Here is a 72,089-nt window from a genome sequence, read left to right on the forward strand (position 1 = left end):
TTTATTGCAAGGCTAGTTGCAGGAACAAGATGAGTACTGAAACAAATCCAGTTTTGATCCCTAAACCCAGATTCACACATGCAAACAGACGTGTAACAGCTGCTTAAAATTCTACCTATGGACAAGTTGTTTGTGCACAGTAAATTGTTACTGAAGGAGCATCTCCACCCACATCGTTCTGCCCAGACACTGAGGTCCAGCGCCGAAGGCCTTGTGGTGGTTCCCTCACTGCAAGACGTGAAGTTACAGGGAACCAGGCAGAGGGCCTTCTTGGCAGTGGCGCCCGCCCTGTGGAATGCCATCCCATCAGATGTCAAAGAAGTAAACAAATATCTGACTTTTAGAAGACATCTGAAGGCAGCCCCGTTTAGGGAAGCTTTTAATATTTGACAAATTATTGTATTTTAGTATTTTACTGGAAGCCGCCCAGAGTGGCTGGGGAAACCCAGCCAGATGGGTGGGGTATAAATAAATTATTATTATTATTATTATTATTATTACTACTACTACTACTACTACATATTTCCACAACACTCAAAACTGCAAACATTCTATCCACTAAGCCACTCTGGCAATAAGTGGCTGGTGTTGGTTTAAACACTTGGGGTCTGTTGTATGCAACTGACATTTCTTCAGATAATATTGTTCTGAATAGGCTTTACCTAACATTAACTGAAGGGTTGAATGAGACTGACCCTGTTGCCGACCATGTCATGGTTTCAAGTGATAACATTACTTATATAGGGTTGTCTATTCACATGGCCCTGGCATTGATTTATTTAAAGAATTTATATTCATTGTTTCAAAAAATATGCCAGGACCACTTACAATATGGCAAAGACAAAAATATAATGTTGAAATACAAATAAAAATAATATTCAAAAGCTAAAATAAGCAATGGCAGTGTGACATAAAATATCAGCATCTATGATTTAAAACAGTATTTTAAATGCCTGGGTAAAACAAAATTGAAAAGACTTTGCTTGTTTGACAAGACAATTGTGTCATGCAAGAATGACACCTTGAGGAATCTATCTATATCCAACTTCTATTTTAGCTGCTATTTCTACAACCATGTCTAAAAAGTCGATTTGGATCCCAAGGGTTATAAGCAGAGGCTTTCAGGGGGTCACAGTGCCCCCCACCCCGTGGCAATGCTGTGCTAGTCAGAATGGGACAGGGTGCGGTGACACTGGCAAGATCAGAGGAGGTGGCAGCAGACATTCAGGTGCCATCTGTGTTCCTTTTCCATCCCAGCACATCGAATGCCACTAGGAGGATGCCACTTCTGCCAGCTCCCCTCAAGAGCCACCATAGAGAATTTTGACCCATTTCCTCTCCTCTCTCTACATCTATTTTGCTATTTTACCTCACATATTGTGCAAGACATATGTATTGAGCAGGCAAGCTGAATAATGTTGTTTGATTTAAAACACACAGAGACAGAGGGAGCCCACAGATACCATGGTTCAATATGGACTGAAATAATTTACTGTTTCTAACTCTAACTTGTGGTAGCAGTGTTTCTTCAGTCTTGAACTCTGGCTATAAGTGTTGATTGGGACTTCATCTTCATCTGTTTTCTGGATGATTAATGTTTGCCTGTGTCGTGTGGCGAGCAAATGCGGAATGCCCAAACTGCTTAAGTCAGGTCAGTTCTTTGTCTTAAATTCTCCACCATCTTTCAAGTTGTGAAGTTTTCTCATAAGTCATGTCTTTTGTTTGTTCAGCTTGTACTCCTGGAACAAAGGCTACAATTCCTATTTCAGTTCAGTTGCTCAATAAAGGTCCAGTGCACAAAAAGCTAAAAGTCATAAAGCACTTCTTTTTTCTTTGTGGAGCAGAATAATAATAATAATAATAATAAACCATTGCAAAGTTGCACAGACTACTCAATCTCTTTCTTCACGATCACACCTCCTTTAATTATATGGAAAACTTCCTGAATTGTTTTGTAAAAGATGGGGATAAAAAGCATTTATCCGTTAACACTCCTTCCATGTTGGTGAGTGTAAGAACATATGGGAAGCACATAAGTAGCACCTGAGAGCAATAACACTCTCACCTCCTGCAGCTCCCAGTAACTGACTTTTGCAACCAGATTTTAAATAATATTTGAACTATGTTTGGTTAACAAGAAATAAAAGGAAGAGAAGCAAAGGTTGTTGAATCTTAAGAGGACCATACATTGTTTCCAACCGTATCCTTTCACTGACAGAAGACTCTGATCCAGCCATGGGTGTCTGCAGAAATAATCCTTGTTTGCCATCCTTGTGTGTTTATCTCAAGAATGAGAAGTCCCCTTTCAGTGCTCTAGTAAAGACTGAGAATTTTGTCTTTTTTATTATTATTTTATAAGATTTCTTCACAAGTAGGTCTCAGGACAGGTTACAGCAATGTAATCGTACTACAAAGAGCAAAAGAAGCAAAACTTTCAGATGGATAGTTTCCCTTGGAATAGTTCTGATCACATTTTCAAATAATGAGATTCGTTTTATTACGGCAGTCTTGTTACTTGTCTTACACTGTATTTCTATGTATGCCTACTCAGAAGTAAGCCCAGCTTAGCGAGTATAAAATTGCAGCCCTCATGAGATAGAATACATTTGAATGTAAGCTATAAATCTCTCAAATAAACATGTTACTGATACAAAACTAGTCAATCAGCATTTAAATCACTCATTAGAGCTAATTTCGTGATATTGCCTTGAATGGTATTGAAGATGCTAGCTGGGATAAATGATGCACAATTACCTGCTGAAGCCTACTGTACAATCCAAAGCCAATCAGGATTGTTTTATGAAGCTCTCTGCATAATCAGCACTATAACTGCCCAAAGCACACTGCCATATCGATAGTCTTCAAATATTTAACAGTCTGTCAGAGAGATGAAAGAGAACAGTTGATGACCAATATCCGTGAATATTACCTCTGGTCATGAAGCAATGGGTTTCCATTGGAGGACAGTTGACTTACGTTACATGTGGGGTGTGGGTGGGGGAGTCCTAACTGTAAGAACGGTTCTTCAAAGGAACAAGCTGCTTAGGGTGACTGAGAATCTTTTCCCTTGGCATTCTCAATGACTCTTTCAATAATGAGTTGAGTGTATGATATTTTGATCCAAACCAGTGTTTGCTGTTGATAGCCTACAGCTGCCATTCCAATTTGTAATTCTACAATGTTGCGATACTGAGCTCAGACAATGGGACAGGGGGGTCTGCAAAAATTCTCCCAGTTTGCAAAAATGTGAATACCTTACATGCAGAAACAAACATAGCATCTGGAGATGTATACACGTATACATTACACACACACGATTGGATTTGAGGGTTTTTGAAAATGCAGCTGATGTTAAGCATTACTGTTTAAAATTAATTGATGAGAGTTCTGAGCATCGCTGTGTGTTTTTAAAAGGTAACCTAACCATCAATATTTTTCATAAATATTTTAGTATAGAAATTGTTAACCTTTGGCTATGCAGATGTGGTTGGATTCTAAGTCCCATCAGCTATAGCCAGCATAGCCAATAGTCAAGAAATATGGAAATTGTAGTCCAACAACAGCTGGTCAACATCCATCTTCTTTTAGACTCATCAGATAGTTCTGCTTCTTTTAATGAGCACCAGTTATCAAAGCTGTTGTTCTGGCCTCATTTGGATGCTAGAAAGCAATCTCTGTTGCAGAGTCGTGCAAGGATTTTGTAAGAGCAGAATGAATAAGAGACCTCTTGAGCCCTGCCTTTAAGGCTTGGGGTAGCCTTTGCATGGCTACCAAGCTAATTTCCTGTTACAGCTAGAGGCAAGTGGTACAGAGCTGTACATAGGTTAGTTTTGATCTACTTGTCTTGCACAGTGTGTTTTTCCTGTTTGTGCTCAGAAGATTGAGATGCCCATTTAATGAATGAAGAAACAAATGAATGAATGAATACCCTCTACACATACCTTGTAAAATAAATTTAAAAAACATGGATTTCATAGTTTATTGAGACTGTGCCATCAGAAGAATGCAATTTCTATAAAGGTAAAACTGGAAAATTACAATCTGTTTTTAATAAATTGACATTTGGGATTATATATGTATGAGAAGCAGCCCTTTGTGATAAAGGTTCTGGCATCAGTCCTTTGTGAAATATGTTCTCATTTGGCTATAAGAAACAAATATGATTATCACAGTTTCTGCTGAAATGTACTGGCCAAAACCCAGAGAACCACAGAACTAGCTCTGCATGCTGTATACCACAGGCATTGGGGCTTGTGCTTCTCAAACAATCCACCATGTTATACCATATGCCACATTTGTAACTCAGCCAGTTACAAACATACTTTGCAACATGGCCAGAGCAAGTGCTCCATTCTGATACTCCAAGAATGATGTCTAAAATTTTGACAGACATGTGTGAGATGTGCCTAAAGTTGTTTGCTTTAAACGGCCTCGGTCCTGTATACCTGAAGGAGCATCTCCACCCCCATCGTTCAGCCCGGACACTGAGATCCAGCGCCGAGGGCCTTCTGGCGGTTCCCTCATTGCGAGAAGTGAGGCTACAGGGAACCAGACAGAGGGCCTTCTCGGTAGTGGCGCCCGCCCTGTGGAACGCCCTCCCATCAGATGTCAAAGAGATAAAGAATTACCTGACATTCAGAAGACATCTTAAGGCAGCCCTGTTCAGGGAAGTTTTTAATATGTAATGCTGTACTGTTTTTAACACTGATTGGGAGCCGCCCAGAGTGGCTGGGGAAACTCAGCCAGATGGGCGGGGTATAAATAATAAATTATTATTATTATTATTATTATTGCTGGATTGTCACCATGAATGTAGCTTTTATTTATTCAGTATTGGGTTAATCCTTCTTGCTATTGGAAAACACATAATTTTCCTATTAGACCCACCTAAGATTATTATAATCTCTGGACTAGAGATACATACTTTACTCCCAAAGACCTATTCATTATCTTTTTGATCCATTGCTATTTACCCAGTCCCTACTCCATTTCTATGAATACTCTGAGTGTTATAAACAGCTGATCACCCTGTCATCGGTTGTTTCCCTAAGAACCAGTACCACCAGTACTTGCAATCAAGCTACTTTGTTTATTATTATTGTTACATGCCACCCCAATCACTGAGAAGTGTGAGACTCCAGGGTTGTGTGCTTACCAGAGGCTCAGTTTCCTTGGCAGAAAGGACAGTGTAGACCGTGTATGGTTTAAGAGGAATTGTTTTATTTATACATCTATACAACCTGGCTATAAGATGGAGAGGCTCACAGCATAACACCCACAAAAGAACTTGCATCTCCATTAGTCACAACTTTGGATCCAGCACAGAGCAAGATACGTCTTTGCTGCACCTCTCACAACAACTCCCTCCACATTCTAGCTCACGCACACAGCAACTCTCTAGCACCACCTTCTTTTTGCCTTCTTGCTTGTTTCTCACTTAGATGCAGCTATTGCATCCAGTTCATCCCTTTGGTCTTCCTCTTAAAAAAACAAAAACCTTACCTGACCACTTCCCCAACCTTCCCCAAACTCATAATGCCAGAAACACGAGATTAGAGCTAGACAACATCTTCCATGGATAAAAAATGGTAAAGGACCCGTGACAGTTAAGTCCAGTCACAGATGACTCTGGGGTTGTGGTGCACATCTCACTTTACTGGCCGAGGGAGCCAATGTTTGTAGGCAGACAGTTTTTCCAGGTCATGTGGCCAGCATGACTAAGCTGCTTCTCGTGAAACCAGAGCAGCTCACAGAAACACCATTAACCTTCCCGCCAGACCAGTACCTATTTATCTACTTGCACTTTGTAATGCTATCAAACTGCTAGGTTGGTAGGAGCTGGGACCAAGCAACAGGAGCTCACCCTGTCGTGGGGATTCAAACCGCTGACCTTCTGATCGGCAAGCCCTAGGCTCAATGGTTTAGACCACATCACGACCTGTGTCCATGGATAGAAGATGCCTTCTTTCCATGGAAAACTTTTGATCCAGCAGAGGGATCCTGGTGACAGGAGAGAAAAAAACTCTTCCCCCAAATTCTTCACCCTCTCAGCACTGCTTCCCACACTGTTCTTGAGAATCCTCTAAGTTCTGGAACAGTGTGGGAGGTGGCAGTAAATGCTGCAAGGGAAGGGGAAACTGGCAAAAGTATTCCCTTCTCCATCAGAGGCAGAAAAGTTTGGATCCTGCACATTGTTCTTAGCTTTTTCAAACCACTCTTAAGAAGAAATTTGTTCAATATCACGATTTCATAAAATATCTGGTCAATTAAATTGCAGCTAGATGTGCTGGGCTGTGTTATTTTGCATATAATGTAATTTTCTTTGGTGATTTTGTATTTGACTTTCATTTCAACAACTGTATTATCTCTATTGCATTATAAATAGCACAGGACACATTTCACGCTGGGTGTGCTTGCATAGCAGATTGTGGCAGTTTTCAACCGCTTGAATCTTAGCACATCTGAAGCCATAGCAGTGAAAAGTGGACTGTAGTAATGTGCTCAAACCGGGCAATTGTTAAGATGATTTACAATGAGATGGATGAGAGCAATATTATGTACTAAGAGGGAATGACCAAGGATATGCTCTACATGCATTTGAAGGCACCTCAGGAAGTACAACATTACAGGAAAAGAAGGTGGATGTGGGTGTGAAAGAGAGAGAGAGAAAAAGGATAAAAATAGAGGAAAGTAAGACAAGTGAAATGGATACTGTTGTGCATGATGAAGTCAGATAGAGACTGAGTACACTACAGCTTTGAAGCACATTCAGAGCTCATATTCTTCCCCTCAAAATGTCCTGGGCACTATAACTTACCACTCACAGAGTTACAGCTCAAAGCAACCCTTAACTAACTACAGAACAGAACTAAAGAACTAACAACCCAGAAATCTTTGAGGGGAAGAATGTGCTTTAAATATGTTTTATTTTTATTTTTTTAAATAATATTTATTAAAGTTTTAAATGTTACAAAAAGAAAAAGACATAATTCCAAGTTGAACAAAAACATAACAACACATCACAGTAAAAAAAGAAGAGAACAGAGAAAATAATAATAATAATAATAATAATAATAATAATAATAATAAACAGAAAAACAGAAAAATAGAAACAATTAAAAAACAACAACGAACCTTCCCATAACTTATCTTTCATTAACTCGTTTCCTTGACCTCCTCGCAACTCCCTTTTTTTTGTATTCTAGTTCAGTTAGCTATTTCAGCAAATCCTTTCCATCTTTCCCAATTTTTATCCTATAATTTATCTTAATATAATGTAACTTTACCTTTCCTCCTTTCATCCATTAACAATCTATTTTTACTTAATCCTTTATAATATTTCCGCTAAAGCCACATAAATTCATTCCGGCCTCCTTCTAACATTCCTTAACTTTACATTGTTTCTGTAAATAAACTTTAAACGCTTTATGTGCTTTGACCTTATCATACCACAAATATGCATACCACCCAAATACGTTGTTAAAACCTTCTAGATCCACTTTAAATATGTTTTAATGGCATAGCGTGTACTCAGTACTATACACACAGTCTTTTTTTTCTCCCCCCCCCCTTTTTGGGGGGGGGGGGATGTTGAGTGATAGGCCAAGCTTTTTGGCCTCCACAGTCACTTACGGACTCATTGTTAAAACCGTGTTTATGGAAGACAATCTTACTCGGCTATGAGTGATCACCAAAGAAGAAGACACACAGTCTATATGGATATGAGAGAAAGAAAGATTGCAAGGTTGGCCCCAAGGGTCAGCATCATTTGGCCCATGCCAATTCCTACACCAGCTCAGGGGCCCACTGTGGATACCTGGAGACTCCCAGCTCCTCCATTCACTTGCTATTCTCCCTATACATGTTTTTTAATACACGTTTCCGAATGAAAGAAAAAAGGACATTCACAAAATCTCTCAGACACTTCAGAAATATGGAAACCACAACAAAACCTTTGAATCTGATCCATGAGAATTTGCTCTCCGCTTTGCTAAATTTTGATTGCCATTTTTTTTTTCATTTGCTGAAGGGGAATGTTTGGGGGAGGGGGAACCATGCAGAATGGTATTTTTTTGTGTGTGTGTGTTTTGGCATGGCTCTTCTGCAGTTTAAGACAATGGATAAGCTGCTCATTTGCTCATGGTTGCCCATGCTGAGGTAAACTTGTTCTCTTTCCATGAACCAGTGCTGTTGACAATATTAGCAGAGCGTAGAAAGAAATAGGTGAAATATTCCAAATGCACTGCAAACAAATGAAACCAAAACAGCCTAATATATATGCTGGTTAGCTGACATGTGATTCTGTGGGACTTTAATTAAGCCTGGTTTTCCTGTTGTCACTCTTAGACCTCACACAGATAATGTGAGCCTGAAATAGTACTTGTAATACACACTAAAATGTGTAGGTAGAAGATGTAGCGTAGTGTAACTTATTAATTATTGTTCACTGTGTTTGATTGTTAAAAATGTAAACAAACCATTAGCAACTGGCACACAAATTGCTTCCCATTTTAAATCTGCTGCAAATTAATTAAATTACTTTTTCCAAGCTCCACTGTCTAAGCATGATTATTATTTGTGTCGGCAGCAGCAATGTTCCTTTCAGCTTGACTGAACGATACAAAATGAAGACTTTGCAAATCCAGCCTGGAATTCCCACTTGGGATAATTCTCTTCCATTAAAGTTCCTAATAAAAACACCTCAGGGTCTTTTTTTATTGGAAACTCATTCCCAATTATTCAGCAGCACTTACGGTTGCAAAAGAGCAATTGAAGCACTTTCATTTTAGAACAATATGGGTTTTATTCCCGCACTGAATGTAACTATGAGAGTAAAACAGAACCAAAAACTTCCTTATTGTTGTGTTGCTGGAATTAACCATACGATGAATCATAAAATTGCTTCTTCAGATATAAAACAATAACTTATGAGTGTGTCAGGGTAACAGAACTACCTTGATAATTTCACAAATACTGTATTCATATGCTTTACAAATGATCATTATGTTTGACCCATCTGGGAAAATCTGTAGATCAGCGCCAATTTCTGTAGCCCAATACTTTAATTAAACTTTGTCCTCAGAGAGGTGAGGTAAAGCTGCAGTATGTGTGTCCTTTATGGATCTGTTAATTAAATGTCTACTTTCTTGTAAAAAAAATGATAAGACTGTAAACTGGTCTAAACCTCAAATTAAACATATAGTGTATCTGATAATGTGAAAATTGTTATGTAGTAGCCGAAGGACATACATGGGTTTCTTTCCCTATTTCCTTGTATCAAATGATAAGATTGCAAACTGTTCAGAGCCCTAAATTAAACCTGCACTGTATTTGATAATGTGAAAATTGTATATTAAGTAGCCAGAGGATACACGGAGTAAGTGCAGACACCAGGTGGGATTCAGACATGTACAGAATCATCCATGAGACTTAGGGCTCTCAATTATTCCTTGCATCTCTTCCTGCTCTTCAGTAGCATGCAAATCTCCATTGCCTTCATTTTCTTTGTAGTTAACCATGTTTAGTGCTATGCGTCCTCCAATCCTAACGCTAACCATAATTAGCCACAAACCACAGTTTGCAATCATGGTTAGAATGGTACTTGAAGGCTCTCATTTGAACTATGATCAGCATTATTATCAGCAAATGCATTATGCTAACCACAATAAGTTCTGAAAGCAGAGGAACTGTGGCCAAGAAAAAAGAGAATAGGGCAGTGGTGGTGGGGGGGAAAGCATGTGAACACATGAGGAGGGAAGTGAGGGGGCAATCATATTGTGGTGATAGGTAGGGAAAGATGCATAATGGACACAAGAGCAAAATGGACCCTACAGCTCCATAATAATGGGGGACCTTTTCCTACAGGATGGTGAGTTGTTTGCACCCCTTTTTCTATTGGCTGGGGGATGAAAATAACTAAACACATTGGGACTCAAAACATATTAATTATCACCAAGAGGGAAAGGACTGGCTTACACTCAAAAGCAAGCTCTTCATCATTATCTTCATCATCATCTTTGAGCCACATTGTAGGTCAAGAGGGACTCAAAACTTGTTCCTTCAGGTCAGGAACACTGAGATGGTCACATACATAAGCTACACAATACCCTAAAACAAACTTTTCCCCAAAAATATATATACAAAGTTTATATTACATTTATATCATTTGATATAAGCTTTATATTGATTCATATCAAAAGGTGGAACTTCCAGTGAAAAGGAGGCGAGGCACTTGTAAATTTGTATGTGTGATGTGGTATTATAACATTTATTCTTCTTGGAGGGAATTGTGCTTCCCTCTCCTTAAACTGACAGGTTTAAAACCTGTACATATTTCTATTTTAATAGCAATGATTTCCCATTGGTTTGTCCTTTTCGTGGTAGAGTGGGTCACCTTGCACCCTGGAAACACAGGACTTTGCATTTTCCTAGAGAGGAGCATTAAGCTGTTGTAAAGGCATTTATTATAGATATGGCAATTGGGGAAAAATGCCTGAAAGGCATCTGGAGGGGAGGAAAGTATTGTAGGGCACATCTGCCACCTCAAAAGAAAGGCGTGATGATAATAGAGGGGATTCACAGTTTCTATCTTTCACAAACTTTCCTTGCTCTCATAAATCAGCAAGGGGGGAAACCAGCCCCAACCCTCATTATATCATATGCACAGGCTCTCGTTTTCCCCACCCCTTTTATTTTCTAAAGTAGGTTTGGAAAGAACAAAGAGGTAGTAGCAGTTCAATGATATTATGCTTGGAAAGAGCTGTACTTGCGGGTTCCATTTTGCTATCTCAAAGAGGATTTTATTCAGCTGTCACATACACAGAGAGCTCTTTTGCCTCTAGATAAAGTAGAGCAGGGAGAAGTTTTTTGTTGTTTGTTCTTTAAAAATAGTGGAAAACATCCTAGTCTTTGTGGGAAATTTTTGAAGTTTCCTTTTTTTAACATCGGAAATAAAGTCAAAGTCACCGTTAAGTCAGCCATGATGCGTGCTTCTTATGCTTATTCTTCAGAGAATGGAATATCACAATTGTAGTCAAGCTAAAAATGATGCTTCAAACTTCTTTTTTTAAAATAAAGCCCTGGGAAGCAGATCTGGGGACCTATTTTGATGTTGCCTAAAAGGCAAACACTTATGCAAGGTCAGCTATTTTATATGCTTTATTTGTGTGTTTCCATTATTTCTCTCACAATGCTACTAATATATTCTGGTCCCAAAGCTTGAAACGGGAATTAAAGCTTCCATTTGATTAATATATGTTACAGATATAGGCATAATTCTTAGGATGACCTGCTCACCTTAGACTGCTCAACTTTGTCTAAAAAATTAAGACAGAGGTCTTAATCCAGTTGTAGTAATGTAAGACAAGTAGTGTAATTAGTGACTCTAGTAGGAACTGTGAATTCCCATTCAAATCACTGTCAAAAGACGATGGTCTACAGATGAGTATTATGATACAGACTTTGTTGCAGATGCACTTTCCTAGGGTCTTAAAGGATTTGGGGCACATACTTTCAGAGGGGCTCTTGCCATTAGGGATTGCTCTGAGATAAGGAATGCCAGTAGTACACTGTATGTGGACTGGGTCTCTACTCCACACCCAATATATAGGCAAAATCTGCTAGCTGTGTGTATATTAAAACTAAGGCAAGTCTCATCCAACTTCTCCCTGGTCAATAGCCAGCAACCACAGATAAATAGCATCTATATCACAACCCAAAACCAGGAAAATGCCATATGTGTAGAGGAGATACTTCAAGAACTCAAGCCACAAATGTTGAGCATTATATCATAAAGGTGTTAAGCTTGTGGAAGACTTTCCATAAAACATCTGCCCATTTCAGTGATGAGAAAGCGTGTTCTCCCTGAAATGAGAGCACGTGTTGCGGCGGGGTCTGCCAAGCCAACCCTCTGTTGCCAGGCAGGTAAAAGTGAGCTGGCCTGGGGCAACGATTGGATGGCCGGGTTGCTGGGGCAAATTGCATGTTGCAATATGGTGGGTGGGACCAAAGGCTTTAAATATTGGGGCACTCAGCTTTTGCTTTCTCTTTCGCTGAGTGCATCGGATCACCCGCCCGCCCGCCCGCCCGCCCTGAGTTCCGGTTGACCTTGCTATGCCTGTCATGGGGTCGTCTGCTGTTGGGGCAGGGGCCTAGTAGGAATTTTGTCCATTTGGCTGATTGGCTGGTGCCATTTGGTTTTTGCCTACTACTTAGCAATTCGTCACAACTTGCAAGGTTGTGGTTATAAAAATTGGGGGAGGAGAGGTAAGGATAGGCTGGGCATGCCCCTCCAATGATGGTGTGGAAGGGAATTCCGTTAAAGGAATCCAGGGGCTTGCCATGATTTTGTCCAATCCCTGAAATGGGACCAGGGCTGGCAAGCCCTGGGGAGCAGGTTGGGTGAACGGTGAGGGCCTGTAACTCAGCTCAACTGATCCCCAATATTGTTTTCCCTTCACTGGCTTCTGAGGGAGTTTGGAAAGTCAGTTCTGTCCCAGGCGCGGGGACAGATAGTCTTAACCAATGCCTAAGCAACCACTCACAGATTATGTATTTTAATAAAGTTGGGGCCAAAATTATGCCAAAAACCTTAAACAAAAATTGTGTGATTTGTGAATCATTTGAGGGGTGGCTTGGGGACCTCGACACACAATACAACACTGAACCATAAGATAAGGGATGCAAAAATACAGGAATGGGTGGGTGGGTGGATGTAACTAATGAGTAGTCCCTTCCTAAGGAATTGTAAGAACCAGCCATCTTTCTCTCTGTACTGTTTTTTTTTTTGGGGGGGGGTTGTTTTTAAAGTTTGGACCACCTCATAATCATTTTGTGTGCTGTCAGAGACTGGGCAGAGGAGGAAAAGTGGTGACCATCTCCCCAGCCTGACCCTTCCAGAGAAAAGGAAGAAAGTTTAGATTTACAACAGGGGTTTGTGGGAGGTTACAGCTCAGAGGCAGATGATGGAAAAAGTTGGGGAATAATGGTAGAGGAGGAGGAAGAGGAAGAGGAAGCAGCAGGGGGGCAACAGCTGTCTTTAGAAAGCATTCCAGACCCCACACCGAACCCAGTGATCCTTGAAAGTAGGACAGCAAAGAGTTCAAAGACAGTGGGCACTTCTCAGCACCCATAGGAGAGATGTTGAGATTGATGAATGAGGAAGTAGAAGAGATGGGGCAGTGAAGATTCACACAGGACAACACCATCATCCAAGAGGCTGGGTTTTATAGCCTCTCTCTGTAAATACTGAATAAAAAGTGGGCGGTAAGAACATTCCTTGCCTTTGTACGTTCCTGGGCAACCATAGCAAGCCATGGGAGTCGCTGGCAGAAGCCTGACATGTGCGTATGCATAAAAAATCTGCTCACAAACGCAACAACCCAGATACCATTTTGTGAACACAGTAAGTTAGCACAGGACAGAAATTGGTTGAGCCATAATCTAGGCTTTTTGTTCTACTATGCAAAATCAGCAGGCATTTATGTAGTTTATACAGTTTGGGGACCATCACAAGCCACCTCTGGGCAAGCCCTGACAATGGAGGGAGACATGTTTGCTAACTTGCCTAGAAGAAACAATACTTTTTTCTATGATTTTTCATCTTATGCCATTACTTTATTTGTTTTCTGAAATTGTATGTTTTAGAAATTGTATGTGTCAGAAACCAACATAATTCCCATGAAATATATATATATATATATATATATATATATATATATATATATCCCTTTGTTTGTTGATGTAAATCCAGACAATCCACGACATTTTACAAAAGAGCAGCCTTGCTAAAGCCGGGTGGGCAGACAATCTTCTCTCATCTTCACTTCCTTTCCCTGGGGGGGTAACAAAACTGAGGTGAAGGAGCCTTCCTCTCCCTTTTTAGCACATGATTACCAGGCCTGTTGTTTATTTTTCTACCTTTCAGTAACTTTGGTAGCCGAAGTTCTAAATCCCTGTCAGCAGATGAATGAGCTGCCAATCTTAGTGCCAGTCCAAACATTATGAAACAGCATTGGAGGCAGAGGTAGCTCAAACGCGAGATCTTTTTTTTACTCTCTCTCTCTCTCCCCTCCTGATGTCCTGATTTTGTATAAGCCATTGCTAATGAAACTCTGAGCAACTGCCTATCTACTTTTGTTTGCTTGTCTGTCTTGTCAACACACTGTAAGCCCTTTTGAGGCATGGGCTGTCTCTCACCTGAAAGAACAGTGCAAACTAAACAATGCCTTTATTATTGGCAAGATTTATATGAGCTATTGGCACACGACTACTCTGTACTGTACTATAAATGAAGGTGGTGGGTGTATGTGAGAGATCTGGACAAAACCATTTGTCAAAGCGAGGTTCTACTAAATCCAAGCTACAAGGCTGAGAAGCAGCAGGGGGGCAACAGCTGTCTTTAGAAAGCATTCCAGACCCCACACCGAACCCAGTGATCCTTGAAAGTAGGACAGCAAAGAGTTCAAAGACAGTGGGCACTTCTCAGCACCCATAGGAGAGATGTTGAGATTGATGAATGAGGAAGTAGAAGAGATGGGGCAGTGAAGATTCACACAGGACAACACCATCATCCAAGAGGCTGGGTTTTATAGCCTCTCTCTGTAAATACTGAATAAAAAGTGGGCGGTAAGAACATTCCTTGCCTTTGTACGTTCCTGGGCAACCATAGCAAGCCATGGGAGTCGCTGGCAGAAGCCTGACATGTGCGTATGCATAAAAAATCTGCTCACAAACGCAACAACCCAGATACCATTTTGTGAACACAGTAAGTTAGCACAGGACAGAAATTGGTTGAGCCATAATCTAGGCTTTTTGTTCTACTATGCAAAATCAGCAGGCATTTATGTAGTTTATACAGTTTGGGGACCATCACAAGCCACCTCTGGGCAAGCCCTGACAATGGAGGGAGACATGTTTGCTAACTTGCCTAGAAGAAACAATACTTTTTTCTATGATTTTTCATCTTATGCCATTACTTTATTTGTTTTCTGAAATTGTATGTTTTAGAAATTGTATGTGTCAGAAACCAACATAATTCCCATGAAATATATATATATATATATATATATATATATATATATATATCCCTTTGTTTGTTGATGTAAATCCAGACAATCCACGACATTTTACAAAAGAGCAGCCTTGCTAAAGCCGGGTGGGCAGACAATCTTCTCTCATCTTCACTTCCTTTCCCTGGGGGGGTAACAAAACTGAGGTGAAGGAGCCTTCCTCTCCCTTTTTAGCACATGATTACCAGGCCTGTTGTTTATTTTTCTACCTTTCAGTAACTTTGGTAGCCGAAGTTCTAAATCCCTGTCAGCAGATGAATGAGCTGCCAATCTTAGTGCCAGTCCAAACATTATGAAACAGCATTGGAGGCAGAGGTAGCTCAAACGCGAGATCTTTTTTTTACTCTCTCTCTCTCTCCCCTCCTGATGTCCTGATTTTGTATAAGCCATTGCTAATGAAACTCTGAGCAACTGCCTATCTACTTTTGTTTGCTTGTCTGTCTTGTCAACACACTGTAAGCCCTTTTGAGGCATGGGCTGTCTCTCACCTGAAAGAACAGTGCAAACTAAACAATGCCTTTATTATTGGCAAGATTTATATGAGCTATTGGCACACGACTACTCTGTACTGTACTATAAATGAAGGTGGTGGGTGTATGTGAGAGATCTGGACAAAACCATTTGTCAAAGCGAGGTTCTACTAAATCCAAGCTACAAGGCTGAGGGCTAGGCCTGGCTGTAGTGAGGTCAGGAGGAACAAGAAGAAAAGATATGGCAGGAACAAAGAAAGCAAGGAAGAGCAGCAGCATCTGCATCTCTCCATGGCAGCTGCCATCTCCCTACACATAATGCCCCTGGGGCATTGAGGATGCAAAATGATGGTCAAGCTGCCAATATACACTGTCCTCCTATCACTTGCTGTTGCAGCAAACAAACATAATTAGGAAGGGAGGAGAAAGGCGCTGTCTACTGCCACTGTTAATGGTGATCTCAACTTGCAATAATCTTTGAGAAATTTCTCCTTCCCCTGGAGGAATTTGGTGAAACGGTTCCCCCATTTTGATTGCCCACTAGTAGGGTAGAGAATTTCAAGGGGCCATCTGCACACAGCTCTAGTCTTCAGAAAGGTGGAGTCATGAAAAGTATTGTGTTTATTTGTTTCACTTATATCCCACCTTTCCTCCAAGGAGCTCGAGGGGACATGGATAGTCCTCCACAAGCTCTATTTTATCGTCATTGCAAACCACATTAAACCAAGTATTTACCAATGTTTTTATTGTTGTATTCTGTTGTTATCTGCATACCACCTTGCTTTATTTTCTGTGATGGGATGGTTTATAATTACTTACATAAACAAACACTGTGAGGTAGGTTAGACTAAAAGATAGGTTAGGCTTACTGAGCAGAAATTTGAGCACTGGTCTCCCAGGCCCTACTTTGACCCTCCAGCCATTATCCTACACTGGCTCTCAGTAAATGTGGCATCTTAACTGAAAAGGTTAAAGACTGGTAGTCTTGGGGAAATTGGATCCCTGAGGGAATAATGTTTGGCTCATTTACCAGCCCAACTTCTTTCACTGAGCCACCATAACCTCTTTTCAAAAAAAATGTTTTGGGCTATTGAAACAACAAAGTGTGTGCAAGGTTGCTCCTATGTAAAATCGTTGCACACACTTTCCCCCTCTGTCAGAAAGAAGTATATATGAGAAAGCAGGAAGGATAGAGTCAGAAGACAGAACAAGGATGGCACAGGAGTAAAAAGAAGTGGCTGGCAGGACATTTTTGAGGACTTGGCCAGCCTGGCATGGCAAATGGCCTCCTCCAAATCACTTGTTGGCATTTACTTGCTGATTTAAATGCTTCATGCAAGATTTTTGTCAAAGCAAGCTTCTCTATGATCTGAAAACCCAGCTGAAAAACAGAGATATCAGAATGAAACTTGGATCACACATTCAAGGCACAATGTTTTATGTAAAAACTGAACATCACACCCTTTTTTGTTGGTTGATTGGTTTGCTTACAGATATTTGTATCTTTACTAAAATGATCAGGGTCCTTTACAAGAAAAAAAAGTACAAAAAAATACAATTTAGCAGGAAGTAACTATAATGAACCTCTCAAAAGACAGCAAGGCTCAGGCACATAAATAGCAACAAAACCCACAAATGGGTAAGACAGTGTTATTTCTGTTGAATATTAATCTGTTGGGTGATTTCTTCTAGGGAGTGGTACATGCCAGCAATGGGAGTTAAGCGAATTGGCTGTGGATGGAACCACAGCAAAAAGTGGCCAAGGCCACTGCCTCTTCTCTGTGCCCTCCTCTTCCTTTTGCTTCATGTTGAGCAGGCTGCCATGGAAGTGATAGACTGCTGTTTCTTCGGACAGATGTTTCAGCTGATGAGTTACTGACACAGCTAGAGATTCCAACCAGGACCACCAAGCTCAGTGATTGGCCAGGCCAGGCACTGACTGAGGGCCCCAGGGGCTCTCAAGAGCCCCTTGTGCCCTGGTCCACCTCTGCTGCTACTCTCCACCCTTCGCTCTGGGCCCCTAGATGGGCATCTTAGCAGTAGGCTAAAGCTTCATTGCTAATGGAAACAAAGCTTGATTTCCATCCACAGCAGCTGCCCACCTCAATTTGCCCAAAATTCAGTGCCCTGGCCTAAAGAACTATAAAATCAACAAAATCCAGCCTATAGTTCTATGAAATCTGTAGATCTCTGAAATGTAGATTTCATATAAATTGGGTCTGCAGCAGTGCATTTTGCATAGATCATGGACGACCACAATGGATGAAAGTTGAGCTTAGCTCTCATTCACAAGCAGTATTGCCTCCCCCCCCCCCATACTGCTAAAATCATGGCCGGCCAAGAAGGGCAGAAGGTGGTGCTGTTGTTGCCACTGTAGCAGCAGCAGAACATAACAATAATCCTGCATGGTCACGGCTATAAGGAGGGAGGGTTTTATGTGGGGATGAGGGTCTTGTCACATCATGTCTAGCCTCACTCTCAAACACTGTGTTTTAATAAATGTGTAGAATACAGTCTATTGCATTACCATTAATGTTTGATTTCATACGTATATGCTTCCCTTTTTTACCAGTTGCAGTTCTCCTGCTCACTAGTATGAATTTAATTACTTCTGAAGTCAATATGGTGTTCTTAGAGCTGGCTTAGCCGGCCACAGAGTCTGCTAAAGCTTTATCCTCATACAGTGTAAACCAGTATTTCTCCTTTTAAGGTCAACAGACCTCTGCTGATTTTTCACCAGCTGAGAAAGTAGTTTTATAATTCATTGTTGATTCCTCCCTCTCCCCCCCAAAAAAGATTACATTCTTGTTGCTTTGGGTTTTTTTAACCTTATGGCTGAGTGATATCGTTTTGTTTATCAGCCACCTGCACCCCCTCACCCTATTTTGAGGCAAAAATCAAGGAATAAGAAATTCCAATTTTAAATTCAATCAGCTCACAAGTTGTTTGATGCCGTGGATTCAATTTGAACAGCTGCCTCTGTCTACCTCACCCACATGAAAAAACAGCTTCCTCTGGAGATCTGAACATGTACATTTGGTGGCTAAAATTCAATTTAAACCTGTCCAGATACAATATTACTGGCACCAGTCCCAGGCCTTGAAACTGATTTAACCCCCTCAGAGCTTCCCCCTAAAGTCCAACATTGTGGACTTTACACCTTGCTATGAAACATTTTCACTTGAAATAACTGTCCAGTGATTTCAGGAAAATTTATTTCCCCCCTAAAACTGTTTAGGATCATAAGTGAGGAATGCCAGTTACATAAGGGTGTTTACTTGAGTTTCCCTACCCAGAACAAAAATGTTCATACAATTCACTCCTGGGCTCAGCCCACCACTGCCAACTCAAATAGAAAAGGTTGTGAAGAGACAACCAGAACAGCAGTCTCTAATTTATAGGAGCAGAAGTACGGTAGGTCCACAGTGAGTCATTCAGCTAGAGATAGGAATGTGAGAATTAATCAGCAGTGACTAGAATTTTTCAGATATCCATAATGCAAATATTCACGTCATACTGCTGATATAAGGCAAGACATAAAATCAACAGAATTGCAACCCAGCTGAAACAGCAGTAGCATTTTCAGCCATTTATACTGGATAAATATGATATATATTTTAACCATTTAAATTATCTACTGGGGGATTGAGGAAAAGAGTAAAAGGTATTGGGGACAATATACCTACAGAAATTTGTGGTTGTCCATGGAACATTAGCTTTGTGAAACATGTTAGAGAAAAAGTTAATAGCTGAAACCTCATATGGGGAGAGGACCCAAATTGAGTGGTCAAGCACATGCTCTTTGCATGCAAGATATCCCTGGTTTAAGCTCCAACATATCATTAAATTCATATCAGGGAGTAGGGCTGAGAAAATACCTTTGTCTATATGAGATGCTGGAGATTCACCTTCAGACAGAACAGGCAGCACTAAGAGAGACTGACCACTGGGCTTACACAGTAGCAGGGATTCAAATTAACCCAGTGATTTACAGGTAACTAGATTGTTTTCATGAAAAATAGAAGATCACATGAAAGCATTCATTTTTAAACTTGCAAACAGTATCGTACTTAATATGCTGCATCTATTCTATTTGTTGAGGTTCATTTGATCTGATACCAGATCAGTACAATCCATTTTTCTTTCCCTGGAGTATTAAACTTAAGTCTCCTGCCCTCTCCCTTCCTCATTGAAGGCTGGGAGCTTTGTCTCACTCCCTTTCATTTCCCCCCACCCTCCTGCACCTCATGAACATGCTAAAAAAAAGTTCCTAGTGGAATTTTTGGCACAACACTAGTATCTACCTGCAGCCAGTCCTAGAGGAATAATTTTCATCTCCTGCTTTCAGACAGTATTTTATTCCAATCTTGGGCTTCTCCATCCCTTAATTATTTTGCAAGCAGGCTTGACTTGGATCAAAGCAGCATTGGTCAGGCAAGGTTGAGATTGATTAAAAATAGGCTTTAATTGAATGCATTTGCTAAAGTTGCCTCTCTCGCTTTTTTCTTTTTCCAAATAATTGAGATATAGCCCTGGAAGTGGCAAGCCCTATCTGCATGTGTCATATTGGAAATGGAAAGTGGTTCATGTCACGGTTGCTTTTGGATAATTTGCGCAATTGCCTGTGAAGTGTGGGTTAGATCATTTTGGTGAGTGACTGGTTTTATCCTTTAATTCAAATAAATGCCCTAATAGGCCATTAAAGCTTGTTTTCTCCAGAAATTCATCAATAATTTACTGTATGATACATGGAAAAATCAAAAATGGTCCTCCAGTTTCCTTCAACATATTAGATCTCTCTTCCAACAAAAGCTGTATTAAAATAATTTGAAAGGGTATATGTCATGCAAATGTGCAGGAACTTATGCATGTAATTCCTATTAGCAATTACAGATGCTCGTTAGGTAAAATGTCACTCATGCTGACAATATTCTATAAAAAGAGTTGCACTCTTATGACTGTAATATTTATCCCCTCTTCAAAGCGCACTGCAAGCAAAAGGCCTGTTTACTGCACATAGGGGGCTCGGATGGCCCCAGGTTATTATTTGTATTACTGTAGTGCCTAGAGGCACCACCTGAAGTTAGGACCAAACAGTTTTTGGAGAATTTATATGCAACTAGAGCTGAGCCAAAGTTTTCAATTCAGTTTGTCAGCTGGGAAAAACCTGGGAGAAAATAATGATTTTTAAGGGATGCAATAAAATATTTTTTAAAAATTCTACAGAGGGAGGTGCTTTTGATAAGAAATGGTGGTGGCTTTTCTGGGAAAGTTCTTTCTTTAACCAATTGCTGTGCCATTGCTTGTGGCCTAGGTGAGCTACCATTGTCTTCTGCAGTGACCCAGGAAGCCATTATCTTCTTTTTCAGCAGCCAGCCATCCTCCTCTGCAGTAGCCCAGTGGCCACCACTTTCCTCTGCATTGCCTCTGCTTGATTGCTATTATGTTAAGATTTGGTGTTGCTTCAGAAGCACTACTGGAAGGTGAAAAGTGGGGGTCACCACAGGCTTTGAAACAAGAGGACATCCTGATATAGCATCGTTTAAACAAAGCTTTACAGAGGAGGGATAGAAGCGAACAGTAGTGGAACATTCATTTGAAGGAAAATACAAACACAGAAAATACACACAGCATATCCTCCAACATTCCTCAGATGAAAATGGGGACATTCTCTTCTACATCAGTATCACTGCCGGGAGGAGGTGCTTTTTTGCACCTTAAGATTTTTATTATGCTGACAACCCCTTGTGAAAGCCCAGCTAGCTCCAGTGCCCACCCTCAACACCCATAATCTCCTTGCTCCCACACCTCTCAAACTCCAACCCCCACAAGCCTGTCTGCACCCCACCAGCTATACACTTCCCCACCAGCCCCAGGGCCTACTCCTGCACAGGGTCTCATCCAGCTGCCAACTTTTCTTCAGCCCTGACCTGACTCACTTTCTCCTTCTTGTTTTCATTGGGAATGGCCACCTGGATGAGTGGCTGCAGGTCTGCCAAGCCAGAAAGTCGCAGCCTCTCATGCCAGGGACAGTGGCAGGTGGCATCCTGGTTGCTTCAATCCCCTTTCCTCCTGCTGCTGCTGCTACTCCTTGGACCCAGCACAAGACTCTTTCCTCTTCTTCCCATCCCACTTTCTGTGTCTCCCAGGAGCAGTGGCAAAGAAGGTGATGGTGGAATAGGAGGAAGAGAAAGAGACTTCAGTTTGCAACTCTCTCTTCCCCAAATTGCCCCCAAGATAAAGCTATTTTCGGCTAGCCTACCTCAACAAAGATGGGATTTGGGGACTCTGTGTGACAAAGTGAGAAGCTGTAATAGCTCAAGGGTTTTCATCATGGTCCCAGCATTTTCAGAGCAGTTGGAGACTATCACACATGCATGCATGCACATGCACACACACACACACACACACACACACACAGCCACTGCTGCAACAACCACTGCTTATCACTATAAACCAGGGGTGGGAGAGAAATTTGATTCCATTTGCTTTTAAAGGTAAACCTACCCAATTTTCAGTTTCTGAAGCAAAGCACAAAGTAAAACACAGGCTTCCCTGAAATTCGCATTTTGCAATGCAATTCTTCAGCTAACATGTACAAACAATGTATATTTGGAGGTAAATGTGCACAAAAATGCTTGTACTCATCAAAACAACATTCCAAAATGCATTATATATGGGGGAAATGTTTTCAAAAATGTGTATGTTAGATAAAATGACATACAAACATGTGTATATTAAGAGAAATTCACACTAAATGTTGGTGAATTTTCACGAGAACTTTTTCTTTAAAAAAAAAATACACTGATGTGAAGAAGTGAAGTCTGGGAAAATGAGAACTGGAGAGAGATTAAAACTGACAGATTCACCCATCCCTACCATAAGCCCACTGAGGCAACAATATGTAATAAGTGATAATTTTTTGAATTTCTCCTGACCCCTGGCAAGTGCTGTTCCAGGTTTGCAACTTGAAAAGTAGAATGAAGACGTGTTTTCAGATCACTGCTATATAAAACTCACAACCTGCCCCACAGAGGTCCCAGTGGAAAGCAGCCTGTATGAGAAGAGAAACAAAGGCAGAAAGAGATGAGAAAACTTGGCTAAGATCCTGCAGAGAGCTGATGTGATCCAGTACAGAGAGAGGTGGGATTAGGGCCATATCCCACACTACACAGCTATGCCTCCAAGTGAACACTTGAAAAGAGAGCTGTAGACAATCCCTCCTCTCTCTTCATTTCACCCTTTGATATACACGCTGTAATTACTGCTTGCAGCAGTCATTTCATTCCAGGCTTCAACATTTCTTCTATTTTAATAGCATTTAGTTGAAAAGTTAAGTTGTATTTGGTTCCCTATGTATGCCATGCATCCTAATTGTTCTCTTGCTTACCCTTTCTCTTATATTTTTCCCTTCCCAAGGTTCATTTATCTCTCATATGCTTTTGATTTCTTTTGATATTATGATTATTCTGACATCTTTCATAAATCAAAATGCATTCACTGGTTTTCTGATAACATATCTGCATTAAATTTTACAAACTGATGTCAGCCTCTGGTTTGATCTGGTCACAGTCCTCTTGACCACTGGGGCAAATTACGGACCAGAATTCCACCAGTAGTAGATCATATGTTTGGCATGCAGAAGGTCTGAGGTTGTATCCCTGGCATCTCCAGAGAGAGATGGGAAAGTCTGCCAGCTGAAACCTTGGAAAGCCACTGCCTGTCATTGGGCTAGATCAGGGGTGCTCAAACATGCGTAAGGGCTGACCAAAGTTGTTGAGCTTTTTTTAGGATTGAAGTTGCCACAGGGGTCGGCTTAAATCGACCGGTGGGCCGCATTAAGCCCCCAAAATGGAATTTGGACATGCCTGGGCTAGATAGATTAGTGGTCTGGTTTTATGTAAGGAGACATTATTTATTATGGACATACTATTATAGGAGACATACACGTCTCTCAAAGTAAGTAATTGTTTGGTACAATGTTGCATATCAGTGCCCCAGCCAAGATCCAACACAAAATGGAGAGGAAGGGGAAAGGGCTCCATTAAAGCTTATGGAAGGGATCCTCCTGTTTGCCCTGCTCTGCATATGGGTGGGAATATTGTGCCCCCTTGGTTTAAATGGTTTTTTTAAATATATATTTTCAGCCAAGTTTTTTGATGTTGTTAGGAAAAAATGAATGATTTATTTTACTTTTTTTTGGGGGGGGGGAACAGTATTCTTTAAAGGAATTTGCAAATGCAGGGAGCTATATAAATGAGAAATAATGGAGCAAATAACAAAGCAGAAGTTTTGGATCCAACACACAGACCCTTTTTTAGAGGTAATGCATTGCTGGTCACCCCCATGCTTCATTAAGGGACTGCCTTGATTTTTGTGTGTATACAGAACAACCCTATTAGGTGACCCTTGGGTTTTTTCCTTCCCGAACATTACAGCCACCTATGATTTCTGCCCCCATTTCCACCCGTGCTCCCATTTATCTGAATGTCCAATTATCTGAAAGTTTTTTGATGTCCCCACCGACAACTCAGATCAATGAGTTTAAACTGTAAAGTCATTAGAGCTGTCAACCAGTTAAAGATTTTAGAGCTGATTAATTGTGCTGCTTCAAACAACTAACTGACAAATTAATTAAAAAACTTAGTCCTACAGAATCTCAGCACACCCATTCAAAACCCCCGTGGGGCCTGCAAGATGTATGTGATCCTTGTGCTTCACATGCTTAACAGAGAGAGCTATTGAAGTTGCTTCTTTTTATTTTCGTGACCATGTAATTTTCTTTCCCCATTTCCCCCCCCAAAAGCAAGAGCTTTGAGCTACACAGTTCATTTTGTTTCACCTGCTTTACTGTTCCTTTAATGAGATATTTTATAGACGAAATTATAGTTATGGTGCAAAATCCTATTCACATCTACTAATTGAGTTGTGGTTCTCAACGAGACTTATTCTGAGGTAAGTTTGTGTTAGATAACAGATTTAGCATTACAGCTGGGCCAAATATCCACACTTTCACAGGCTTATACTTCCCAATTGCCAGGACTTGGGGTAATGATGACTTTCGAGTACAGGCAAAATGGAAGAATGTTCAGGGATGGGTTTACCATAATGGCAAAGTGGCCAAGGGTTTCTTCTTCTTTTTAAGCTTTGCCACTACTTCAAGTGACAGCTTGGTTGCCTTTAGCAGCCTTGGGGTATTCCTGTGGCATCTCTAATATGTATAGAGATAACGGGCCAGGGAGGTCAGGGCTTGGCAGCCCCGCACCCTGTTTGTTTCCACTTGAGGAGATTGCAGGCTTGCACATGGTTGCAGTAAGAGTTCTTCATTTCTCCTTCCTCAATGAGAAAAACTAATCCAAATTTTTGGAGGGTGTTTTTTACCCCACCCATATGAAAGTAACAAAACTATTGAGGGCAGCGGTTCATTATCATGTTATTTAGGATCCCTTGGGGTAGCCCAGCTCTCTGATCCTCTTATCCCAGGGGACTGCTCTTCTGTTACCCAATACAGTACAAATTAAGTATTTAGGGAAACAATGTTTTCCACCTGCAACTATATCTCTCACTCCCTAATGTGTCTGTGACAGTAACATTTTCTGTTTCAAGGTATTGAAATGGAGTACAATGAATCATAAAGCAAAGGCAGTTTAACACTGTACATTTCTCATGCGGCTGATACTTTGGCTTCCTGCTTCTTGCTGGTATTGCTTTATGCAATAATCTGGAAGTGCTTCCTTCCGATTCACATCATTACCCAAGGTCCTTTTTTACAATGTCAAGTCACTATGTGACCAGTACTCAGTCTTCAGATGAGAAGCTAAGTGGTTTTATTATTTTGTCACAAATTAGGCAAGACACAATACCACAGGTGCTAAAGTGGCTCATATAATAACACCCACCCCTTTCCTCTGAGACATATATTAGGAGATGACAGGATTTCTTTAGTATGGCTCTAAAATGTGTGAGCGTCTTGGGTTTGGCTCAGAAAATCTTCCCAGTAGACCTGTGCATTCATTTTTAATTTTAATACATTTTGCTGCCTGAAGCAGAGCAACCAAGTCCCACCCCAAGTCAAAGAGTCAAGGTAATGATATCCTTGAACATGCATGGAGTTGGTTTTAAATGAATGTTTTATTTCAGATTGGTAGGTAAAGTAGAGAAAACATAATCCACACTACTGTGCTTTCTTTATCTTCTTCCCATAAAAAATTATAAGCAGATGAAGAGTAGCAAATCTCTAACTGAAAACAAGAGGATGCTTATAGGATATATATCTGTTTAAATACCTGTAAAATGAGCCCTGTTTCCCAAACTTTCTGAAATATGATAGATATGTGTTTAGGGAATAGCAGAAGGTTGGAAGATTTCATGCCATTTGGATGGAAAACACCAGAGTTAAATGCAGCAGAAAGATCTTCCATTGAAAGCAGGGGTAAACAGAAACAAATAAGAACAAGGAAAATGAACTACTGATGCAAGTTATGCAAATGAATGAGTACTGAAATGAATGTATGTTGAATGACAAAAGCAAATGGCATAACTAAACTTAAAACAAACAAAAAATTCCACACCCATATGTCTTGACCCATAGTTTGTCGCAAACTAATTCCATAAGGAAAAGGAAAAGACAAGAACAACACTCATGCTTGCCCATTGTTTTTCATCTCATAACCATGGCAGGGTCACTTAGAATGGTCAGGGTGGAAGGGGAAAGATAAGAACTCCACTCATTCACTTTCATGGGGGAACGAGTCATCCACAGTGGGAAATTCTAGTAGGTCGCTTCATCCTTGAACACTGAAGATCTATACGGTCATTACTGGACTAGGGTCTTGGTCCTCCCAACTGCTTTTTCTTCCAAGGAGTTTGGGGATAAATCTCACTATGTACAGTGTAAGATGTGCCATGCTAAGGACTCTTTGGCAAGCTGCCGTCTGCTTAATTTTATATATCTAATGCACATAGAAGCCATTTTAAAATATCTTTTCATGGTTTTATTATTCCCAGTACCTTAACTGTGGCATTATGTTGCAGCACAAAGAAAGCCCATTGAGAGATAGCTCAGATTTCTCTGCGATTTTGACTGCCTTCAAAAGCAAAAGCTTCCAAATTGTTCTGAAACATCAGCAGTAAATATTGTACTACCAAGCCGGCTGTGATTAAAAAGATTACTGTTATTGAGCAGAATAATCAGCCGCCTGAAACTTTTGAGCTTGACAAAAAATAATGAGGTGCCCTTGATCTGTTTAGCCCAGTAAGGTACCATGAGATAGCCTGAAGCTCTGAAATGAATAGTGCCAGCTATGTTCAGCAAGAATGGGGACAAATTGTCTCCTTTGACACTACAGGAATTTTTATGTTGCCAAGTTGGGAAGAATCTTTTTTCTTTTAATTGATTTACTTTCTATAAAGTGCTCAGTGTTTTCTGGTCTCAGTCAGGGAATCTGGTGCTTTCCCTCCCAAAATGTTATATGTGACAGATTAGTGAAGCTGCAAACTGAGGCACAGAGGAGAATGATTCTATTACACAATGACGCAGAGTCTGAATACAATAGAAGACTAGATGAAGAAGCACCTTTCATCAGATGCAAAGGTTCATTAACTGAGCACATTTTTACCTGAGCATAAGTGTCAGGTTTCTCAAATGCTGAATTATCAGAACTTGTTCTGTCTCTTCACAGGCCTTTTGCTGCTATGTTCTGGAAGAAAATGAAACATGGCTAATATGGCTAACAGGCAGGGGTGCCAACTGGAATAAAATATTGGGGGAGTAGGTAATCCCCACCCTGCATAATCAATTTCATGACATGGTGAAACACACACCATTTGAATGGCAATAGCCATCAACTTTTCTGGGGCCTGTCCCCCTCAAATATTTTAGTGGGGTGGGGAGAAAGAGATCTTGGCTCCTACGAGTTGACTCCATGCTAACAAGAATTACATAGGAAAATTAAGCTGAAATCAGTGGGACTTGTTCATCATGACTAACTTTTGTTCATTGATTTCTAAGCATTGATTTCTAAGCATGATGAGGAGCAATGATGGGAGTCTCCCTCTGAAGAGCCCCCTAGGGAAGCCTTAGAAGAGGAAGGCTTTGAGCCAGAGGAATGGTGGTGGGACATGGAAGATAGGTCAGATGAAGGGGGGGGCAGAATGGTTGGATGCTGAACAAGCAACAGGCTTGAGGGAGAGACAGGAAGAAGAGGCAGCTGAGGAGGAGGTGGGGGCTGAGGCTGTAACAAATTCAGAGGACCCTGGTGGTACTTCTGTATTCAGTTCCCTTCCCCTCCTCCCTTGTCTCTAAGGGCTTGGAGGCTTTTGCATGTAGCAGAACAAAGAGCACAGAGAATGCACACCTGATGGAGTTTAAGACTGCAGGGGGAAAACCTGGACAGGGAGGAGACTTAAGGGGAAGTGGGATGTCCAGATGGTCAGTTCTGGCAGCTGTTTTACCGGGAACAGTTTCACCATGGTTTCTCTGTTTGTATTCTGTTTCCTTAAATAAAGAATTACTGCTCATCTCTGAGTTTCTGTACTGACCTGCAACTGAACCAGCCCTGGCACATGACCGAGGCTACACCTCTTACCTGAGAATCACCTTCAATGAATCCAGTAGGGCTTTCTTTTGAACTGACACTGTTAGGATTGCAGCCTAAATCTGGATCTAACACAAGGATTTTGTTCATATCAGGAGCGGATAATCTGTAGACACAATATCAATAGTGAGCTTCTGGAGGAAGCTTCATTTATCCCATCCCATACTACGTATAGATATTCTGCCCTTTGCTTCTTCTGAGGCAGAGGCAAGTGGTGCTTTATCGTCTTTTAATTTCTTTCTTCCCTCTCCCGTTCTTCCTTTCTAAAATATTCTACCCCTGGCAGGTGCTCCATCCAGATTTTCACAAAGCTTCCTTTTTTCTAATTCTAAGCTCTCCAGGCACATATGAGTCTTGCAGTCTACCCTATCATTCTTTCCTGAGTCCCATTGAAGGTGCTGTCATTTCTGCACTTTGCTTTCTTCCATCAAGGCAATCACGAATCTTCCAGCAAAGTAAAGGGAAGGGCAGCTGCATGGGTCAGTGGACAGATAGAAAGTGCGGGCTTGAGAAAGCTAAACAGTTTGCATCCTCCTCTGAAAGACAGCAAAGCCGGGGGCCAGGGATCTACTGTCGGATTTGACAGTGCAATGCCCTATAGCTGTTTGAGTAGATTTACAATCTATCTATTTAACTGATGGGTACTTTGGTTACAGCTCTGCTCAAGTCATTCCCTGCTTTATATTTACCAAGACGTAACAAAGTAGAATTATACTTTTTTTCCAATTGCATTTATGAAATAAATGGTGTTTTCCTTCCTACAGCAAAGGGAAAGTGCTCTGTGATTTGTATCTTTTTTTCAATAAAGACTTCCATGAATGCAAACATTAACCAAAGAGAGAAAGAGAAAACTGTTTTCAACAACTGTCAATGATAGCCTTGGGGAGGGGAGAGGAAGATGTAGCTTCATGTGGTATCCAATGTGTTTATCCACATTTACCTGTATAAATTCAAAGTGTGACATGGCAATGGCATGGCAGTATATATGAGGAAGAGAGTAGAAGGGAAAGAAAGGGTGAGAAAGAGGGGAGCAGCAAGAGCAAAGTATGAGTTAAGTGCGTGAAATTTTCTGTGGTATTGGTTAACAATTTTGAAAATAGGATCCCATCTGCACTGTTATACTACTTTAATTTGGGATAGTTTTCCCCAAAGAATCCTGACAACTAAAGATGCTGAGAGTTGTTAGGATGCCCCTGTTCCCCTCACGGCACTATTATTCTCAGAGTTCTCTGGGAAGAGAAATTGATTGTTAAACCACATTTTTACATACTTCACCACCATATTCAAGACTCCTTCACCACTAACATGAAGGAGTCTTGAATATATATATATACCGTATATTATAAAAAAAAAAACCTCACCCCCAAGGGCTTTTAACATGTTGTTTGGAGTAATTCTACCACAACACTAGGGAGAGTCATCTTTTGATTAATATTGAAGGCCTCTTCAGTCATTTTTCTCCCTATGATTGATATCAAGGCTTGCCCTTCACCCAATTTTCACCATTATACTAATCCCTGCCCAAGGATGTACACATTTTGGGTGAAAGTTTTGAAGAAGAGATTCCTTACAAATGCATGTGAGTTGGAACCCTACATGCTTGAGGTTTCATATAGCAGAGACCAGTGCTTTTTTTTCTTTTAAAAATACATATATATATATTTATGTCATTTTGACTCAAGAAAATCACTGGGAAAGGAAACAAAGCCATCATTGGAGGTGGTAACAATGAAACTGACCAATCAGCATGCTCCTACTTTACACATTAAATGCTCACTTCCATCTGAGACTCAGGAAACACTGTGAGAGGAAATGAGGCCGCCATCGGGGGGTAGCAATGGAACTGCCGATTCACCGTGCTAGAGAAGAAACTATTTTTTTTTAGTTTCTTCTCCTGTCATATTCACAAAATGTTTAGGGGTATGCGTACCCCTGTGTACCCCCAGAACAAAAAGCACTGGCAGAGACTGCCTGCTCACATTTTCCCCAACAGTCATTACTCTAACACATGGATAGTCAAGGGTATGATACTGGGCATGGAGCAAGCATACATGGCCCCATTGTCTCTCTTCAAGGTATCTCCATGCTGGTTATGGGGAAAACTGTAAGAGCATTCAGCTCACAAACCCCCTGAGATGAGTGAGGAGGTGAGATGCTGCATGCATCTCTATGCCCCCTGAAATACAAAGTTCAAGGACACCTGAAAAGGGCTTAAACAGAAATGGGAACTGAGCAACATGTGAAGGGATAGCCTTTCAGGGGATAAATGAATATAATAAGGGAAAATCAGGATCATAACTCAAGAGTCCCATGTATACAAAGCCTAGACACATATAACTGAAGCATATAGGGTCCCTTACACAGGGTTTTTGTCTCAGGGGAAAATATCACCTTGATGTGTGTGACCTTACCACATTTCACATGATTTGACATAGCACAGTAGATAAACAAATGACAGTTGGCAGTCATTTATTGTTTCCAGCACAATGTTTGTTAAATTTCAATCTGTACAAAGTCATAATGAAATAAAACCCTTCTATCATGTGCAGTAAAATCCCACATAAAGAACAGCATCCATTAGACTGCAGAACAAAAAATAGGGGATCTCTCCCTTTGGAAAATATTTGCAATCTTGTTCCTGGAAACATTTCAAGGATGTTTTGTAAAGCAGTCAAGGATACAGTGAAGATAAAAGTCAGTGCGTTGGCAGGAAGAAGGACGGGCTGACCCAACAGAGCCTTTCCCAGCTCTGATTTCTCTGATACTGTGAAGCATGCCCTCTATTTATGTAAAGCTGAGAGCAATATAGAGGCTTCAAGGAGGCAGACATTTGACAGTAGTTACTGTTGTGAAAGCCATCCCCAAGAGAGACTTGCTGCCTTTGATTGCCAAGACCTTATGAGCATTTTGCAGCTTTCCGTACCTTCTGAGTCTAAAGAGTCTTTAAGAGCTGTTGACCAGGATATCAGCAGAACGTACTGAATATGCATTGCATAAAGCAGCTTTTGATAGACCTACCTAGGATGTATCATTCCCCAATTCTCAGCAGTGCAACTGTGCACAACAAAAGAAATGGATAATTAATGACTGCAGCCCCCTTCCCCCCCCCCAGGCATGTTTCTGCCCTGGGCACCCCAAGGCAATGGCACACACGCTTTTTCAAGCTCAGCAGCCCTACCATGAGGAATAGGAAGAAAGTAGCAACTGAAGTGGCTGACATCAAAGCCTTTTGGGGCCATTCAGCTTCATGACTTCCTGTGAACAATAGCTACTAATCATGTTCCAAAGGAGCAGCTGCAGACACACATTTCTGAGAAATATACTGCAGGAAATGTGTGCATGTGTCGCAGCTAAACGGAACATCTATTTTGTCTCTTCGCAGATCCACTAATATGCCAAGGTTACTTTCTGTGAGCAAAGCTGGCTCTTTTTACGCGACAAATGTGCTAAATAGTAGACACTGTAGCATGATAAGCAAGGAAAAGCCAAAGCACAGCAACAAATAGAGTTCAAAAAAACCCTATATTACTGTTGTATTCTGTAAACTCCCAGACATTGGGGCTCAAAAATTATAAAAAACAAGTGGGACTCTGCAATGTTGCTGTGTGTACTTAAGATGCACATGTTATCTAAGGGGGAGGAGAGCAAGTGTCCTTCTAGACAAATAACTTGCCCTCCCTCCAGTTCATGGATGCCTGTGGTAAGTTAACAGAAATGCACTTTTTGCATGCTTTAAACACTTTTCTTAATTATTTTCCGGTCTAGAGAGTAGTGCCCCATGGGCTGTTTTCCTTCTGTTGGTGACAGAACTAGCATGTGGAAGAGACATACGGAAGTGGAAGATAGATGATGATACTCTTCCAAGCCTGAGACATTCAGCGCTCCTCCATACTCCTAAGCAAGCTCGAATAAGAGTGCAGCCTCAGCTGCTTGCAGTGCAAAGCTTCTGAAGGTTATCTCAGAAGTAAGGGCTTGTCCACACCACTTTCCCCTGGAGAAACCCATGGTTTTCCACTAAATCAAAACAAACATCAATCACATTTTTCTGTGGATTGACTTTGGCTCTGATTTAGCAATAAACAACAGATTTTTCCAGTGAAAGCAATGGGACAAAAGAACAACCACTTGGATCCATTACTGAAAAGCAAGAGACAAGCAAACACCTCTTTGACCCATGCTTTCTAGGCATGTATCAAACAGAAGTGCGGATGAGCCCTAAGTCTCACTGTGCAGACTCTTAATGGGTCCTAACTTGGACATCAAGAATATAAGGGATGGGATATGCTTTACTATACATTATATGTGTGACACAGGAGAACTCAACATGGGATCACCTTTTTTTTTTTTTAGTATCATGTAATATGTTTACCAGAATCAGTAGTCCTACCCTCAAATGCATAAATGCAGTTCTCCACTCCTAAGGGTTAACTTCCAATAGATGAAACAGGTGTGTATACCAATGCCTTTCTGTTTGTGGGTTGGTTTTTGTCATTTAAAAGAATGGGATGTCCTGTGCGTTGGAACCTATATAAGGTGCACTATGTTTGCTATTACTAGTGTAACTTTAGAAGGGCAGCAAGAATTTTGTTGGAGATTAATATATCTTATATATCATGTTATTGTATATCAGAGGTGGGCAATCTCAGGCCCAGGGGCTGAATGCAGCCCTCTAGGCTTCTGTATCTGTTCCTCGGGATTTTTTTCCAGGCTACATTCCTTTTTAAGCCAAACCCATTATCCTCAGGGAACACCCCTCAATGGACTTGCTCTGTGTCTTCCTCAAATGCTTTTGGGTGCCTGAAAAGTGTCATTTGCCCTATTGCTAATGCCCTTTGCTTTACTTGATGGAAGACAGAGGGATGTAGTGGAGAGGGTATACCAACTGTATGAAAGTAAGAGTTGCACCTGCTGCTCACTCGCTTTTGCCTTTGCAACTGCCCACCACAGGCATGCAGCCATTGGAAGGTTGCCTATGAGGGAATGTGGCCCCAAGCCTGAAAAGCTCCCCCTCTTCTGCTCTACACTCACAATGATCAAGAAGGGAGCCCAGCAACCCTAGAGAGACAGGGAGAGATACATAATTGTAAAAGAAAGAACGGATATTTTTCCTCTCTTCTCATTTCCAACCCAGTATTTTGTTTATATTGCTTGCTCCATAAGGGCATGTTCAATGAGGGTGGCAGCCAGAGCAAAGAAAGGTTGATTGGTCAGAACCAACCAGCCAGCCATAGGAGCCTTCGCTGTGTTGTTAGGCTGCCAGCAGTGACAGCAGCTTGGGGAAATGCTGCAAAAAGCCTAACAGGGTTTCAGTTCCAGGTCAAAAATTGAAATTGACGTGTGGGTCCCTTAGCAAGAAAGGATTCCATTTGTATTGTGGGTCTTCTTGCAAAAAAATGCTTGGAAACTACTGAACTATACCAAACTGTGTCCTGATTGAATTTATTATGTGGATTGCTTTTTATATGTTGAAATATATATATTTTAAAAAATACAACTTGAGGACCATTCCATTCAACCATGAGCACATGTCATAGCCACTTTATCTTATGTAACTCTCTGTGCAAAAAGGCAAGTGCCACAACATGTAGTACTGTGTTCCCAGTGCACTATTGCTATCCCATTGACCACTTGAGAGGGCTAAAGCTTATCCCTACCACCAGTGTATTGTTAGCAGGTTTTCTGACACCAATGTTAAATCTCCAGCACAGGGTATCCATAGCTGCAGTTATTCTCATATAAATGAACATCTGCCAGTGTGGTGTAGTGGTTAAGAGCGGTAGTCTCGTAATCTGGGGAACCGGGTTCGTGTCTCCGCTCCTCCACATGCAGCTGCTGGGTGACCTTGGGCCAGTCACACTTCTTTGAAGTCTCTCAGCCCCACTCACCTCACAGAGTGTTTGTTGTGGGGGAGGAAGGGAAAGGAGAATGTTAGCCGCTTTGAGACTCCTTAAAGGGAGTGAAAGGCGGGATATCAAATCCAAACTCTTCTTCTTCTTCTTCTTCAACTCATGTGGGGGGAAATAAGGTTTACATATGGGGACAGTGTTGCAGTCACTATCTTGTAACAGAGGATGGCCCAGTCTTTCAATGCCACAGGAAAGGGTTGTAATATGACCCAGGGGTGCCAAGGGGAAAGGTTGTGATAGATTTCTGTGCACAGAGCAAAGCACATGGAGATGCATCTGATTGCACAAACACACCCAGACACACCAGCAAGCCCAGCAGTATGCAACCCTTGACACAGACTGTGTAGCAGGCATTTTTTCTACTATTGAATAAATATTGAAAACAATTCACTTTGGCTATGCACAAAGAAACTAATGATATACTGCATGTCATGTTTCCCCTCATAATAGATTGACACGTGTTTGAGGAAATGTTGATGATGCATTTGAGTGCATAATAATATGTGTTAACTGTGTTAATTATTTTGAATCTTTTGGAGAAGCCATTAGTAAGGCATTAGAAGAATTAAATATAAATATTTAACACATTTAAACTGATTGCATTTCATCAAATCTTGGCTTATCTTTTATGTTTCCCTAATCTTCATGCAGTCCTCTGAACTTCTGAACAGCTTCATGACTTCCTGTGAACAGTGCTACATTGAAGGATAAAAACCCGGTGTATACTAGAGTCTGTAAACATACAATTTTTGCACACATAGGCTCTGTGTAGTAGTTCTTGGGACTGTGTGGTTAAGGGCAGAGCCAAAGTTGCAATCCCTCATTTACTCTTTTGAAGAGGGCTTTTTTATCACATTTTGTTGAGCCATGTTTGCAATACAAAAATTAATAAAACTAAAAATCATTAAATCTCAATCTATGATGGGGAACCTGTGGCCTCTAAATTGTTGGTGGACTATGACTTCCATCATCCTTGATGCAGGCTGGGCCTGATGGGAGTTGGAGTCCAGTGACAACTAGAGAGTCTTTAGTTCCCCATACCAATAATAATAATAATAATAATAATAATAATAATAATAATAATAAATTTTATTTATATCCCACCCTCCCCAGCCGAAGCTGGGCTCAGGGCGGCTAACAACAATCAAAATAATCCAATGATTCTAAAAACATTTCATTATAAAAATTAATTAATATCAAATTTATGGCAACCAATAAGCAAAATTCTATGCAGATTGCCAGAGGAGGGGGGTCAGGCTGCGCCCTGACCAAAGGCCTGGTGGAACAGCTCTGTTTTGCAGGCCCTGCAGAAAGATGTCAAGTCCCACAGGGCCCTGGTCTCTTGTGACAGAGCGTTCCACCAGATTGGAGCTGCGGCCGAAAAGGCCCTGGCTCTAGTTGAGGCCAGCCTAACCTCTCTGTGGCCTTGGATCTTCAGGATGTTTTTATTTGCAGACCGTAAGTTCCTCTGTGGGACATACCAGGAGAGGCGGTCCCGTAGGTACGAGGGTCCTAGGCCATATAGGGCTTTAAAGGTTAAAACCAGCACCTTAAACCTGATCCTGTACTCCACCAGGAGTCAGTGCAGCTGGTATAGTACCGGGTGAATGTGATCTCGCAGCGAAGACCCCATAAGGAGTCTCGCCGCGGCATTCTGCACCCGCTGGAGTTTCTCGGTCAGTCTCAAGGGTAGCCCCATGTAGAGCCCCACGTAATAACTCTCTGCATTTGCCCATTGTTCAAGTGGCACACATGGCAAATGATGGCAGCTCCCAGAGATTTTTTTCCATAGTACCTCAAATGAAGAAAATACACTTCATGATGTGCACATTCCAGTCGTTTCATAACTCCTTCCTTTCCTCTGAAACCCATAGGCCAAAGTAAATTTCTTGGAGTCATATCTTTTTTTGTGTTGACTTCAAAAATGAACCTGTCTGTCAACCTGGAAGCAGTGCTGATAGGAGTAATGTCCTTCAAAATTAAAAATAGGAAAGGCAACAAAGGCCATTGGCCCTTTTGATATAAAATGCATGTTCCCATAGCAGGACAATCAGTTTCTCTTAGTAGAGAAGGCAGAGAAATAACGTTTATAGTACATTAAGCCAAGATGGTTTTAAAAACAACAATGGGGATACTGTGAAACCACGTCAGATACAGCAGAAGATATTTGATGTCTTTGGGACTAGACAGTGTAGCCTGCTAACCTAATAAATCTAGTGTCTGGGCATTGTCAGTAAGCATAAAACCCTTTAGATCTATATGTTGCAATATCTACTTTATCTATTGACTTTTTGCTTTGCAAATTATTTCTCTTCAAAAGCTACCTTGTGGGTTGGCTAATGTCTTTCATTGTTAAGACCTGGGCTGCAGAGCCAATGGAGAAGGTCTTATCATATTGGGGATACTAGCTTCTTTGCAGATCATCTTTAATGACACAGGATTAATAGGCAATATCCATGGCAGCTGAAAAATGCAGTTGTGTTGGTATCCACTAGCAGTTTCAATAGCAAAATGTGGGGAGCAGACCTACAGGACCAATCAGAGTGCAGCTAGTTGGCCCCATCCTGACCCTGTCTGGTCTGCATTCCCAACCAGTGAAATTGTATGAGCTTTGGCTGCCTCGGTCTGAGAGTTTGTCATTCTTAGTGTGATTGCTGCCTGCCCACTAGTGATACCAGATGATGGTGCTAGAATGTGTTTAGGTGGTCAGGTAGCAGGGAATTACAAAGATGCTGCCCCAATTTCAGTGGTGGTGGGTGGGGGACTGGACCAGTTTACTTGCAGGATCACCTTAACCCATATGCACCCACTTTGATGTGCAGAACTAACCCTGTTACAGGTGCCACGTAATACTCATTACACAGTTGTAAGAAATCCACCTTTCTAGAGTGGCAGCACCTACAAAGTGGTACTCAGGCAGACAGCTTTGCTGCACTCTTTTGGGTCCGTGCTTAAGACATTTTTGTTTAGGCAGCCCTATCCAGACCTGTAGATGCTGACATGCTCATTTACTGCTCATTTTCATGATCTTGACATGTTTTTAAATTGTTCTTATCGATCATTTTAATATTTCTGCCTAGAGAGTCTGTTATAATCAAGTGACATAAATAAGGAAATAAGAATAACCTTACAGTCTCCATGTTTGCTGTGTGAATGGAGCGCAGCCATCAGAGGGAATCGCTGAAAGTGGACTCCATAAGGGGGTCTGTTTCATGTGTACCAGCTTTGAGGAACTGACTTGTGAACTGAATGTTAAACTGAACAGTTTCTTCACCGCCTCCAATACTTATTTCCTGAAAATGAAACATCAGATGATATATCATATATGAGTCAGATACATGTAGCTTGTGATGAGAAATAGCAGTTGAAGATCAAAGGAAGACAGGTCTAGTTTAAAAATATAAACACTGTTCATTATCTGTTTTAAACAAAGTTTTCTCTGAAATGTCAGCTAGATGCCAGGCATATGTTGAAAGCTGCACTATTGTATGTAAACCAGTTTCAAGAACTAATGATCATTTTGAAAGGGTGTGGGAGTTGTGAGCTGACCAGGAATGAACTATAGCTAAATACTTTTCTTTACTGTGAAATGTTAATTTTATGAAATTTAAATACCTAAAATAAGCATTCCGACCCATATATTTAAGTGTATTCTGAATAGTTTGCAGCAACCAAAAGGCAAAAGTGACATTTCCCCCATATAACGGAAATATCTGAAAGACCACCTTCTTCCCTACAGACCCTCTCGAGTGCAGAGGGTGTCCTCTTGGTAGTTCCTCCACCCTTACTGAGATTCAGATGGTGACAGCCGGGGAGAGGGGATTCTCCATGGTGGCCCCTAAGCTGTGGAACTCCCTCCCTACAAAGGTGTGTCTGGCACCTCCATTGTACAGTTTCCAATGACTGCTGAAAATGTACCTTTTTATCTCCTTACCCTGGCTTTCAAAACTTGAGGTGTATATTTTTAGGACCAACCTTCTTTTTGTGACTAAGTTGCTTTAAGCAGTTTTTAATATTGTGTATTAATGTTGTAACCTGTCTGATGATGATGACGATAAGGCTTAAATGTAGATTATTTATACAGATAAAGCATACAGTTTTGTTGCTCTCCTCAACTCATTGGACCAGCTCAGTGTGAATGAATGGTCACAATGGCTTGATTCAGGCATTCGCCCGCAAACATGAGGGCTGAAAGTGTGGAGGGGGCTTGGCTATGCATGCAAGCCCCACCCCCAGTGCCATTGGATGTAGCATAAGTTCTGTTTCACTGCCAGAAAGGGATGGCATGGCACTTAAGCCTCTAGAAACTCCATGCTCTGCCCAGATAAAACTCCACAGGCATAGATGTAATGTCAGTGATCTTACCCTACTCCTGGGGTGAAAAGCTGTTATTTGGGCATGCTGTTGGCAGGAGCTTTGGAACCACAGCAGCCAACCAGGTGCCTATGAGAAGCCCGCAAGCAAACATAGCACTCATCCCACTTGGGATTCTCAGCAACTGGAATTCAAAGCCATACTGCCTCTAACAATGGGAGGAGAACAAAGCCATCACCATCAGGACTAGTGGCCATTTGAGAGCCTCATCCTCCAGGAATTTATGGAAATCAGCCCTGAGTGCTCACTAGAAGGACAGATCCTGAAGCTGAGGCTCCAATACTTTGGCCACCTCATGAGAAGAGAAGACTTCCTGGAAAAGACCCTGATGCTGGGAAAGATGGAGGGCACGAGGAGAAGGGAACGACAGAGGACGAGATAGTTGGACAGTGTTTTTGAAGCTACCAACATGAGTTTGACCCAACTGCGGGAGGCAGTGGAAGACAGGAGTGCCTGGCGTGCTCTGGTCCATGGGGTCATGAAGAGTCGTACACGACTAAATGACTAAACAACAACATTAGTGTCAATGAAAGCAATGGAAATGGTTGAAAAGTGAGGGGAGATCAGGCATGTCTCTCCTTCTTCCAGCCTGGCCACAGCAAAGGAGCGGGGTTTGGATGTAGCAGGACCACCACCATAGAACTCCTCCCCATCCCAATTCAGCAGATTAAATCTATTAATTTGAGTCAGCCCACACATAAGGTTGAGATCTTGCCAAAATCTTATGAGATCTGGCAGAGCACAGATCTCGGCAGAGTATGCTGCCGCTGCTTTGAAAGCACCACCACACAACCCAGGTAAGAGAGGACTTGGTGGTACAGCAATGCAGTGGTGCAGTAGTGAGGTGGCACGTTTCTGTTTTGCTTTAGGCAGCAAAACAGGACACACCGCCCCTGCTCTTAATTAGGCATGATCAAGACAAGAGAGTGACTTTCAGTGAAAGAACCGTAAAGTGTCATGTGCCTTTTCTAATTGAAAACCAAGGAGCAAGAGCTCTATGTGTCAAACGACATGAAGTAGCTCCACTAGGGAAGAAAAAGCTTCTTGTGGATTCAGTTATTCTTGGCTCCGTAAATCATTTCCCCCCTTCATTTAAAGGGTGAAATTCTGACTCTATTGATGTTAATGGAAGCTATCCCATTGGGTAAAGTGTTGCCAACAGGTTGAAGCCAGATGCTCTTCAGCCCCTATGGAACTGTCAAGCAACAAGCAGCTGCTGCTTTAGGTATTCTTCTCATTGTTCCCAGTTATGGGACTGCGCCGTGATTTAAAATTTTGATGGCAACAAGATATGCTTTGTGACTAAGTAACGATTCTTTAGCATATATTTCCCAGAGAACATCTTTGTCAGCTACAATTTGGCAGCTCGGTAAGGTTGCGCTCTGAATAATCAATGTAAAAAATAAAATATAGAATTTCTATTATTCAGGCACAGGGATGCCTGAATATGTAAAGTTCAACAACTATTCCGTTTTCTTTTCCAGGGAGGTCAAGGAAAGGAGCCCATTACTCTTACAGTTTTCGTAAGAGGGACTGCTTCTCAGAAGCAAGTTCAGGCACCTTCCCTTACCCCTCATAAAGGTGCCAGAGGTATATCTGACTCAACCAACCCTCCCTAAAAGTCTCATTTTACCAAAATCTTCTCAATTCCTAGAAATTACTCCATGAGCGATCATAGTGAAGTGGAAATCTAATCCATCACATCCAATATCTCTGTCTCTCTTTGGATAGGTTCTGGGGAGAAAGGAATAGTTTGTGGGTTAAAGGTCAAAGCTACCAAGCAATGGCTTCCTGCTACAATGATTTTGATTGGCTGATTATTTCACAACAAAGCCAAAATGCCACAATATATAAAAACAAGATGAGCAGGTTAGGGGAGGGGATGGGAGAGAGCTCAGAACATATGATGCTTCGGCAGAAGTGGCTAAGAGACAGATCAGTGTGGAGTATTCATTCAAGTACTGTTATGTTAAAGGGGTTTTAGGAATACACATTATTCATTTTCATTCATCACTGTATGTTGCAATGGAACAACAGTAAATGTGGATTAAGTAGTTTAGAATGAAAAGCTCATGTCTTCCTTGATGCTTTTCATTGATTCCTGGAAATTTATGTTGCCAGCAACAGCACTCAAAATAAGGAGGATAGGTAATGTGGTCACAAGCCACAGTAATCAAGCACATTTTTCAGCAGCACATCTAAGGAATACATTTGCCCTCCTGAAGTCTTGAAGAAGCACTTATTCCCACAATACATAGTTAAACTATGGAACTTGTTCCCACAAGAAACCACCAACTTTGACAATTAGACAAATTAATGGAGGGTAAAATTATCAATGGCTACCAGTTAAAATAATGCCATTTGAAATAAAAGCATATTTACACTTTTTTTTCAAAAGTTTAAAAATCAACTTTAAAAATAATTTAAAAACCAGCTGGAAGTATTTCAAAGCATTTAGATCATCTAAAAGCATAGTTATACGGTATGTCTGCCTATCACCTATCCATCAAACAATTAATTATGATGATTTGGATTATTTATGAGACACATTCTTGCACTCAGGTGTCTCAAAGTGACTTACACAATAAAAATAGAAATAACAAAAACAATAAAATCAGATATAAAAAATTCCTCTTAGAGGGGAAGGTTCCCCTTAGCCCACAGAAAAGTTTATTTGTTAAGTAATTGATAACAGCAATCTACATTTTCAACGGGATGGAGGGCAGGAGGAAGTATCTGTTGCTATCTTCTTATAGCTCACTCAGCTTTGTATCTTCAGCAATTATAAATGTTTAGGACCTGGCTTTTCTAAGAGCAATGCCCTGTTCATTATTAATTTCACTTTTCCTTGAAGCACATTTCATAGAGACTATAAACATAAAGACTATGTTTACACTTTCTTTGATTTGATTTGATCTGATCTGTCAATACAGGTGTTGTTCCCACCGGGCATAAGTTTGCTTCCGACATTAACATTTCGTTTTCCTTCAAAAGGTTGGAACTAAGCTACATCATATAGCAGCACTGACCATAGAGACTGAGAAGTATTGATTTATTGGGATGAGCAGACCTGTCTGATAGGCCATAAATACCACTGACTAGCTGGCTATAATTAACTACCTACAATTTCTCATTGCTAACTTTAAAAAAGAGAGGGAAAGAAGTATTGTGTGCTTAACTCATTGTAAGGAAGTAGCTCCCAGTGTGAAAAAGGTCTAAAAGTTATTTATGGCTTCTATTCTGCTTACAGGCACATGTCTTGGGGAGGTTCCCTGGGATTTCTGGCAACATGGTTATAAATGTTGTACCAACAAAAAGCTGCTGTGATTTGAGATTGGATATATTGCTGAAACTGTACCCAGAATGTTATCATTTGGAAGTGAATATATTGTCACAAGGAAATAGTTCCTTGTCCAGTCATTCAGGTCTACCTACTGACTTTAAAGGGTCACCCAAACCATGTTTCTCAGCCCTGGATCAGAAAAAGAGAACCCACCAGCAACCCCCTTCCTAAGTTCCCAAAGCTTATCACACAGGGTGGACTGGCTGTATGATTGTAAGGGTTAAGCCCTGCTCTGAGGTCTCTTCAGAGCAGGAGCTGGTGGAGCAGATCTCCACACTGCCAGTGACTCTGAAGAGCCTTTAGATCTGGACATCCCTGCCCCCAGTATGGAAGACATCATATTAGCTGCCTAAATTCCTGACTGGCTCTCATATCCTTTCACATTTCCCTAGGGGGCCAATCAAAAGGCAAGGGCTGTGTTTGGTTTGGTTTCAGTTGGCATCCACCTGGCTTGGGAAACAATGGCAGAGTGTGCCTTTGGGGCTGAAGCCAAAGTTCCATGGGTAGGCAAACTAAGACCCAGGGGCCGGATCTGGCCCGATCGCCTTCTAAATCCTGCCCGCGGATGGTCCAGGAATCAGCATGTTTTTACATTTAAAATGCATCTCTGGGTTATTTGTGGGGCACAGGAATTCGTTCATTTTTCCCCTTCAAAATATGGTTTGGCCCCCCACAAAGTCTGAGGGACAGTGGACCGGCCCCCTGCTGAAAAAGTTTGCTGACCACTGAGCCAAACCATTGGAGAGTTTCAGTGCCTGCTGTGACTGTAGAGACTGATAGAGGGGAGATATGTTTTTTGCAGCTTGGGCAGATGAAGGTGTCTGGTTGTGCCAATGCAGGTGCACCATGGCATTTCTTCTCTCTGCTCTCTTCCCAGCAATCATTCATCCTCCGGTCACTGCTGTGAGAGCCAGTGTGGTGTAGTGTTTAAGAGCAGTGGACTCGTAATCTGGTGAACCGGGTTCGCTTCCCCGCTCCTCCACATGCAGCTGCTGGGTGACCTTGGGCTAGTCACACTTCTCTGAAGTCTCTCAGCCCCACTCACCTCACAGAGTGTTTGTTGTGGGGGAGGAAGGGAAAGGAGAATGTTAGCCGCTTTGAGACTCCTTTGGGTAGTGATAAAGTGAGATATCAAATCCAAACTCTTCTTCTTCTGTGACCTGACTAATTGTCTCCAGGCACTGAGGTCATCTGCAATGGATTCCCACACGGCGGGGTTAATGTTTCCAGCCTCCATGTGACGTTTGCAGACTTCTTTGTAATGCAGAGTTGGTCTGCCAATGGGCCTGGTGCCTGAAGCCAGCTTCCCGCAGAGCACGTCCTTGGGGATGCTGCCATCTTCCATTCGGTAGACATGACGAAGCTGGCATATACATCGCTGAGACAGTAGTGTGAACATTCTGGGAATGTGGGCTTAGTTGCCATCATTTAGATCACTTCAAAGCCAAATAGTGTGGTCCAGTCAACTGACTGTAAACTAAGTGTCCAAGAGGCTGGTTTCTAAGCATGACCCATAAATCTGTGGCAATTGTACAGACAATTTATGTGCATGGCAGGCTTCTCTTTTTGAATATATATTCAGCACGGGCACATGCACATGCTGTCAGTCTGTTGTTCCAGACTACTTTAGGTTGCCAGGACTGGCAAAAGCAGCAGCATAGTGTTGAGACCTTTTAAATACCAATTGGACAAAATTAAACTAATCACTCTATTGTGGCTTTTGGGAAAGTTCTGTTGTTATTATTACAACTATTAGCTTCCAGTTGCTGAAATATTATGTGCAATAAAAAATAATAACATTCTTAAATAATAACAAAATACAATCTGTTTCAGTCTGGACTGCTTTCTAGTTCTGCAAATGAACCTGGGTAGCCATCTACATTCGATTTCAATGTAAAATACTCCAAATAGTTTTCATTCTATGTTCTGTCCTATTCTGTTTTTTACTCCTATGTTGGATGTCAAGGAGACTATCAGTTGTCCTCCTCTCCTGCTGGTAAATGCAAGCTGTTTTGGATGGTGGTGCTGGAACACTGCAGCAGACAAGTGGGAATTATGTAAAAGCATTTTCTTTCCTTTTCAGCTAGGAGTTATCAAAACTCTTCATCACATGGGAAGGCAAAGATTGCAAAGCTAATTGAGATTTGGATATTTAGAGCTAGCTTCTGCTGCTTCCCTTATAAATATATAATAAATGAAATGAATATTTAAGTAGTGGCCATTCCTTTTACAGTAGGAGTCTTCTTTCTGAACCTCACATTTCATCCTGTAAATCATCTTAAAATGCAAAGCCACTTTGACTGCCCCCCCTTTAAAAATTGGTACATTATGGGACCTGAAGGATAGTGCCTGTACATATGCAAAATAGTCCACTTCGAAATGTAGAACCATTGTTCAAAATGTACAAAATAGTATATTAAACTGGGCAGTTTTCCATTTGGAGTGTTTTATTTCAAAGAAAGCAATAATGCTTTAATTTAATATGTTGAAATGCAATAGTACGTAGAGTCTTTGTAAATTAGAAATGTAAAATTCTTCAATGCCCTATGACACATGCATTATGTAGTATGGCACTTTTTCTTTTTTTATTTGCAAACTATCTGATTTTGTTGTCGTTGTCGTTGTTAAAGGGGGGGGGTCAACAGCTCGTGTATGTATAATAATAAAAATCATACCAATGCCATGCAGTAGGGTCTGGTGGGTTGCTCCAGGTATCATTGGGGAGAGCGGGGATTGTAGAAGGCAGACATTTTTTCTAAATGGTACAGCACGGCCCTTACAGACATTATTGCACCAGCATTGTAGTAATAATCAGTTTAGAAACTTTATTCTTTTAAATACATTTTGGTAAGTAGTCCCCTACTTACCAGCATTCTAAAATAGGCCCAAGAGTTTGTTAAATCAGTAAAACCAGTCTCCTGAAGTAATTGTTAGCTCTAGAATTAAGCTATCATGATGGGTACACCCATATGTACACTTCCAAATGTTGAATGAATGCACAACGACACAGGCTCTGTGGGTTAGATGTACCTGGTATCACCATTGCTTGAATACCACGGTACACTGGCAGCATGCTCCCCCAAGCACAATCTCTCCATAGGTACATCTGCACACATGGGAAGCTTTTTTCAATGAACATCAAATAGACATTCCTTGCGCAAACCTGGAAGCAGTGTGTGGTGATAGCAGGGCTAGCTTCTGTGGCCTTCTCTGTCTATTGGAGAGGGTTGTGTGTCCCCCTCTTTGTAGGCCAGCTCTCTATTTAAGGCAGGTTGTTCTCTTGCAAAGATTTCAGCCAAAGATCATCCCTGGCCCCTTTAACTCTGAAGAGTGAGGACCTTTTGAATGCAAAGCATGTGCTGAACCACTGACCTATAGCCGCTTCCTGTGCATTGCCAATCTCATGAAATCTTGCCTGATATATGTGGCAACTGTGCAATATTCATTTTGGGTGCCAAGCCATGGCTGCATAGCCGTAGCTTTAATGGCTGCTTGAAGGTTCAACAATGACTGTATCAGTAGCAATGAATTTGGTGTGTACTGTATTTCAGATTAAGAAAAATGCAACTTTTGCTGCAGGTTACGCAGCTCACAACAAATAGGTGCAATTTAGAAGTTTGGGCGGGTGGAGATCCTCCTCCAAAGATTAGTTTTATAATATACTGTTCCTATTTCTCCTTCTTTTCCTTATTTTTTCCTGCAGCTCTGATATCTTCTCCTAATAACCAATCTTAAACCTCCCATTTTATTTTCCTTACACCATACAAAGCCCCCATGGGAGCCAGTTTCTTGGTGCAATCTGTTTCTCAGCGTTCAGATCATGCTCCTCTTCTGTTTCTTTCTCTTTCTGTACAATAGTGAAAAATGTGTTTGTATCAGTTTTATCAATTCCCTTCAGAACCAAAAAAACCTTTAATTACAGTATTGATTCCAAGTGGTGCAATATGGCAGGTAATTTCCTACAGAGTTCCAGGTCAGCTCTCTGATGGAAACAATTGTATTCAGAAGCAATAACTTCCACATTATCCCAGCAATAAGATCATCTTAGCTCATGATAATTCAAGGGTTGACAGGTGTCACAAGGAGTGATGGGTGAACCATAAAATTCATAGATTAAAATTTAAAAAAAAAGTTTTGAGGATCATCTGAACTTCTTTGATCTAGGCTAGTCTGAAGAATGCCTTGTCTTGTGATTTATTGAAATTCTTCAAATAGACAGCTTGTCTCACTTCATGGAAAATATTATGGAGTCTGACCGCTTTTAATCATGCAGTGTCTTGAATTACACTAGTTTTTAGCATTTTCCAAAAGAGTGTGAATAAACGCCACAACAGGAACTGTTGCAAGTTCCTCGGGGAGAGAATGAAAGACAGTTCTAGAGCAGGAATCACCAGCTGGTCCTTTCCTTTTCCCATCTATCTACTCTTCTTCTCTTGTGAGCTTTTGGAAAGGCTTTTCTAACTCCATACCTTTTCCTATGTGATTTAAATTAAATGAAGAACAGCATACGTAAAAATTAGATTAAGACACCACAATATAGTCATTAAAGTTCCAGGGGCACAGCCTGGGGACCACATTCCATCTTAGGCAACTTTCTGGGAACACTGGCTCTCAATATGTGAAGCTACCCTAAGAGCACTGATTTCTTTGTAAATTTGCCACACATATTTATTTCCATGAGAATTATAGTCTCTCCTTGCTTTATGAGAACAGAAGCCAAAGGGCCTTTTAAAATATCTTTTGTGTTTGTGAAATGATTAAAAAAAAATAATTAGTTTGCCAAACAGTTCTGAAAGGCTATAAATTCCCTGTGATTTCTTAACTGCCATGGTTAATTACCATTTACTTGCTCACATATGTTATCAGAGCAGTGCCAGGACATTTACTAGGGAACCTCCCATTGATAGCACTGGTGACCACTTGGCTATGTCCCTTGATGTAATATACACCACTGAGGAATGTTTTCTGTTTCTCTGCCAAGCTCAGCCTATCAGTAGTGGGAAACGTTGCCATAGCTAACCTACGAGTTTTTCTTTCCCTTCAGATAGAGAAATGCAAAGCCAGCATAGAAATACACTGCGGGGATTGGCACAGCATAGGCCGCATCTCCCACGGCTAATAGAGAATTTGCCCAGCAAAGGCCAGAAATCATAACATGTATTCAATATACAGTTCTGGCATGTACACAAGCTTGCATATATTTCCAAAGCAATCTGAAGATTTAAGCAGTTAAGTTCAGAGAAAACGAGGAAACAAATACTAGAATGATAGAAAGTCAAAAGTCTTTGTCTGGCTTTTCTAGAAAGCAACTGCCATTTCCTACATATGTGAATGATTTCTCAATGAAATAATTATATCACTGTGATATACTCTGCTGTTTTGAAACTGTGTCAATGATCTCCTTGAATGCTGAGATGGTAGCCATCTCTGTTACTCCTTTTGTTTGAAACTGGGCTTTTCCCAGCACAACAACTCATTTTAATTATGAATCATAAAAATAAGTTTTATTTTTATCAGATAGTAGCACAAAGATTGTGTGGCGCTCAGACAGAATGCAGAAATTTGTACTCATTGCTAATTATCTCCAAATGACTACAGATTAGACATAACACGACAGGTAGAAAGATGTGTTTTCCTGTTAATCAGCTCCACCGTCTGATCGCATTCATCACTTCCTGCAAAGCAGGCTGTTTAAAGAAAATTGTAGTGATGCAACAAGAAACTCTGTGCCTTCAATAAGACAGACTCAGTAATTATTCCCTATGTGGGGAATTTCTTGTTCCTGGTTAGTCTACACAATTCTGACCTGAATATATCATAAAGGTAAAGGGACCCCTGACCATTAGGTCCAGTTGTGACCGACTCTCGGGTTGCATGCTCATCTCGCTTTATTGGCCAAGGGAGCCGGTGTACAGCTTCCAGGTCATGTGGCCAGCATGACTAAGCCGCTTCTGGCAACCAGAGCAGCACACGGAAACACCGTTTACCTTCCCGCCGGAGCAGTACCTATTTATCTACTTGCACTTTGATGTCCTTTCAAACTGCTAGGTTAGCAGGAGCAGGGACCGAGCAACGGGAGCTCACCCCGTCACAGGGATTCGAACCGCCGACCTTCTGATCGGCAAGTCCTAGGCTCTGTGGTTTAACCCACAGCACCACCCGCGTCCTGGATATATCATACCAATGCAGTAAAACATGGGCTATCTTTTAAGTGGTGTGATTAAAATAATGTGAGGTAATTTTAGCATACACACATGCCACACTAAGCAAAATCATGGTAGGTCTTGGATTTGGGTTCTGCTTCTCATCCTTATAATCCAACAACCAGATTGACCAACCAGATGCCTTTGGGAAGGCCACAAATTGGCTAGGACTGCAATAGCTCTCTCCCACTGTTACTTCCCAGGAAATGGTGTTTTCTGGATGCATCTGATTTCACCAAGGCTACCTGGAGAGGTCCATATTTGAGCAATAATTGTAACCTGTTTCTCCTAAGCATATTTGCTATACCTTTGTTGTCACTTGTAATTGAAAACATAGGAGGCTCCCTTTCACTGATTAAGACCATTGGTCCACCCTGCTCAGTGATTCTCCAGAGTTTCAAGCAAGAGTCTCTCCCAGCCCTACCTGGAGATATCAGGGATTGAAACTGGGATCTTCTGCATGCAAAGCAGATGCTTGGCCACTGAGATGAGACTCTTCCTCATCTATGACATTATGTGTTTGTTTTTGGGGGGAGGGAGAAATGAATGAATGTCAGTCAGAATCTAGTATTTGAAGGAAAGATTGCAAGCAAGTGGAAAAATACAGGCTAAGCTTCCTTCCAAGCCAGTGCCTCACCTGGGGCAGAGGAGTTAACATGACAAAAGGTGTTGATGGCCCATCTAAGAAGAATCATTGAGGCTGGGCAAACAGAAGTTGCCATGGTGGTGGGTGGGTGTGTTTGAGGTGACAAGATAAGAGTGTCATTAGCAAGGTGTGCTGGGAAGAGGAAGGGAGAGAACAAAGACTGAGATCCATATTGGGCAGGATGGCTGAAGGCTGGCTGCATGAGTTGCCTTTGACTCCAGTGTTGCAGTGCTGTGGGAAGCAAGCCCTGCTTAAGATAACCATGCCATAAGATCTGGACTCCCTCTATCTAAACTCAGGTGTAAATATGTGAATAAATAATATTTCTAAAGCTACGACAGACTCCTCCATGTCTTCAATTCTCTAAAGGAGCACAAATCCTGGGGGGGGGGGGGCATCTGGAACCCCCTGGAAACTTGCTACTGCACAGTTGGGAGTGGCACCCAGCTTTTGTAACAATATGTATAACAAGCTTTCTTGAAAAGTGGTATATCTTACTACTGAAGACCAGATTTCAGATATGTTATATTCATTCCCTCTGGAGCAGAAGTAGCAGTATAGCAGAGAGGCGTTTTTCAATTCCCTTTTCCTGATATGTTTGCCCTTCTTCAAATGCACCCTGCTCTGTCACCCTAAACAGCAAATGGAATCTGTTCCTCAGGGAGTATATCTGCATGCGCGTGGGGGAGAGAGGGTGCACAAATACATGTGCATGGTGCAGACCTCACTCGATTTCATGTATTTTATACTCCTTTCTCTTCTAAAGGTCACAAAAAAACTTGTGTAACCAAAGCTGGATGCCTCCTCACTACCGAACCATGAAATTGTTTATGACAGTACCATACAGAAATGTATGTCAAAAATATATATGGGTAGTTTATCCAATGAATTCTGACTGACTGCAGGTATTTTGATTAATCCAGGATTCTTAAATCACATGACACTTCGGGAGGAAAGGGATTTTCTGGCAATCTCTTTGCTTTGTTAAAAAGATATCCACAATATCTTTTTCTTTGTTTTAAAATATTTAAGACACAGCTTTTTGAAAACTTGCCTTTCTGCATCAGACCAAGTACCCAGGGTATGATACAATGCATGATCCTCTCATCATCTGCACTCCCCTTTCCATTTCTAATAAACACAGCAATTATTAGAAACCTTACATTGAACACAGAGTCTCTATTGTAGTTATTCTTGCTAATATTCATTAGCAGTTATCTTCCATAGATTAGACTAATCTGAGAGCAGTTTTGTTCCTCAAAAGAGCACAACAACAGAAGCACAAGTGCTTTTGCACACTCTTGGTGAGTTCCAGTGTGTGTGTGTGTCTGTCTGTGTGTGTGTGTGTGTGTGTGTGTGTTAAAGAGTTAACCCAAGTTCTTTTTCCACTCCTTTCTCTCCTAAAGTTCAGAAAAAAACTTATGCAACTAAAGCTATAGTGAGATTGAGATTTGAAAGGTTGTCCTTCAACAGAAAGTCATCAGTCTCACTACCATAGAAAAGTACAAGTCACTGCTCGAACATTGCAGGGATAGTTCAAAATTCAAAACTCACTCTGTTGACTCTTCCATGTATTCAAGGTCACCCTAACCCAGCCTTTCCCAAACTTGGGTATCCAGCTATTTTTGGATTACAGTTCTCATCATCCATGACCACTGGTCCTGCTAGCTAGGGATGGTGGGAGTTGTAGTCCAACAACAGCTGGAGACCCAAGTTTGGGAAACCTTGCCCTAAACTAATGGCCATAACTTTGCATCATTCATAATGCTTTAACCACTTTCATTAAAAAAGTATATATAAAAACTATATAAAAAAAATGCTCACCCATCTTAAGTTGTTCTTCAACATCTAACCACTAACTTCCATTAGTTGGTTCTTTTTTTAACCTGATCCAGTTCCATGATAGCTTCCTTAAAATCAAACTAGTTCACAGTAGTCTAACTGTGGTCCAATCATAGATTGGCTGCTTTATGTTTTTTAAATGATCTGGAAAACGTTTAGATTTATTTGTAAAAATAAGTAAATGAAACTAATTCAAAAGTGAAAACAGGTTGTTCACACTGAGGAAACTGAAGACAAGCACTGTATTAGTGTCCTAGAACATTTTGTGTCAACAGGGGACTCACTACCAGGTGATCTAATGTGGGCTGCTGCTGCCCACTTCCACCATAGAAATGTATGACCAAAAAACAGAGAGAGGGGGGGGGAGAGAGAGAGAGAGAGAGAGAGAGGTGAGTCCCCAAATGCATGTTTGGGCTGAGAGTGAATCCTGAGTATCAAAAAGTTGAAAGCAGAGCATGAGACTCTTAATCTCAGGATTGTCAGTGCAAGCCCCATGTTGAACAAAAGGTTCCTGCATTTCAGGGCATTGGACTAGAGGACGCTTGGGCTCCCTTCCAACGCCACAATTCTATGATTCTATGAAACCTATTCCTCTAAAATATCCATATTTTCCCATTGTCTTCATATCAAAATATGCATTCTACAATACTGGGAACCTAGTTTCAGTGCTGCTTATTTTAAACAGACAGGACACAATACAGCAAAGTTTAAGTTGCTGTGACCAAGCATTCTACTTCATTGGTTTCCACAACATTTAGTTGTTACTAATGTTTACTAGATAATATCCATAGGGCTTAGACAGTTTTATACACATTAGTGGCTTTTCCGTAAGAGACCATTTAATTATTTAGGAACTATTCCCTTTTCCTGAAGACTCAGGAAAGAGAATGCACAATTGTGTGGTTGAAGTCAAAAAAGGAGTGATTTTAAAAATATTTACCCTCTCAGCTTACGCCAAAATCACAGCACTGGAAAAACATGACTGTGATTACAGCCCTAATGGATTATTTTGATTGCTTATTTGAGAAAGCTCCCTGTTTCAAATGAAATCCCCTGAAACTGTTTAGATGTTGATTGAAACCTCTCCAGTGGATGTATGGTAATCCTTGTTCTTTATTGTCCTCATCAGTTTCTAATGGCACAGTGTTTACAAGATTTAGCTCCAATCCTTTGCAACATGTCTCAGCTAAATGTCTTTCCTTCTCTTCTTTTCTTGACTCACTTTTCCTGCTGCCACATGTTTCAAGTGGGTCTTCCAAGGATTGAGTTTTCAAAGGAAAAGCCATCCCGCTGAAACTTCATTGTCTCAGAACATATGCTCAGACATTTCCAGGCGCTATCAAAATGAACAAGAAGCTTCTTCCTAAAAGAAGCTCTGCTCCCCAGACTGATCAAAGAGAGATGTTCATCGGATAGAAACAAATATTGATAAGCCTAATGTGGCCTTGAAATACCTCCTGAAATTCCAACCACTCTTCAACATCTAGAAAGAGTGGTTTTTTAAACTAATGTACCTGAAATCTTGGTCAGGCTCCTAATCATTTTTAATATAGTAATGTATATATTTCTTGCATTTATATTCCACCTTTTTTCCAAGAAGCTCAAGAGGACATGCAGGATTTTCTCCTCATCCCCGTTTAATCCCCCAAACAACCCTGTGAGGTAGGTGAGGCTGCAAGGCAGTAACTGGTCCAAGGCCACCCACTAAGTTTCATGGCCATGTGGGGATTTGAACCGTGGCTTCCCAGGTCCTAGTCTGACACTCTAATCACTATGCCACAAACTTATTTTTTAAATGTCCTCACATAGAATGAAATTCTCTAGCCACCCCATAGTTCTTACCAATTATGTCATTCAACTTTGTCATTCTTTATCTCACATCACCCAGTTTGATTGGGTTTGAGTAGCCAGTATAATTTCAGTAGACACTGGAATATTGAAAGAGCAAGCAACCACACATGAGATTATTTCTAATTATTAGCTTTGGTTTATCTGATTTCTCAAGAAAGGAAGAACAAGGGTACATGGGAAAATAACTAATGTGTTTGCTAGATAAGCAGCTTATCATGCTGAAAAATTGTTTTTGGACTCTGCCACTTCAGTCTCCTGTTTAGGAGTTGTATGACTGTGTGTTCCAGTGGGGTTGTGGGGCAATTCAACATCACACAATCCAACATCACCATGCAGCAGAACTTTCCTGCTTTCCAGTTTTGAAACACTGCGTGGAAGAAGCTTCAGATTGTTCCTAGAGGTGTTTACAACTGGCATGTAAAATATTCACATGACCCATCAGAACCACCTAGAGAGTAATGCTACCCATTATAGTACTGGTGACACAGAGAAAACACCACACAGAAGTCTATATGACGTGATGGGAATCACACATGCAGGACAGCTCTTCAAAATTACGTAAAGGGATGTAAAGATTCAGAATGATGAGATACAAACTTTACGAGAATGTGATATACTGCTAAAGACTGGGTATATTATGCTTTTATTCCACATAATCTCTACTAATCTTCTGACTCCAACCTTGATACATGAAAATAAATCCCACTGATCTCAGTGGAACAGAGCCCTGTGGAAGCATGTTTAGGAACATACCTTTTGTGACTTTTGAAAATGGGAAATACAAGAACTACTACTGCTAGTTCTCCATTTAACAGGTTTCCCAGGAAGAATGATCAGTGTTACTGTCTAAACCTCACAGGTTTTTAATTTGTGTTAAAGCCTGTGGACTTCAAGCAGAAAAGTGATGCAGACCACCAGTCCAATAGCCCAATGTCTTCTTTATTATTTCAGTGAACTATTTGCTTCTTATTCTCATCACTCTGCTTCCCTCTCATTGAAAAAACTTATCAGCTTTATATGGTTTAAGCCCTTCCCACTTATTCCCTAACTTCTTGAAAAGGAAGTCTGGTATATCTCTCACTTTATTATTTAAGGCAGGGTCTCAGCTTCCAATTTGTCCTAGGCAGGCTATTATTCTCCTTGGAACATTGCAGGTCTAGCTCTTCTATACCACAACCACTTTGACTGATAAAATTAGATTTCAGTTTCCACCATGACAAAAATTATTTAGCAATTTGAATATATTCCAAAGGAAATCATCCATACCACAAAAAGCAACAATTTCCCTATAAGTACTTACGATGGGTCTAAAATTACATATAGCATTGATTTAACAACGCATGTGTTTTTTCAAAGTTGGGCTCAACAGGCTGCGGTTGCCCACACTTGCTGCTATTCTTATACAACAACATCCTGTCTTCATTTCCCTCTCATTGGAAAAATAAGTGAATGCTGTACTTCCAATGTGACATTATTGTTGCAAAAGAAAAGTGAACTGGGGAGACCTTAGTTTCATGTCCAGTTCAAGCACAGAAGCCAGGAAGTGAAGCTGCTGACTGCTGTAATATGTATATCCATCAAGTTTGTCCTTATGAAAAGAAATGACTGTTGGGTGTCCTTGTACTTTAAGTAAAACAAATAAATTAGAGAGCCCAGCTGCTGCTAGACCCAGTGCCCATCGGGACTGGTAGGATGGAAGACAGAGGGCCCAACAGTAGATGTAGTCAGAGCCAATAAGAGACAGAGGCAGGGGTTATTACAGGCAGAGCTAACTATTTGTAGCCAACCAGATGTCTTGTAGAACTCAATTACCTGTACAAGGGTTTAAGGAGGAGGAAAGTGACAGGCTTGCCACCCTCTGGGCTAGTTGTAAATAAAAAGGCAGGCAGATGGGGGTAGGTGGCTCAGCCCAATCCCAGAAAACTGTGTCCAGTATAATCCTGCAAACAACCGCCACCTCTATTATAGGAACGTAAGAAGCTGCTCTATATTGAGTGAGACCATTGGTTCCTCTATTTCAGTATTGTCTACACTGACTGGAAGTGATACTCCAGAATTTCAGTCAGCAGTACCTCACAGCCCTACCTGGAGATAACATGGATGGGACCTGGGATCTTTTACATGCAAAACAGATGCTCTACCACTGATTTATGGCCCTCCCCATGCCCCCAACTGAGGAAACATCAACAAGAGAAAAGGGGTGGGCAGTTGAAATAATGGAGATTCTTGTTTGTCACATAGCTCTCCACAGACTGGGTGACTACTGCTGAAACCAGAAATGTGTTTAAAGAAAACAACAGGCTAGGTGGCTGGACAGCAGACAAGCAAGATGGTTGGAGTTGGAACTGAGCAGTCAGAGTAGTTGGAGAGGGAGAACCTGACTGTGTCTCTCTTTGTGGTATATATTTCAGTCCATACCCTGACAACTTTTAAATGACCACTGATTCAGAAATGCCATATAATTTGCTCAGGCTCCTGTGTGTTTCAGTGAGCAATAGCAAAAATAAAGACACAATGTTCTACTGCTGAAAAGTGCAAAATGTGATGCATGAAGGATGAGAGTTTTTCACTGGGAAAAAAAAAGAATCTCATGAAAATTGCATTACCCTTTTCCAGAAGCTCAGCCTTGCACATCTCTAAAATATCTCAGCCAAGAGCCTTAACATACCTCACAAACACAGTGGTAAGGTATTATTGATCATTACCTTTTCAACTCATAAGGGAAAGGAAATGTGTTAGAAGTCTGACAGTGCTATAAAGTAGAAGGGACTATATTACAGCACAGCTAGATAAGCTGTGACTTTGTAGCTGTGGATGACAGGCAACTCCCATGTGTGTTGACAGGTAGCATACACATATACCTCAGTTATAATGCAGATATAAAGCCATGATAGGAGGAATAATGCATAGAGGTATACAGTTTGATGACGAAGCTAGATAAGTAGCTAGACAAGATATGAATCTGTAAATGTTACATTTGATAGTAACTGCAATTAATATCTTTCTTATCCACAGTGCATAGAATCTTTATCAATTGTAGGAGCTCAGGCACCCATGGCTACATCTACAAGATAATATCTGTGCTATATTCCTTCTTCTCCAACAGGTGTGGGAAACCTCTTTCAGTCTGAGGGCCACAGTCTGAAAGGTGATGCATGCCAGTGGTGGGCATGACCAGAGACAAGAATGGACATGACCAGAGGTAGCTGCTTACCTTTATGAAGTAGGCTACTTTCCAGTCACACAAAATCAAGAAGCTTCTACACGCATGCACACACAGCAAAAAGCTTTATTACAGTAAAGAATGCATTCCAAAAGCATGCCAGGAAGGCACACAGCGGAGCTGATGGGAGATGCAGCCTGAGAGGAAAATTGTAGCCTAGAGAGGTTGTGTGAGTCCTGAAGGCCATACAGAGAATCCTAGAGGACCATCTTTTGCTGTCTCCGAGATTGAGAGTCCCCATCTATTGTTGTGCACTGTATCTGATGCAGAGATTGACAAACACCCCAAACTGGGAGAACTTCTATAACTTTTCTGATCCAGGGAAAACTATTCTGGCCATAGGCTCCAAGAGTGAGTCCTTCAAGATGGACTAAGTCTGATTACCTAGTAGGGGGTTAATTTTAATAGGCCTTGGGGACTTTGGCATTTGAAACCAAGGCAATTTAGACTACCAAAGCCCCAAAGATCCCTGGCAAAGGTTTAGCTCAGACCATGCACAAGATTTGCCAGCTGGGCAAACCCCTCTTGGATTATAATCTGACCAGGAAAATAATTGTTATCTTTCACAGCTCACAGCTCACAGCTCCCTTTGAGGTGGACTTTTATGAAGCCTCTGGCTCAGGGGCATCCCTACTCTAGACATTCTTTCAATTCTCAATCTGATGCTGATCCAGTGGTACCTCTGGATACACAACCCTCCAGTTGTGTATCCTTCAGGATGTAAATGTGACAAACCCGGAAGTATTTTTCCAGGTTTTGCCACATGTGCATGCGCAGAAGCGGTCCCTCCGGTTGTGGAAACCTCAGGATCCAACTGGAGCTCTGGAACGGATCCCGTCCACAACCAGAGGAACCACTGTATTTCTTTCAGGCACCTATGCAGTTCAGTCACATGGTGCTGAAATTTGCTCCCTGAGCTCTGATTTGAATCATTTAGGTGAAGTATCTAAATCAGATGTCCCACTAATGCACAATGATTAGGGTGTGTGTTTTCATTTCAAGACCAATGGCAAGACATAATTAGCAAGGTCATTTCATCATTTCATTTCATTTCATGAGCCAAATGCCGAAGACAGAAGCTAGTCTTGACTAGTATCACTGACCAGTGCCTTGCAGCTTTACTTCTGCATTTACTTGGCTTGTAAAAGTTACCAAATTATTCCCATCTCCTAAAGACATATTGAGGTGCCCTGATGCAGTGAACCAGGATCTGAAAAGTCAAGAAGAACCCATCAGCACCATGGCCAGCGATCTGACTCTTGTCTTGAGGAACTGCTTTCAAAGAGACTGAGGGAGCTGGGGATGCCATTAAATCCAGACAAATTATTTGCTGTTGAAGCCAAAGGTTGTATCACTTCAAATGATACATTTAATAATGAGATTAAGCAGGTAGACTGCAAATAGATCCAGGGGCAGTACAATGCTGTGTGTGTGTCCAAATTATAGCAATAAAATCTCAAGTTGAGGATCAAGTCATATGCTAGAATATTAGCTTCCTGCTATACGATGCAGTTGCTATAGAAACTTACAAGTGGGAACTAAATAAAGTAATTTCTATGCTGGTGCTGATGTCTGGAACTTCAGCACCTGATGCTAACAAAATTGTGCTGGATAAACAAATGTAAACTTTAGAAGCATGCAATAAGTTCACAATAGCTTCTATCCCACTAATTAATCTCAATTAATCTTGCCCTAGAATGCAAGAGCATAAGAAAACATAGGAACAAAAAAAAAAAATCAGAAGATTACTTAGGACCAATGCGCATACCCCTTCTGTCTTATCTGAAATCTTCTTTCATTCCTCTTTCTCCTGTCTTGTTTATTTTCAAACTTTCTAGTTCACTGCAACTCTAGTTGATAAAACTGATATATCTAATGATTTTAAGCAAATTAATTATATCTCTGCTGACTTAACCCAAGCTAATTTAAAGATAAGCCTGAGAACAAAGTTCATGTGTTCTTTTTCATGAAGACACAATTAACCACAAAACAATAATACCCTACAGTGGCTGTGTAAAATTTGCAGAGATCAGGACTGCAACCTTTAAACTTCAATTCTATACCCACTTACCTGGGAGTAAGGTCCACTGAACTCACTTGGGAGGGTCTAACTTCTGAGTGAATTTTAGCTGGTTAGTCAGTCAAGCCCAGCCAAGTGGTTGGGGTTTTGTAATTACTATTTTTGTGGCACAATAAGGAATAAAATTAGAAGAGGTTATAAATACTTTTCTGCTAGCAAAAAAATATTGAGTTGTATCAAGGAGGAGCTTCTACTTGTGCAAGTCAGGAACCTGGTTTTCACCAATCTTGATAATGCAGAGTTCTAAATTGCATGGGGAAAGTCCACAAAAAGTGGCTTCCCACTATGGAAGCTGACCCTCCAACTCATGGAGGAGTTGATGAGCCAGCATGTCCCACTTTGCTTCATTCCATTTGAATAGAATTGGGCTGTGGCATCCCTGGAAAAGCATTGTGACCTTTTTGCTGCCTTGACTTGCATCGTTGAAATTGCCCAATTTATCTCCATCTTCTAAAGTCATATTGATGCGCTGCACATAAAGATTTGTGCCTACATTGCCTACAGTGATGGGATGAGTGCCAAAGAGCCTCACAACAGTGATGGCAATGATGAAAATCCAATTAAAAACTAACATTTTAAAATAGGCAAATTAAGGATATGAATAAATAGGTTGGTACTGCCTGATGCTCAAAACTTGATTGGAATTCGTGCACACTCGTAGGGATGGTTGTGCCAGTTCAACAGAGTACTTGATGGAATGGCAAGAAACTGAAATGTCTCTGCTGACATCATCGGAATTCATTGCATCACACTGGTGTGTGTGTGTGTGTGTGTGTGTGTACTGCAACTGGGGCTAATTGGCAAGCCATTTTCAGTTGGTTTGAACAAGCCCTGAGTTTGGGCTTGCCATATGCAGATAGGACTATGAGGTGTGAAAGCAACTGAGAATGCATCTGGAAGGATCTTGCAAGCAGGCTGGAGCAGCAGCATGCCTGCGTATTAGCCTGAGGCAAGAGATGGCAGCTGGCAGGGTGACCCAAGCCAGGTGGTCAGAGTCTATTCACTGCTCATTTTGGCACTTGGGCCAAACAGCTGCAGAGCAGAACCAGCCTGATATCAGACGGAGCAGCAGTATAAAATCAGAGCCAGGCTCTCAATTTGCCAGCCAAATCTGAGCACAACAGGCACCCATCCAGACCACAGAATATGAAGTCTAACTTCTAGAGGCGCCTGCAGGGTTCCTGCGGTTGGTTGCTTCAGTGGGGGGGGGGGACCTAGTGTCAATAACCACACTGGACAAAAGTGTGCGTGCTGTTGCTTTTTTAGCACAAACTTTAATCCACATTGTATTGTATTTATTTATTTTAAAAGGAATGAGCTAGGCTTGGCCTGCCTTTCTTTAAAAAAAGAATTACACAGAAGGTGCTTGAAACAGCTTACATGCAGTGCCTCACACAGTTGTCGTCATGAAGTGTAGCACTGGTCCTCATGTTATACTTCCTCTTGATATGCAGTATTTTCATACCAATATTTTCTATACCAAGCAGTGGCTGCCTGGGGGAAAACATTATGTCATAACTCTAAGGTGAACAAGTTTCATGTTTCAATGTTCCCCACATGGGGAAACAGCAGTACTATGTGCACTGAAAACTAGCATAGATATTTGCTAGACTAACATAGATAAATAACTAGACTAGATATTTTTTCCTTGATATTTAGTTTTCTATATGCAGGGAGTTGTTGGGTTTAATTATACCATTCCATTTCAAGTAATCTAAAGTAGCACACTCCAGAAACACTTTTTCCATGTAATCTGTTCTTGGTGTAGCCCAGTCTGCCCCAATTTGGAGTTTTCCAGATGTTTTGGACTACAACTCCCTTCATCCACCACTATTGGCTATGCAGTTTGAGATTGATGGGAATGGGGGTTCAAATCATTTTGAGGCCACCAGGGCCGGATAAAGCTGATGTAACCTATCTGTCTTTGAGAACTTAGATGTGTCATTAAATGTTGTTGAGGCAGAAAACTGATGTAGACTGCCATCCTAGGCATAGCTTGCTGGGAGGAAGCCTCACTGAATTCAGTGGAATTTAACTCAAGCATGAGATTGACACTGCACTGTTAAAGATAATTTTGATACCTCAGGAACTAATCTACATGTGATAAAAATAAGAGTTTAATTTTCCTTTATTTTATTTAATCAATGTTTTCATTGATTCTGTTGTGATGTTGTGTTCTTATGTATACTACCTTGCTCTATTTTTGTTGTGCATTTTAAGTGTGTGTGTGTGTGTGTGTGTGTGTGTGTGTGTGTGTAAGAATGTAAGACCATAAGAAGAAGTTGCCAGATCAGGCCAATGCCCCCATCTAGTTCAGCACCCTGTTCTCACAGTGGTCAACCAGAGGCCTCTGGAAAGCTTGCAATTAGAACCTGAGTCTAACAGCACTCTACTCTCCTGTGGTTTTTAGCAACTGGTATTCAGAAGCATTATTGCCTCAAACCATGGAGGCAGAGCAGAGCCATCATGGCCAGTAGCCATTGATGGCCTTATCCTCCAAGAATTTGTCTGAAGCGCTTTTAACCATGCTAATAGCTGCACTGGGGAAGAGTGGATTTCACAGAAACTGTCTTCTTTTTCTTTGGCAATCACTCGTAGCCAAGTCAGATTGTCTTCCATGAACACGGTTTTAACAGTGAGTCATCATAGCATACCAATTGTTATTCTCCACCTGTTTTGCAATTGAGGACTTCTTGGATCATTCTTTGTCTAGCTCCTCCCCTGTAACCTTACCACCTTGGATGACCTTGCTGGGAGTACGAGACTCCCAGCAGCTTCGCTCACAAGGGTCATAGGAACGTGCAAGCCCACTCACCATGACAAGGTGATGATCCAGCGAGTGAGACAGAGACTAAGCTGGAAGGCTGCAAACCTTCCTCCGCACATTATGTCATCTTAATCATTTCCCTATCCCTCCATACTGGGTATTTCATTTTCAAACATACACATACCATGATTACTCATGTCCTGTTTGTAGGATTCTCATAGGAACCTAGCTGACCACTGTGGGAAAGAGGATGCTTAACAGATAGACCTCTGGCCTGATCTAGTAGGACTAATCATGTATGCTAATCATGTTGCTAATATTACATCTAGTTAAGCCCTAACATAGCACAGTGATTCTATATGCCAGGGGTAGCCAACATGGTGCCTTTAGAAGTTATTGTTTATGACTTCCATCATCTTTGACCACTGGCCTTGCTGAGTGGGGCTGATCGTTACCATGTGAGCTTAACTGCTTGTGCAATTGAGCATAACAATGTAGGGTACTTGCTTCCATTCACATTTGCCTAACTGATAAGCCATATTCCATTCTACAAATGCAGCTCATATGCAAAACCCTTAGGATGAATGAGAAGATGAAAACTCTATGCTTACATTTCTCGCCCTCTCCCAAGTTGCCATGGTAGGCATGATGAAATTAATATCTTCTTTCACCCTGCAAAGATGTGCACTTCGAAGGAAGGTAATGAAAACAATATAGCTATGATCCAGAGAGCATCCAACAAAATGTAAGATATACCATTTGCACAATTCTGCCCATTAGATTTTGCAAAACCTCATCTGCTGCATGAAATAGGCCTCTGTATGCAGAACAAAAAGATCTAGGCACAGCTTGGTCTTCCTTGTTCAGGAAACTTGTTTGAAGTGTCTGTATGTCAACCCCTATTTTCACATGCAAAAGCGAGTCCTTGGATCACACTATACTAGGAATATTATACAATAATGTATGAACTCATAATCTGCGAATGCATCTGAATTCTAGATTGCTAAGAATTATTTTAGCTTTCTTTGAGTCTCATTATAAAGTAACCTTGGAGAAGTCTTAGCATATGTATAAAAAAGTCATTAGCACATTCTTCAGAGGATATCAGCTCTCACCTACACGATAATTATAAGCTGTTCATGTTATTATTTAATAAAGTGTTTTTCCATCCATCTGATTGGTTCTGAATATTCACAGACGAACCAGACCTGTGACTGGGGTAAACCGCAGAATAATCCTAAATACTCAATAATAATTGAGTTATGTTAGCCTTTTCCCAGCAGCAAAAGTTGTGTCTTGGTTAGCAGTACAATGCTATGCATGTCTACTCAGTAGTAAGCCATACTAAGTTCAATGGGGCTTACTCCCAGGTAAGTGGGTAGATAATTGCAGCCAAAATGATGAGAACCCCTAAAAGCTAGCTGAAGTAGACATTAATTTAAAAAAGGGAAGAGAATAGAAAATGATCACCTATAGTCTTTCTGGTCTCTGGTGAGCCTGAAAAATAAAATATGAAACCAAATCATATTTTCCAGTAAGGAAAATGCTGATGGCATAAAGCATATTCTAACAAAATGCATTACACTTTAAACTGAGTTAACCACAAATAAATGAATACCATGCAAGTGTGTAATTAATAATAAAATTTTCAACTTAATACATATTGTTGAGCATGCATGCACTACATATGAAGCATCCCAATGATTATTATCTATGGCATACACGATGCTTTCTAGTCACTACAGCTTCTGAGAGCACCTGCTTTATCTATTTATCTTTCCTTTTGTAGCATAAGCTGTGGAGACAATTCAATTTATTGAAGCCACTCTCTTAGCCATCTAATGGTGTAGTACATTTAACTTGATACGCTATTTGCCACTCGCTCTTAATGAATCTTTGATCAGCTTATACTTAGCTCACAATTTTGCCTCCATGTTTCACTGTCCACAGATAAAAGGGTAAGAGTTTAATTTTCAAAAGGTCAAAATGGTAAACAAATTTAAGAGGGTCAATGCACTTCAGAGTGCAATCCGAAGGCAGATCATAGATGGATCCCCTTGATTCTAATTCTCTGACTCTGTCGGTCCCCCTTAGGCTCTCCTGATGCTAACAAAGCCAGACAAGGAGTGAGTGTGTGGCCGGGCTCTGCTTTCCTTTCAAGTGGAGTACTTCAGCATGGCACAGCCTACAGACAGCCCTTACAGAACAGGAACATCTAATCACTCCTCATGCTTCATGCACAATAGAGCCAATTAGAAGTGAGGAGTCTATTCTGCAGATTTAATTTGGAAAGGGCTATTTTCCCATTATGGGCATGAAATACACATGGATTTCCATACAAGTCACATATTGAGAAGAAGCAAAGCAGTGGGGAAATTCAACAAAGGCAGTAGCCCAAGCTTAAATAAGTAGGCAAGCCTTGTCACTTTACCAAAATCCCTAAAGTGGATAGTGGTGACATGAGAAAGGGCTGGGGAAGGCAAGTGGACAGCTTGTGTAGCTTGTGGCCTTCACATAGGCACCTGGACTAGATGGGCCTTCAGCCTGATCCAGCACAACTCTTCTTATGTTCTTATGAAGTGGTACAGATGAAACAGGCAAAGTGTCTATAGCATACCAGCTTTTCATGCATGCCTGTACTCTAGATACATAGACATTGAAAAGTAAACTTATGGATTTACAGCACTTTCTGATTCTGTTCCATTCCCTTATCAGCATGATGCTTTCTGTATGACCGTGCGCAAGTTCACCACAACCTTCAATGTCCCTATTTTCCAGGGATGTCTCTGATTTAGAGAAACTGTCCCGGTTTCTGATTTGATCCCGGAATGTCCGACTTTTCCTCAAGATGTCCCTATTTTCACTGTAGAAATGTTGGAGGGTACAGCGTTATCCAACCCCTGAGCTGTCTGAAGGCAATCCTGCATAGGGAAGGGTTTTTAAAAAAATGTTTAATGTTTTATTGTGTTTTTAATGCATTGGAAGCCACCCAGAGTGGCTGGGGCAATCCAGTAAGATGCGTGGGGTATAAATAGTAAAATTATCATTATGGAATGGGATGTCCCTATTTTCAGTGGAGAAATGTTGGAGGGTACAGTGTACAGAGGGTACAGACTTCAATGTCTGTACACTAATGCGCAAAGCATGGGAAATAAACAAGATGAGCTTGAGCTCTTGGTACAGCAAACTAAATATGACATAATAGGCATCACTGAAACCTGGTGAGATAAGTCCCACGATTGGAATGTAATAATGGAGGGATACAATCTATTTCAGAGAAACAGACCAGACAAGAAAGGAGGAGGAGTGGCGTTATATGTCAGGGATGTGTATACCTGTGAAGAGATCCAAGATTTAGAACCTCAAAGCAAAAGTGAGAGCATTTGGGTCAAAATTATGGGAGAGAAGAATAACAGTGACCTCATTGTGGGAGTTTACTATAGATCCCCAAGCCAAACGGAGGACATAGATGATGCCTTCCTGGAACAGATGGCCAAGCATGCAAAAGGAAGGGAGATAGTAGTAATGGGGGACTTCAATTACCCAGATATTTATTGGATGTCAAACTCAGCCAAGAGCATAAGGTCAAACAGATTCCTCACTGGCCTTGCAGACAACTTCATTGTCCAGAAAGTGGGAGAAGCAACAAGAGGAACAGCCATTTTAGATCTGGTCCTAACCAATGTTGATGACCTGGTTAGTGGGGTAGAAGTGGAAGGATCATTAGGCGCGAGTGATCATGCTCTTCTGAAGTTTACTACACAGCGGAAAGGAGCAGCCAAGCATACTAGGACTCAATTTCTTGACTTTAAGAAAGCCGACTTCATAAAACTTAGGGAAGTGCTGGGTGAGATCCCATGGACAGTAATACTAAAAGGAAAGGGAGTTCATGATGGCTGGGAGTTTGTTAAGAGGGAGATAGTAAAAGCACAACTTCAGGCAATACCAATGAGACGGAAACATGGAAGGTGCCTAAAGAAGCCAGGATGGCTATCTAAAGAACTTTTAACTGAGTTAAGATTAAAAAAGGATGTGTACAAAAAATGGAAAAGGGGGGAAACCACCAAAGAGGAATTCAAACAAATAGCCAGCACGTGTAGACACAAAGTCAGAAAAGCTAAAGCACAGAATGAACTCAGGCTTGCTAGAGAGGTTAAAAGCAACAAAAAAGGCTTTTATGGGTATGTTTGTAGCAAAACTAAGAACAAAGAAACAGTGGGGTCACTCAGAGGAGAAGATGGTGAAATGCAAACAGGGGACACAGAAAGGGCTGAACTCCTCAATGCCTTCTTTGCCTCGGTCTTCTCCGATAAAGAAAACAATGCCCGAACTGAAGAATTTGGAGCAAATGATTCAGCAGAGGAAACACAGCCCAGAATAACTAAGGAGATAGTACAAGAATACTTGGCTAGTTTAGATGTATTCAAGTCTCCAGGGCCAGATGAACTGCATCCAAGAGTATTAAAAGAACTGGCAGATGTGATCTCAGAACCACTGGCAGTCATCTTTGAGAATTCCTGGAGAACAGGTGAAGTCCCGGCAGACTGGAGGAGGGCAAATGTTGTCCCTATTTTCAAAAAGGGGAAAAGAGAGGACCCAAATAATTACCGCCCAGTCAGTCTGACATCAATACCAGGGAAGATTCTGAAGTAGATCATTAAGCAAACAGTCTGTGAGCACCTAGAAAGGAATGCTGTGATCACCAATAGTCAGCATGGATTTCTGAAAAATAAGTCATGTCAGACTAACCTGATCTCGTTTTTTGACAGAATTGCAAGCCTGGTAGATGAAGGGAATGCAGTGGATGTAGCCTACCTTGACTTCAGCAAGGCATTTGACAAGGTGCCCCATGATATTCTTGTAAAGAAGCTGGTAAAATGCGGTCTTGACTATGCTACCACTCAGTGGATTTGTAACTGGCTGACTGACCGAACCCAAAGGATGCTCATCAATGGTTCCTCTTCATCCTGGAGAAGAGTGACTAGTGGGGTGCCACAGGGTTCTGTCTTGGGCCCGGTCTTATTCAACATCTTTATCAATGACTTGGATGATGGACTCAAGGGCATCCTGATCAAATTTGCAGATGACACCAAACTGGGAGGGGTGGCTAACACCCCAGAGGACAGGATCACACTTCAAAACGACCCTGACAGATTAGAGAACTGGGCCAAAACAAACAAGATGAATTTTAACAGGGAGAAATGTAAAGTATTGCACTTGGGCATAAAAAATGAGAGGCTTGAGAGCAGTACATGTGAAAAGGATCTAGGAGTCTTGGTTGACCACAAACTTTACATGAGCCAACAGTGTGACGCAGCAGCTAAAAAAGCCAATGCAATTCTGGGCTGCATCAATAGGAGTATAGCATCTAGATCAAGGGAAGTAATAGTGCCACTGTATTCTGCTCTGGTCAGACCTCACCTGGAGTACTGTGTCCAGTTCTGGGCACCACAGTTCAAGAAGGACACTGACAAACTGGAACGTGTCCAGAGGAGGGCAACTAAAATGGTCAAAGGCCTGGAAACGATGCCTTATGAGGAACGGCTAAGGGAGCTGGGCATGTTTAGCCTGGAGAAGAGGAGGTTAAGGGGTGATATGACAGCCATGTTCAAATATATAAAAGGATGTCACATAGAGGAGGGAGAAAGGTTGTTTTCTGCTGCTCCAGAGAAGCGGACATGGAGCAATGGATCCAAACTACAAGAAAAAAGATTCCACCTAAACATTAGGAAGAACTTCCTGACAGTAAGAGCTGATCGACAGTGGAATTTGCTGCCAAGGAGTGTGGTGGAGTCTCCTTCTTTGGAGGTCTTTAAGCAGAGGCTTGACAACCATATGTCAGGAGTGCTTGTGGTCTCTTCCAACTCTATGATTCTATGATTCTATGGTATGTTTCACTCAGCCTAACCTTATCTCATAGGATTGCTGTGGATATAAAATTGAGGGAATCCTTACACACTGCTTTGAATTATTTGGAGGAAGGATGGAAACATGATAACACAGCAGAAGGCATCCGTCACTGTTAGGAAGGACATGGTCCATTTAGGGGACCATCCCTGACCTCAGCAACCTGACCTACAAAACGATAGGGCATTCCTCATTGAGACCTCTGTGCCTCCCTTTCCAAGTCAATGTCTAGATAGCTGCTTAAGATGGTGTAAATAAACCTATCCACACTTATTTTTGAAGTACAAAAGTACCAAAAATGCATGTATCTGTACTCCAGTATGTGAGAAGCAGCCATGGCAGTTTAACCAGCCATCTGGTATAGCTGTGACACCAGAATGCTTCTGATAATTTTTGTTTTTTTGTTTATAACACTAAGCCAAAGTTATTCAGCAATTTTCACCCCAAGATAATTTCAGGAGTTTTTGTTTTTCTACACCTCAGGGGGAAAGAAGAAGCTACTTTGTAGAATTTTTTTCTGAATATTCTCCACTATTTGGGGGGGGGGGTGGACACCATTCTTCACCTGCCCCCAACAATGGCACTAAAATGACACTAGGTCCAGGGCATTGTACAAAATGGCCGCTAGACAGTCAGTACATTTGGTCCTGCTGTCACTTGCAGCGACAGCAAAACAAACAAAGAAAGAACAATTTAGGGAAGAAAGATTTAAAAAACAAACAAATTTTGTGCTACTTCCAGACTGAGAAAGTCCTAGATAATTTTTTCTTCTATTGGGGAAGTTTAGTGAAACCCAATTTCTCTGCCGGTAAGTAAGGTGGAGAATTTCAAGAGACTATTTGCACACTGCTCTGGATATATGAAATGGGGGTAATAAAAACACTGCATGCAGATGACACAATTTCAGAAATAACTATGTGAATTAAGAGGTTCTCTGTGTTTCCATGTAAAAAGGCATAACTTCATGTTCTGCTCCTGTTAATAATGCTTTGGTTTCCTTCTGATAATTTCCATGTTTCACCAAGGTGCCTTAATTGATCAGTACTTCATTCAGCGTGTCATCAGATACCAAATACAATGCTTACATCCATGATATAATCATACATATTTTTAATATATATATAGAGAGAGAGAGAGAGTCTTTCCTTTAATCAGGCTTTACCAACTCATGCCCACCAGATGTTCTGTACTGCAATCCCAATCTGATAGAAGATGTAGTCCTGTAGTCCTAAACATCTGGAAGGCACCAGGTTGGTGAAAGCTGCCATAAACACAGTGCCAACTCTGTACATAGCACTATTATTCCAGACCAGTAATAAACTAATATCCCCAAATCTGTAGCTATAAAAACAGCTGCATCCTAAAAGGAGAGAGAGCTCGTGATAAGCTTCCAGCTACAAGTGCTGAGAGTCAAACTTACAAAGATTTACCTTGTTGCAGCCTATTATCACATCGAGCTTTGCTTGTTATAATGGTGGCTGCTGAATTACAGCCAATGGATGGGGTGAATAACATTAAAGCACTCCAGTGTGTGTCAGCTCCAGCTTCTCTCAATGCAAAGAGCTCCCTGATTGAGGGAATAAATGTGTGGCTTGTCAGCTGGCAGAAGAGAACAGCAGGTGGGCAACCCAAATGTGCTGTTTGTCTAACTGAGAGGGACACAGTCTCAATACAGCTTCCCTACACACCAACGAAGATGCATCACACAGGCTGCACTCTTAGCAACAGAAGAAATGAAAATGGGCATTTTACACCGTGGCCCTTGAATTCCATGTTTTAAAAAGTCTGAAAAGGACTAGTGTGTGCCACATCACATGAGTCTCATTCAAATGCTACACTGAACAGGTGTGCAATCAGTGTACAGACTGCATGTGTTTGTTTACGTCCACACATGGTGGATGATTCTCATGTGTTCATCAAGTCCTTGAGTGGTGTTCCAGTCAGTACGATAGCAGAGATGAGACAAGAGAAAGGCATTCAGAAAATGCTTAATATAAGCATTGCTAAGATCTTCTGGGGAAATTTTTTACTCATGGCACTATATCCTGCAGAATATCATAAGGCAGCTACCCACAAATAGGAATTTCTTGCCCCTGCACTCCAGAATGTCCTTGCCTCTCTCAAACATGAAGCATTATCTATCACTTCCTTCAGAAATCATGTACAAATGTATCTTTTTGTCCAGGCTTTTCCCAACACATAAGGCTGCAGTTATTACTAGATTCCTGCTTTTATCTTGTTTTATAGTACTATTTTACTGATTTTTATTATCCTGACTCTGTTTTTATTATACTGTTTTATTATTTTTAATGTTGCATATTTGGATATTTTTTTAAATATTACATGGTTTAGAAATACTTTTAAATAGATACATAAATAAAATACTTCCTTTGGAAGAAGCGCCAGTCTGTGGGTAGGAATGTACTGCTTCATAAGTGGGATCTCTGTATCTCATTTACCCTTTTCCCTTCTCCATTAAGAACTATGAATGTCGACCGGGTTTTACAAACATGCAGGACAACTCGGAAGAAGTTGTGTAATGCCTACTGTAACAAATATGCACATTATTTATCTAAGAGGAGAACAGGGGAAGCCACACTTTGATTTTACTCCAGAATAAGTGATTTGAAACCAGCAAGCTCCCTTACACTAATTCATCCAGCACCACCAAGCATAAATAGCAGGGGTCCTTATCAATAGCACAAATGTGTCCGCTGGCAGCAGCAGAATATGTAAATGTACACTAAGCCTTTGTGTGTCGGAGATGTTAGCAGTGAACCATTGCAGGAATTGATTTCCCCCCCCCCTTCCATTCTCTGTTTCCTACAAATACCTTCCTGAAAGTGCATTTGCTTTCCTTGTGGTTGCTAAGGCTTAGGATTTCCGCCACCATCCCCATTTGGGACTCCTGAAAAACCAGCCTGTAATAGACCCCATTGCCTGCTTTTTTCTGAATGACTGCATCATAAAACCAGCAGTTTCCGGAGGTCCCTTGAGTGAAATGCATTAAAATTGCAGCATTTCCTTGCTTTCTGACTGGGGTTTTCACCTCCCTTCCCTTCTTTTACTGGACATGCTGGACGTTTTATGACAATCTCTTGCTTCTCACATTTGAGTGCAGAAGCAAACCGTATGTGCACCAAAAGCAAAAATGACTTGAGCAGCACCTTATGAGGAACAGAAAGAAATGTAGGAAAAAATTACAATATGGTTTCTCATGCCTGCCAGTCTTTCAGAGTTTTGTTCATTTTTTAATTTTTTTAAACATATGATAACCCACCCTCCTTCCCACTCTGGCTTACATTGGCTCCAGGAGAGCACCCCTCTGAACAAAAAAGGTTAGGGAAGATTTGAAGATTTCCCCTTCCTCCTGTGTCCTTTCCTAGCTGTACTAGAGGGTACTCCATCCTCTAGGTGCTTGGATGACTACAGGATGAAGGATGAGTCAAGACTCAAGGGTGCCCTCCTTACAGAACTCACGATCCAACCCATATTTTATGTTGTGCTTTAACATCATTTTATTTCATCTGTCATTCTCATGATAGTCAATGAATCAGAATACCTGAAGAATTGTTGTGTACCATTAATAGTAAATAGTTCATCGAATTCTATGAACGGCACAAAACTATTCTTCCTGTGAGTTAGGGAGCTGCATGCAAAGACAGGAAACAGTTGATTGAGTGGATGAGACCAATAGTGAGTCCAACTGTCAAGAATGTTGTTTCTGCATGTGCTGTAGGGGGAAGTGAGGGGTGGATGGGGCTCATCAACCTGGGAAGGTAGCCCATCAAGCAGGATTAAAACTCAGATCCTAAACTTTTGCTGCCTTGTGGGACATCTTTGGGAGAAGAAAAGGCTAAGGAGTAAGCCCTGCACAAATCCAGAGTGGAGTCCCAAAGAAGGTTGGATGTTGCTTTGTATGGCTACTTCTGGCAACCCCTGCAGCCAAGCTGGTGCCAAAGGTATTGCTCTACTTTCCTTTGGACCACATCAACAAGGCCGAGAGGGGGGTCTTGTTATCTGGGCAGTCCAGGACCCCCATACACAATGCCCAGGCTTGCACACTATGGAAGGTCACTTCAGTGACCTCTGGAGGCACACTCCATTCTCTCGCGAGACAGGTGGGTGCCAACAGCAACAAAAATGCATCTTGTTCACCTCATTTCTATAACATCTAAGGATGAAAGTGGATATGATGCAGGAGGTCTCAGGTTAGGATACTTAGGATCTCCTGCCTTTTACAACATTAATAGTGATCCAGAATTGGTTTGGGTCCATGACACAGATCTCATTTCCCTCTGTGTCAATTTCCTTATTGGGATTGGGCTGTCTTTACCTTGGAAAAGCAGCCTACAGACTTTACATTCTCATAAGGATAAAGGCTATGATGGAAAGTCTATGGTAGGCTAGTCTTCATTATTTTCCCTTAAGCCTTGCACAGCACCATTCTCAAGAAAAGCATTATGGGTTCTTCCTGAACTCTCCCAATTTTGTAGAAAATAGAAAGATATCTGTTCTTTTAAGCTATGAGGCTTTTGTGTTCTGGATAGACTGAATAAAATTACAAGCAGAGAGAGAGGAGGACACTGGGGAATTGGAAGTAAGGAAGGGAAGGTTGACCAAGGCTAGAGGAATCCAGCCAAGGTCCTGTGAAGCATTGCTAATACTGAACAATGTGATTCCTCTGAGGAGAACTCTTAAAGATTATTTTACCCAAGGAGAGGGATTGCCTTGAACAAAATGAGAAGGCTGCTCGAGGGTACTTTAGGGTTCCCATCACAGGAACACAAATGAAAAGCAAAAGGCAGGTTCCATGTGAGCAGAGAGTAGAGAGAGTAGAGAAGCCTCCAGCAATGGAGCTTTCTGAGTTACTACTGGAGTTCTGTGCAAATAGGCTGTGGGTTTCCTAATTTTGGAAGTATGACTGAGGTAGGTTGACATTAAAATGCAAACCAAATCAAATGTCTCCCCCAGTCTTCCTATAGGACATACTCAGAATGATAGTGAGGTGGTGAACCTCAGTACCAGCTTTTCTCCTGTGCCTATAAATGATCTTCAGTTAGGGATTAGTAGAGAGGGGGCCACCTTTGTTGATGGTACCACTCAGCCATGAAGCTCACTACGTGATCTCTGGACCTGTGGTTGTCTTTCAGCCTAACTTAACTCACAGGGTTGTTGTGAGGATAAAATAGGGAGGGGTCTCCCACATCATATCTAGTTGCAACCCTACAATACCTAATGTGTGTTTGGATATCACTGCACTGCACCTTTCAATGCTCTTGCAATCTGCAATTTCTGGGCATCAAGGGGGTTCTCAGTTCAGTAGATAAGGTTGGTGGGCGGGGGGGGGGGATAACAACACTTGGCATCATGTAACCTATTTTCTTTGACTGGATGTTGCAAAGGATAACGAGGGGGGATAATACGATTTAGGGCTGTTCTTTTCTGCAGCTTCTATAATGTCTAGTTTCACCCTCACTGCTAGAAAAGGAGCAGTCGAGATTTCTTCATTTGGCCATGCCAAATGCTTTAGTGATGGTGCAAGCACAGCTGTAATTCAGTCCCCAGATAATTGCTCTTTTTTCTCTCCAATCACTAGTGTTAGTTGTGGCTTTAGTGACACAAACACTTTCCCCTTTGGGGCTTTGATGTAGGCCACCAACTCATTTCTAGTAGGCCAAAGAGCATCAAACAACCATCAGATAGCAGCAACTTTTCATTGCTGTCAGTCTGGTCTTGATCTGAACCAATGACTTGAAAATGAACAACCCCATGTCCAATTACCAGTGTCCTAGGCAACGCATCTGTGTCAT

At 41.3% G+C, this 72,089-nt stretch overlaps 1 long non-coding RNA gene across 1 annotated transcript; it reads right to left on the minus strand.

The window, feature by feature from the left end:
- Positions 1 to 2,809: 2,809 nt before the first annotated feature.
- LOC307215553 lies at positions 2,810 to 57,678 on the minus strand. Its single transcript, XR_013838573.1, has 3 exons — positions 57,594 to 57,678; positions 37,172 to 37,333; positions 2,810 to 2,877 (listed from the first exon to the last, which is right to left on the minus strand). It is a non-coding gene; the product is annotated as an uncharacterized lncRNA (long non-coding RNA).
- Positions 57,679 to 72,089: the final 14,411 nt, after the last annotated feature.

This window comes from Podarcis cretensis (genome assembly GCF_951804945.1).
Source record: "Podarcis cretensis genome assembly, chromosome: 4".
Classification (NCBI taxonomy): domain Eukaryota; kingdom Metazoa; phylum Chordata; class Lepidosauria; order Squamata; family Lacertidae; genus Podarcis; species Podarcis cretensis.